Source organism: Oncorhynchus masou, chromosome 6 (genome assembly GCF_036934945.1).
Source record: "Oncorhynchus masou masou isolate Uvic2021 chromosome 6, UVic_Omas_1.1, whole genome shotgun sequence".
NCBI classification, from domain to species: Eukaryota; Metazoa; Chordata; class Actinopteri; order Salmoniformes; family Salmonidae; genus Oncorhynchus; species Oncorhynchus masou.
The window spans coordinates 25,346,987-25,417,807 of record NC_088217.1 but is presented as its reverse complement, the minus strand read 5'-3'; the positions used below and the strand labels follow the sequence as shown (position 1 = coordinate 25,417,807).

At 41.8% G+C, this 70,821-nt stretch overlaps 4 protein-coding genes across 4 annotated transcripts in view; 2 read left to right on the top strand and 2 right to left on the bottom strand.

Moving 5' to 3' along the window:
- The first annotated feature begins 14,969 nt into the window (after nucleotides 1–14,969).
- tgfa (transforming growth factor, alpha) lies at nucleotides 14,970–27,336 on the top strand. The gene is made up of 6 exons (XM_064968074.1): nucleotides 14,970–15,399; nucleotides 17,493–17,657; nucleotides 19,442–19,556; nucleotides 22,575–22,724; nucleotides 23,064–23,173; nucleotides 24,376–27,336. The coding sequence occupies exons 1-6, from the start codon at nucleotides 15,357–15,359 to the stop codon at nucleotides 24,381–24,383; spliced, it is 591 nt and encodes a 196-aa protein (XP_064824146.1). The 5' UTR covers nucleotides 14,970–15,356; the 3' UTR covers nucleotides 24,384–27,336.
- Nucleotides 27,337–29,809: 2,473 nt separating this feature from the next.
- hdhd3 (haloacid dehalogenase-like hydrolase domain containing 3) lies at nucleotides 29,810–51,304 on the bottom strand. The gene is made up of 3 exons (XM_064968073.1): nucleotides 51,208–51,304; nucleotides 31,354–31,691; nucleotides 29,810–31,153 (listed from the first exon to the last, which is right to left on the bottom strand). Exons 2-3 carry the CDS (start codon nucleotides 31,684–31,686, stop codon nucleotides 30,758–30,760), a joined length of 729 nt encoding a protein of 242 aa, XP_064824145.1. The 5' UTR covers nucleotides 31,687–31,691; nucleotides 51,208–51,304; the 3' UTR covers nucleotides 29,810–30,757.
- A 1,103-nt stretch (nucleotides 51,305–52,407) lies between these two features.
- Nucleotides 52,408–56,137, bottom strand: trub2 (TruB pseudouridine (psi) synthase family member 2). Its single transcript, XM_064968072.1, has 8 exons — nucleotides 55,866–56,137; nucleotides 54,975–55,112; nucleotides 54,738–54,812; nucleotides 54,521–54,582; nucleotides 54,299–54,380; nucleotides 54,118–54,190; nucleotides 53,722–53,858; nucleotides 52,408–53,021 (listed from the first exon to the last, which is right to left on the bottom strand). The coding sequence occupies exons 1-8, from the start codon at nucleotides 55,981–55,983 to the stop codon at nucleotides 52,678–52,680; spliced, it is 1,029 nt and encodes a 342-aa protein (XP_064824144.1). The 5' UTR covers nucleotides 55,984–56,137; the 3' UTR covers nucleotides 52,408–52,677.
- Nucleotides 56,138–66,359: 10,222 nt separating this feature from the next.
- Nucleotides 66,360–70,821, top strand: part of entpd8 (ectonucleoside triphosphate diphosphohydrolase 8) — a 10,345-nt gene continuing 5,883 nt past the window's right edge. The window contains exons 1-6 of the mRNA XM_064968064.1: nucleotides 66,360–66,547; nucleotides 67,551–67,690; nucleotides 68,146–68,263; nucleotides 68,700–68,850; nucleotides 69,478–69,637; nucleotides 70,798–70,821. The exon at nucleotides 70,798–70,821 is cut by the window's right edge and continues 207 nt beyond it. Coding sequence (XP_064824136.1) covers nucleotides 67,562–67,690; nucleotides 68,146–68,263; nucleotides 68,700–68,850; nucleotides 69,478–69,637; nucleotides 70,798–70,821 — 582 coding nt within the window. The 5' untranslated portion in view covers nucleotides 66,360–66,547; nucleotides 67,551–67,561. The remainder of the gene's footprint in view (nucleotides 66,548–67,550; nucleotides 67,691–68,145; nucleotides 68,264–68,699; nucleotides 68,851–69,477; nucleotides 69,638–70,797) is intronic.

Below are 70,821 nucleotides of genomic sequence, written 5' to 3'. Positions count from 1 at the left end.
ATAATAAATAAACAGGCTAAGGCTTATCTCCAATTATGTACGGTACTTCTGACCTGATATACTAACACGAGATGAGAATAAAACATGTACTTTATCATTCAATCATTTTCATGTGGATACGACAAATATAGTATATCAAGCAGTTGATTTTCATAACTATTATCTAGCGAATGCAATAAAAAAGAATATTGAAAATATGTTTGTAATTATTGCTGTATGTACTGATAGCTATTTACTGATCCAAATGAGATAATTTGATATTCTAATTGTTTGCATATGAATGCACTATTTATTATTTACAAAAACCTGTGTGATGCTAATTTAGTTGATGATAAAAAAGCCAATGTACCTGACCGTTAGTAAAATTTCCTGCCATAATAAAGAACATGCAATGACATGGGGGTCTCCCTTTATGTCCAGTGTTTAGCATATTGTGTAATCAGTTAGTTTATATCTAGACAGATACCTTGCATGGTCTTGTTGATTTGGACAAATCTGGGGTCATCATGTTCTTGCCATAACAAAGGTGTTGATTGAGTTGTCTAAAGGATGTCTATGGAATGGTAGACCACTTGTGACCAAAGAAGAAAGCCTGTAAACACTTATTAACTTACAAGATCATTTATTTTCCAACATAACAGAATGATATTAAATTACAACAACAAGAAGATAAATCAAACACAATTTATTATCACAATCTATTCCAAACAATGAAATAGAACACACCATTTTCAAAACAACAGACAGTTGGATCATTTGATAATAACGATTTGTGAAATTATATATATATATATATATATATATACACAGTATAATATTTATCTGAACATACAGTAGCTTTGGATAGAATTGTTTCACCTTGTTAAACTATCATCCACCATATCCTTATGATAACCCTATGATACATGGGGCAGCAGCAGTTGAACTGCACATTTACCTGAACATCATTTTTTTCACCATTCCAAATTTGATAACAATATCATTTCTGACTGATACAACTTTTAAAAATCCTCTCAAGACACATAGGACCCCCGACTAGAATATAGTGACAGGGTTATGACTGATTTCACATCTTTTTTTGGAGTATCTTAATTAACAAAAACTGGTCACAGTAGAATTCAAGAACAGTATTTCATACTAGCTGCTGAAAAGCCACATGGTTCAAATTGACAAGTAAACAGAGTACATGTCACGACTTCCACCGAAGGTGGTTCCTCTCCCTGTTCGGCGTTGGCGTCGCCGGTCTACCAGCCATCACCGATCCATGTTTCCTTTTCAGTTTGTTTAGTCTTTGGTTCATTCACACCTGGTTTTCATTTGCTTTAATTTCTGTGTGTATATTTACCCCTGTTTCCCTGCTTAGGTTTGTGCGGGATTATTTTTCTTGTTGCTTGTGGAGGCTTTCCTCGGTGTATTTGTTTTTGCGCCATACGGGAGTACTGTTAGTTCCCATTTCCTTGGGCGTTGTTTTGGGGTATTGTACTGTACCGTGTTTTTGAACTTGCCCTGATTATAATATACGCTACACTGACATCTCTGCGTTTGACTCCTCACCTACCTTCAGTGCGTAAACGCAACAGTACATTACCGTGAAGTGCTTAAGTACAAGCCCTTAACCAACAATGCAGTTAAGAAAATAAGACTTAAGATAATATTTACTGAATAAACTAAAGTTTTAAAAAAAGTAACAGTAAAATAACAATAAAGAGTCAATGTGCGGGTATACAGGTTAGTCAAGGTTATTGAGGCAATCTGTACATGTAGGTAGGGGTAAATTGACTATACATAGATAATAAACAGATAGTAGCAGCAGCGTAAAAAAGAAGGGGTCAATGCAAATAGTCTGGGTAGCCATTTGATTAACTGTTCAACATTCTTATGGCTTGGAGGTAGAAGCTGGTAAGGAGTCTTTTGGACCTAGACTTGGCGCTCTGGTACCGCTTGCCGTGAGGTCGCTGAGAGAACAGTCTATGACTAAGGTGGTTGGAGTCTTTGACAATTTTTCGGGCCTTCTTCTGACACAGCCTAGTATAGAGGTCCTGGATGTCAGGAAGCTTGGCCCCAGTGATGTACTGGGCAGTAAGCAGTACCCTCTGTAGCACCTTGTGGTCGGATGCAGAGCAGTTGCCATACCAGGCGGTGATGTAACCAGTCAGGATGGTGCAGCTGTAGAACTTTTTGAGGATCTGGACGGCAGGCAGGCTCGGGGTCAGGGCAGGCAGAGGTTTGTAATCAGGTCAGAATCAGGCAGACAGGCAAGTGTGGCCTGAGGGCACACACTTAATGTAACGTAATGTTTGTTTTTTAATGTATATACAGTGCATTTGGAAAGTATTCAGACCCCTTGACTTTTTCCATTTTTTTTTACGTCACAGTCTTATTATAAAATGGATTAAAAACATTTTTTTTCCTCATCAATCTAACACACAATACCCCATAATGAAAATATCACATTTACATAAGTATTCAAACCCTTTACTCAGTACTTAGTTGAAGCTCCTTTGGCAGTGAATACAGCCTATAGTCTTCTTGGGTATGACGCTACAAGCTTGGCACAACTGTATTTGGGGAGTTTAGTGTATAGTGGATGTTGTTCCCACTATGACTATTAAAACCTACCCAAACCAAAAACCGTGGATAAATGGCAGCCTTCACACAAAACTGAAAGTTTTAACCATGGCAAGGTGATTTGGAATATAGTTGAATACAAACAGTGTAGCTATTCCCTTCGTTAGGCAATCAAAGAGGCAAAAAGTTAGTACAGAGACAAAGTGGAGTTGCAATTCAATGGCTCAGACAGGAGACGTATGTGGCAGGGTCTACAGACATCACGGACTACATAGGGAAAACCAGGCTTGTCGCAGACACCGACATCTTGCTTCCAGACAAGCTAAACACCTTCTTCACCTGCTTTGAGAATAACACAGTGCCACCGACACTGCCCGCTCCCAAGGACTGTGGGCTATCGTTCTCCGTGGCCGACATGAGTAAGACATTTAAACATGTTAACCCTTGCAAGGCTGCCAGCCTAGACGGCATCCCTAGCCGCGTCCTCAGAGCATGCGCAGACCAGCTGACTGGAGTGTTTACGGACATATTCAATTTCTCCCTATCCAGTCTGCTTTCCCCACTTGCTTCAAGATGTCCAATATTGTTCCTGTACTCAAGAAAGCAAAGATAACTGAACTGAACTAAATGACTATCGCCACGTAGCACTCACTTCTGTCAGCATGAAGTGCTTTGAGAGGCTAGTTAAGGATCATATCACCTCCACCTCACCTGACACCCTAGACCCACTTCAATTCATATATAGATCCCAATATATCCACTGAGGATGCAATCGTCATCACACTGCACACTGCCCTATCCCATCTGGACAAGAGGAATACCTATGTAAGAATACTGTTCATTGACTATAGCTCAGCCATCAACACCATAGTACCATCCAAGATCATCATCAAGCTTGGGGCCCTGGGTCTGAACCGTGCCCTGTGCAACTGGGTCCTGGACTTCCTGATGGGCCACCCCCAGGAGGTGTAGGTAGGAAACAACATCTCCACTTCGCTGATCTTCAACACTGGGGCCCCATAAGGGTACATGCTCAGTCCTCTCCTGTACTGCCTGTTCACCCATGACTGCGTGGCCATGCACACCTCTAACTCAATAATCAAGTTTGCAGACGACACAACAGTAGTAGGCTTGATTACCAACGATTACGAGACGGCCTACAGGGAGGAGGTGAGGCCCCTGGGAGTGTGGTGCCTGGAAAACAACTTCTCACTCAACGTCAACAAAACAATGGAGATGATAAAGGACTTCAGGAAACAGCAGAGGGTGCACCCCCCTATCTACATCAACGGGACCTCAGTGGAGAAGGTGGAAAGCTTCAAGTTCCTTGGCGTACACATCACTGCCAGACTGAACTGGACCACCCACACAGACAGTGTGCTGAAGAAAGTGCAACAGAGCCTCAACCTCAGGAGGCTGAAGAAATTGGGCTTATCACCTAAAACCCTCAAACTTTTACAGATGCACAATTGAGAGCATCCTGTTGGGCTGTATCACCACCTGGTATGGCAACTGCACGGCTCACCAGAGGATGGTGCAGTCTACCCAACGCAATACCGGGGAAAACTACCCGCCCTCCAGGACACTTACAGCACCCGATGTCACAGGAAGGCCAAAAAGATCATCAAGGACATAAACCACCCGAGCCACTGCCTGTTCACCCCGCTATCTTCCAGAAGGCGAGGTCAGTACAGGTGCATCAAAGCTGGGACCGTTAGACTGAAAAACAGCTTCTATCTCAAGGCCATCAGAATTTTAAACAGCCATCATTAGCACATTAGAGGCTGCTACCTACAGGCATAGACTAGGAATCACTGGCCACTTTAAGGAACACTAGTCACTTTAATAATGTTTACATATTTGGCATTACTCATCTCATATGTGTATACCCTATTCTATGGTCTCTTAGTGGCAGGGTAGCCTATTGGTTAGAGCAGTGGACTTGTAACCAAAAGGTTGCAAGTTCAAATCCCTGAGCTGACAAGGTACAAATCTGTCATTCTGCCCCTGAACAGGCAGTTAACCCACTGTTCCTAGGCCATCATTGAAAATAAGAATTTGTTCTTAACTGACTTGCCTAGTAAAATAAAGGTAAAATTAAATAATGTTTACATATGTCATTACTCATGTGTGTATAATGTTTTCTATACTTTTCTACGGGATCTCATTTAGTTAAATGTTTACTTATCTTATATTACTCATTTCATATGTATATACTGTTTTCTATACTATTCTACTGTATCTTAGTCCGTTACGCTCTGACATCGCTCGTCCATATGTATATAGTCTTAATTCATTCCTACTTAGATGTGTGTATATGTTGTCATTTGTTAGATTTTACTGCACTGTCGGAGCTAGAAGAACCAGCATTTCGTATGTATGTGACAAATAACATTTTATAATCTGCAGCACCAGTGAAATGGCATGGTCTTGGACTGACTACACCTCTTCATTAAACCCTGAAATACAAACAACCCTTTATGTTCTCCTCCCTAACTCCCGCAAGCATTACAAATGTAAAGTACAACCGTATGTCATCATGACCAGAATGCATTTGTAACAAGGTACCGTACGATGAAATGTAAGCCCGTCTACTCGCATTATGAAATTGGTAGCAGATCTCACATTTCTAATCAAGTCTGTAGTGAGGGAGGGGCTTGGAACAGGCTCTGTCCAGAAGTTCATCTGAGCTGGGTTTTGTTGTCAGAACAATGGTGTACTTCAGAGGTAGTTAACTTTGATCCCAGATAGAGAGCTCTGTCAGAAACCCCCTACCAGAACCCTGCTGACTCTGAGAAACAATGAATGTGGGGAGAAACCAAGCTTCAATAACAAGAGGAGTCTGCTGCTTACATTGTTTGTAAGAAAGTGGCTAAAAGGACATTTCATCATTCACCAGATACACTATATATACACAAAAGTATATGGACACCACTCTTCAAATTTGTGGATTTGGCTATTTCAGCCACACCCGTTGCTGACAGGTGTATAAACTCGAACATACAGTAATGCAATCTCCATAGACACATTGGCAGTATAATGAACTTACTGAAGAGCTCAGTGACTTTCAATGTGGCAGCATCATAGGATGCCACCTTTCCAACAAGTCAGTTTGTAAAATTATGCCCTGCTAGAGCCATACAAGCTCACAGAACGGGACCGCAGAGTGTTGAAGCGCATAGCGTGTAAAAATCATCTGTCCTCGGTTGCAACACTCGCTACCGAGTTCCAAACTGCCTCTGGAAGCAATGTCAGCACAATAACTGACAATTGGGAGCTTCATGAAATGGGTTTCCATGGCCGAGCAGCCGCACACAAGCTTAAGATCACCATGTGCAATGCCAAACGTCGGCTGGAGTGGTGTAAAGCTCGCTGCCATTGGACTCTGGAGTAGTGCAAACGCGTTCTCTGGAGTGATGAATCACGCTTCATCATCTGACGGTCCATCAGATGAATCTGGGTTTGGCGGATGCCAGAGGAACACTACCTGCCCCAATGCATGATGTCATCTGTAAAGGAATAAGGGTCTGGGGTTCGGGCTAGGCCCCTTAGTTAAAGTGAAGGGAAATTTTAACGCTACAGCACACAATGACATTCTAGATGATTCTGTGCTTCCAACTTTGTGGCAACATTTTGGGGAAGGCCCTTTCCTGTTTCAGCATGACAATACCCCCATGCACAAATGAGGTCCATACAGAAATTATTTTTTGAGATCAGTGTGGAAGAACTTTACTGGCCTGCACAGAGCCCTGACCTGAACCCCATCAAACACCTTTGGGATGAATTGGAAAAAAAGTCCACATACTTTTTGTCATGTAGTGTAGTATTTGTGATTTTATGTGACACATGTAGCCTACATAATGCATTACAAATTAGGAACAAATGAATTTCCCTGTTGAAAAATAAAGATCTTATAAGTTCTACGATCCGAGTTCTGAGTTCCGAGTTCTAATGTTTTTGCAGAATCGAGTCATTGCCACAGAGTTGCATGGTGCTACTGATGGAGATCACCTGCCAGTGGACGTTACAGTCAGCCAACAACTCCCAGGGTCTGCTGGGCCTCAGGACTTTAACCTCAGCCTGCTCCTGGAGAATCTCATCCAACTCTGACAGCTGGATCTCACAGCCACGCAGACGCCACAAGGCTAACATGCATGCACACACAATGCATTATGTAAATACAAACAAATGATTTAAAAAAGTACACAAATGCATGCAATTGATACAAAGACTTTCCATCCCTGCTGATGCAGAATAATGAATAACAGCAGCAGAACTTGCTCATGTTTTTACTGTATATATCGCTCACACTAACTCGCATACAAGAGGAACAGAGCCATGTGGCTCGGACAAGAAAGTACTGCACACAGCCACAGACTAACACAGGTCATGGTCTGGCTCTCCTCCTACCTACCATTGATACAGGCCTCCTTTTCCCCTGGTCTATGAGGAGGTATTGAGAGCTTTCTGGGAACCAGGGGAGAGTGAGGAGCTGGATGAGGCCTGGGATGGATTTGATTTGATTTGAACAAAACTATACAAAACAACAAAACAAACCGTGAAGCTATATGACTAGTGCAAACAGGCAACTAAACATAGAATAACAACCCACAAACTATCCAAGGAATATGGCTACCTAAATATTTTCCCCAATCAGATAACTATAAACAGCTGCCTCTGAGAACCAATCTAGGCAACCAAAAGCCCCTAGACAATACAAAAACTACACAAACCACCCTTGTCACACCCTGACCTAACCAAATAATAATCAAAGATAACCAAGGTCAGGGTGTGACAGTACCCCCCCCAAAGGTGCGGACTCCCGGCCGCAAACCTAAACCTATATGGGAGGGTCTGGGTGGGCATCTAACCTTGGTGGCGGCTTTGGTTCTGGACGCCGCCCCCCTTCTTTACTCTGAGTCCGCTTTTGTATCGCTGACCCGTGGATCATTGTCGGAGGCTCTGGACTGTGGATCCTCGCCGTAGGCCCCGGGCTGGGGACCCTCGCCGGAGACCCCAGACTGGGGACCATCGCCGGAGGTTCCGGACTGGGGACCGTCGTTGGAGGTTCCGGACTGTGGCCCGTCGTTGGAGGTTCCGGTCTGAACTGTCGCCGAACGCTCTGGACTGGGTACTGTCGCCGGACGCTCTGGACTGGGTACTGTTGCCGGACGCTCTGGACTGGGTACTGTCGCCGGATGCTCTGGACTGGGTACTGTCGGCGGACGCTCTGGACTGCCGAGGCGCACTGTAGGCCTGGTGCCGGAACTGGTGGTACTGGGCTGAGGACACGCACCTCAGGGCGAGTGCGGGGAGCAGGAACAGGGCGTACTGGACCCTGGAGGCTCAAAGGAGGCCTGGTGCGTGGTGCCGGAAGTGGTGGTACCGGGCTGGGGACACGCACCTCAGTGCGAGTGCGGGGAGGAGGAACAGGACATACTGGACTGTGGAGGCGTACTGGAGGTCTGGAGTGTAGAGCTGACACAACCCGTCCTGGCTGGATGCTTATTTTCACCCTGTAAATGCAGGGCGCTGGCACAGGACGTACTGGGCTGTGTAGACTCACCGGAGACACAGTACTCAAAGCCGGCGCAGGATATCCTGGTCCAAGGAGGTACACTGGAGATCAGGAGCGCTGAGCCGGCATCCTCCTTCCTGGCTGGATGCCCATTCTAGCTCGGCCAATGCGAGGAGCTGGAATAGAGCGCACCGGGCAAGAATAGCGCACTGGAGACACGGGTGCCTGACCAGTAACACGCACCCCACAGTAAGCACAAGGAGTTGGCTCAAGTCTCCGACCTGACTCTTACAATCTCCTCGTGTGCCCTCCCCCCAAAAAATCTGGGGGCTGCATCTCGGGCTTCCGTGCCAGCCGTGTACCCTCATATCGACGCCGTTCCTCCTGTGCTATCTCCACCTGCTTCCATGGCAGGGTCTTGTCCCCTCCCATTACCTCCTCCCAGGTCCAGGATGTACTCCACTCCTCTTTCTCCCGGGTCAAAGATGTCCACTCCTTTTTTAGCACGCTGCTTGGTCCTTTCTTGGTGGGTTGTTCTGTCACGTTCGTCATATTGATGAGACCAAGGCGCAGCGTGATAGGCGTACATACTACTTTAATAAAGAGAGAACACTGAACAAAACTATACTGAAGCTATATGACTAGTGCAAACAGGCAACTAAACATAGAATAATAACCCACAAACTATCCAAGGAATATGGCTACCTAAATATAGTGCCCAATCAGAGACAACGATAAACAGCTGCCTCTGATTGAGAACCAATCTAGGCAACCATAGACATATAAACAAAAAACCCTAGACAATGAAACTACACAAACCACCCTTGTCACACCCCGACCTAACTAAATAATAAAGAAAACAAAGATAACTAAGGTCAGGGCATGACACTGGGTTTCTGTACAGCACTTTGTGACATCAGCTGATGTAAGAAGGGTTTAATAGATACATTTCATTGATTGATAAAATTGACAACGTTCAAAAATACAACGTACAAATAAAACGTAATAAGCTTCTCAGTGAGGACAACATACCAAGGTTACCAGACATCCTTGTGTAAAAAGCTGATATTGATATTAATAACATTGCCTTCCAAAGTAGGCCAAAATGTATTAATCAAATAAGTCAAATTATCCTCCAAAGGGTACGCTCATGGGTCCAGCTATAAGAGCTCCGGCAGCCTTCCAAGTGAGTATATGGACATGATGCAAATCCAGAACAGGGTGACCTGTGGAACAGCTGAACATCCCAATGCTCCTGAAACATCTTGTTCACAAACTTCTGAATAAAGGGTAGAGGGAGCATACTGTATGTACACACATGGGCACATAGACACACACACACGGTTTACTTTCAGAAGAATTTTACTATGATGGGTGCATTCATTATGGCAAGGTTATAGCCATACCGACGAGTGCATCCAATGTCACTATAAACATCACATTTAAATCATTGCCCTGTCAGTAGAAACAAGTATAACTTTTTTTCTTCAGAAACACAAATGATAGGTTAGTTAGGTTAGATTAGATTTTCTATTTTCAATCAAAATTGTAACATTGGAACTATTCGGTCATCCATAAAGTCGTTGTAAAGTACTTGAGTCATACAGGTTGGCCAGGACGCAGAGCGCAGACCCCCAAAACATCTCTACTATAAGTACAGCAAATTTCCAATTGACATCAATGTGTGACATTTTGAAGTTTGTGTAGCCTGTAGGTCACCAAGTTGAATTGAGGAACACACACCAAGTTGAATTGAGGCACACAGTATTATAGGCTACTACCAACATCATTGGCTAATACTGATCAGCCTCTTCAAATGTTGCTGTCCAGCCAGCAGATGGTGCTGCATTGAAGGCTTATGAGTAATTGCATTTGATGAGTTTTCAATACAATACTTCAAAGTAAAAACAGTTGTAAAATACCAGGGTGGGTTGCAGCAACATGAATGAACACTTAAATGAAGGTTGATATATGAATCATGATGCATAAAACGTTAAACCTAGTATGGAATTAGTCCTTGTTACATTTAACCCTTCATCTAATCTAAATTTTCACTTTGAACCAGGATCAAATCTACTCTTGTTTCAAAATCTAATTTAAACTTAGATGAGGGTTTAATTATAAACTGCCCCTGGAGGTGGTTTAAGTGATCAAATTACATTACATGTATTTTTGGTATGACTACTAATTTGAGCTATTGTGACTTATCATGTTTCTATAAGTCAACTAGCCAGATATCTAATTTATTAATCTAATAGCAGTGACAAATCAGGGTGGGTTGCACCAACATAGATAAAGACTGCCAAAAATTGCTCTGTGTGACCACAGGAAAAGGTCAAACTAGGTTAAATCAAGACTGATTCATTAATCATGCTTAACAAAACTTCCTGGTTAAATTCAACCCTTTATCTAATTTTAAGTTAAATTTGCACTATTACTGTTGTCACATTTGGATATTACTACAATGTACTATCTATTTTTGAACCCATTGAACAAAATGTTTTTTCTTTTAGCTGTTCTCTCATTAACTTTCTGGTGGTAAATTAGTGCATCTCACTATAACTCATCTCCAAACAGACAATTCTCTCTGACATGTGTCAATATTATGCTTCCCAACAGACCCCTGTAGATCCAAAGCTCTAAGGCAACTGGCGAACTGCAGAAAGTAAGTGGTATAATTTTGTAGTGAATAAGTGTGCATAAATATAGTGGAGTAAACATTTACATTATGGGTCAAACACTTGGTGTCATGGGGCGACGTGTTCACACATTATAATGCAATTACAGGACCGAGCACAGTGAAGCATGATGACAATTCTGGTGACCCACTACCAATCTTCCTTTAAAAAAAAATAGGCACTGAGCAAATTTTAAGTCTGCTGAGCCTAAACTTGAACATTTACTGTGAACACTGAGGCTGCACTCGCTTTAAGTTACAGACAATGATCAAGTAGACTACTGAGGCTATTTGATCATAAAGTAGGTCTACCAGAGTGGCCTACCATCAAAAATAATGGAAAAAATGCATCCAATAACATTGTAACATGGAAATAGCTGTTCTATCATTCAGCCTACAGTAGTGGTGGTGTTCAGCAGCCAATGTGTGATGTTCAATGTAGGCCTACATTTTTTTTTTCACCTTTATTTAACCAGGTAGGCAAGTTGAGAACAAGTTCTCATTTACAATTGCAACCTGGCCAAGATAAAGCAAAGCAGTTCGACACATACAACGACACAGAGTTACACATGGAGTAAAACAAACATACAGTCAATAATACAGTATAAACAAGTCTATATACGATGTGAGCAAATGAGGTGAGATAAGGGAGGTAAAGGCAAAAAAAAAGGCCATGGTGGCGAAGTAAATACAATATAGCAAGTAAAACACTGGAATGGTAGATTTGCAATGGAAGAATGTGCAAAGTAGAAATACAAATAATGGGGTGCAAAGGAGCAAAATAAAGAAATAAATGATTTCATGAGCCTTTTGAAAAAAAACATGTTGGGATTGACATTAACCTGTTTATCTACTTGTCCTTCAGACATGGAGGTGACTGAAAATGTTGTTGTTTGATGCAAGAAACCATAAAATGCATTATTATTTCTATACCATTATAACAGAGAATCAGACAAATGATGCAACCCTCTGCCTATTGGCTACTTAGCTTATTCAAGCCTGTCTCAAAATACAATACTGCCCCTTTAAGACAAAAAAAGCTCTTTATCTGACTTGCTTTTCAAAAAGGTCTAAAAATGTACACACTTTGTGCTTTGTAGAAAGCAATCACTCCCCCATTGCTGACTATAAATGATCAACAACTAGGCTAATAACTCACTAACTTGTAAAGGATATGAACAAATGTCCACACATGGCTTCAGTACATGCAGCTTTGATCTCAAAACAAGCACATCGACTCACCACCACTCATGCTGTAAACACAGTCCAGTTCAAAGTAAATGGCATAGATCCATATATGGCAATGGTCTATTTGCATAGGCAGGGTAGCCTAGTGGTTAGAGCTTTGGACTAGTAACCGAAAGGTTGCAAGTTCAAATCCCTGAGCTGACAAGGTACAAATCTGTCATTCTGCCCCTGAGCAGGCAGTTAACCCACTGTTCCTAGGCCGTCATTGAAAATAAGAATTTGTTCTTGACTGACTTGCCTACTAAAATAAAGGTAAGAAAATATATATATTTTTACTTTGACCTGTCCGGTTTTAGGATATGTTGTTTGTTAAGCTGACAGCACATGTTTTATTTGATTGGGCACCATTTTAGGTTAGGGTATTTGATCGGAGAAACCTGCATGATATTAAGTGTCCGTTCAATACATTGCCATACATTTTATCTCCAGCCTGTAACTACAGAAAAGGCTACATACTCTTCTACCATATCCTGTATCTGCTACATGATTCATTTTAGATATTTATTTTTTTGACGGAATGTAGGTGGAGCGTCACAGCAATGCGTCTTTCCAACAGCACCCTGGAGAGGCGCATTGGCAATGGACAAGCAAAATATTTTGCTCACCTGCCTTTGACAAAGTGGGCATTGGTTATCACAGGGCGGCATCAGCGCTCAACTAAAAAGCCCATTATGCCACTGGTTGAGAGAAATTGGCATTGTTTTTGGGTAGAATTAAGTGAGGTTTTATGTGTTGTTGTTGGAGGTGCATCTTGGACACTTTAGCTAAGAAAATGCCGCCCGCCTAATCCTGCCTAATGAGTGGGCCGGCGGTGAGGGGGAAAACTCTAGAAAGTTGAGTGAAGTTCAATCTCGTGCTTCTCTGCACAGGCTGATAATTCTTCTGAGTGGCAGTCCCGGCACATTTGTGCAGCTTAAATGGAACATTGCCCACTACATAACCTCAAGTGTCAAATAAATGCAGTGTATCAGGGGAATACCATTGTTTATTAACCCTGAACCCATTATCCTGCAGATGGATATGAATTAAAGATGTTGATGTTTACTATTTCAAGACCAACATCCTTTTAATTTGGTTTGGAAATGTAAAAGAACATGCTCTGTATCTGGAGTTTTCTGAGTTTCAAGGTGCATGGGTGTTGTTGGATCAACATAAAGGGAATGTGCTCATTAACCTTTATCAGTTTTATGCTGATTTGTGAGTGTATTAAGTGGAGTGGAGCCAACTGTTATTGCACTATGGAAGCATAAGTATGCAGTATGCAGACATTGATTCTGTAAAATCTGTAGGCACATATGGGTGCACTAGACGTAGGCTACATACACTGAATAAAAATATAAACACAACATTCAACAATTTCAATGATTCTACGGAGTTACAGTTCATATAAGGAAATCAATCAATCAAAATAAATTGAAAAGGCCCTAATCTATGGATTTCACATGACTGGGAATATAGATATGCATCAGTTGGTCAAACATACCTTAAAAAAAAGGTAGGGGCGTGGATCAGAAAACCAGTCAGTATCTGGTGTGAGCACCATTTGCTTCATGCAGCGTGACATCTCCTTCGCATAGAGTTGATCACACTGTTGATTGTGGCCTGTTGAATGTTATCCAACTCCTCTTCAATGGCTGTGTGCAGTTTCTGGATCTTGCGGGTACTGGGACACGCTGTCATACACGTCGATCCAGAGTATCCCAAACATGCTCAATGGGTGATATGTCTGGTGAGTATGCTGAAGAACTGGAAAATGTTCAACTTCCAGGAATTGTGTACAGATCCTTGTGACATGGGGCCATGCATTATCATGCTGAGGTGATGGACGAGGATGAATGGTATGACAATGGGCCTCACGATTGCATCACGGTATCTCTGTGCATTCAAATTGCCATCAATAAAACGCAATTGTGTTTGTTGTACGTAGCTTATGCCTGCCCATACTACAGTATAACCCCACCACTACCATGGGACACTCTGTTCAAAATGTTGACCGCTTGCCCACACAAAGCCATACACGTGGTCTGCGGTTGTGAAGCCAGTTGGACGTACTGCCAAATTCTCTAAAATGACATTGGAGGTGGCTTATGGTAGAGAAATTAACATTCAATTATCTGGCAACAGCTCTGGTGGACATTCCTGCAGTCAACATGCAAATTGAACGCTCGCTCAAACTTGAGACATCTGTGGCATTGTGTTGTGTTACAAAACGGCACATTTTAGAGTGTACTTTTATAGGCCCCAGCACAAGGTGCACCTGTGTATTGACCATGCTATTTAATCAGCTTCTTGATATGCCACACCTGTCAGGTGGATGGATTATCTTGGCAAAGGAGAAATGTTCACGAACAAGGATGTAAACAATTATGTGCACAAAATTTGAGAGAAATACGCTTTCTCTCTGGGATTTTTTATTTCAGCTCATGAAACATGGGGTCAACACTTTACATGTTGCATTTATATTTTTGTTCAGTATAACTGCCCATATAAAAGCCACCACCAAATTGAAATATGAAACCCAGTCATTTGATTATTGAGTTATCATTACAAGATTCTTGTGATAAGTTTCATTTTACTCTAAAACATTCCCTAAAAACAACCTATTTTAGGTAACTGGAAGTGGGCCCGACAGAGAGAGCAAAGACAGAATGATATTGAATAATCACTCGCTCTTTCTCAATTCAATTCAAAAGTGAAATAAACAATTAACAGTAAACATTACTCACAAAAGTTTCAAAGGAATAGATACATTTCAAAGATTAAATGATGGCTATGTACAGTGTTGTAACAATGTGCAAGTAGTAGAGTACGAAAGGGAAAATAAATAAACATAAATATTTATCACTATCTCACGCCGCTCTCTCTCTCTCTGACAATTACATGTGTCCCATGATAGAGCTCCTCAGGGGACGCTACTGACAAGATTACGTGTGCCGTGCGTGAAAGGGTTTATTTCGACAGGAGAAGAGTGGAATTGTTTAGGGCATATGGACTTAACGTCTCCGTTTAAATGTAATACATATAAATCGAAACGAAGTATTTGAAGACTTGTTGGTTGATACACTTTAATGATGACATATCAGGCACGTCAACTCAGTTTGCACATGGCATTGGACAGTAATGAAGTTGCTGAATAGCGACGCACTTGCATTGTTTGAGAAATTTCTGAAGAACGTCAGTAGTAGCCTATAGTGGAGAAGCAGAAAGGTTTTTTTTTTTACATTTTAGACGACTACATTTCTCTCGCCTGCTGACGGATGCGTGCGTAGGCCTACAAAAATATTTATGGAATTGAACAGAGAACATTCGAATTTCGGAGGATTACCTTGATAGACAACCTTCATCATGATGAATCGGGCTTTCTGGGATGCGATATTTCTCATTACTGGTGAGTTCAATGAAGAAAAAAAAACAGTTGGTAAAATATTTTAATGTGTAAAATGTTAAATAAAAAAATGGATTTGAGTAAATTTGAATTTGCTATACCATAAGGGAAAAGGTCCTTATTATTTCCTAATAAACTAGCTTTGCTTCTGTAGACCATTTTCCTTACAAATACAATTCCTTACAAATAAAACCTCAACCAGAGGTCCCTGAAAAAGCAGGGAGAAACGACAATTGTAAATACTAAATATTAACAGTAACCTCTATCTTAATATTTTCGTGGGCATCAGAAAGGACAAAGTTGATACTCCAGGCCTATATAGCCAAACCTAGCCTACTCATACGCTGGGAATTTGGTTTCCAGGTTTGATTGAATATGGCTCCAATTTGTGAATTCTAACCATTTTTGTGGCTATTCCTCAGGGTCAGTGACATTTCACCTTTTCTATGAGAAAAAAGATGGTTGGCCGACCAATGAGCCACTGTTGATTTTTGTGATGTAGCATGCGTTAACTGTCAGTTCAGACCTATTCATAAGTTTCTAATGGCCTCGTCCTTTTAGTAGGGAGGGAATACTTGATCCTGCTACTGTTATTGTTTGTTCAGTCACACTGGCTTGTGTACAAAATATAGCCCTATTCCCTACACAGTGTACTAATTTTGACCAGGGGTCTTAGGGCTTGGGTTAAAAGTAGTGCACTATGTAGGGAATAGGGTGCCATTGGGGACAATCACTGCCTTGACACAGCATTCATTTGCCCACTCTGTTTCTGGACTTTGTACCTTGTTACTCGCACAGTGTCCTTAGCAAGACCACAGGGATGTCACCCATTTAACTGACACTCAGTATTTAAAATTGTTTTATTTTATTTTTAACTATCATTTGAAATCTCAAAGGGAAGAGCTTGCAAGAAAATGGCCCTTCTTGAAACCCGTATGACAGACTGCAACCATCTCTTATCTATCTGAGCAGTATGGTGATGGCTAATTTGATACTCAGCATTTTTATTGTCTGAGTGGCGCAGCGGTCTACGGCACTGCATCTCAGTGCTAGAGGCTTCACCACAGACCATGGTTTGATTCCAGGCTGTATCACAACCGGCCGTGATTGACAACAAGATGGCGCCGAAGAACATGGCTGACGTTTTACATTCTCCCAACCAATTGTGCTATTTTGCTAGTTTTTTTGTGTTTTTATTTTTTTAACTCATTGTGTACATAATGTTGCTCTTATGACTGAAAATAACTTCTTCTTGAACTGCACTGTTGGTTAAGGGCTTGTAAGTAAGCATTTCACGGTAAAGTCTACACTTGTTGTATTTGGCGCATGTGACAAATAAAGTTTGATTTTGATTGGGAGTCCCATAGAGCGGCGCACAATTTGCTCAGCGTCGTTATAGGGTTTGGCTGGGGTAGGCCGTCATTCTAAATAAGAATTTGTTCTTAACTGACTTGCCTAGTTAAATAAAGGTTCAATAAAAAATGCCTTTCTCCATATCAGTGAATACTTACAATATTCTAATTGTGTGATCTCTCTCCCAAGACCTGTCTATATTAAGACTATCCCAGCTTAGACCTATTATAGACCCATTGTAGTGTGTTCATCCTATTGCCACTCTTGGACTACTCAACTGGTAAGAGGAGCTCCAAACATAATGATAAATGTGAGCGGTATGAGCACAGAACATGCCTCAGCATGCAATCCACATTGAGCCCAGTGCGATATAAAAAAGAGAAGTAGTTAATTAGGATCAAGTAATAGAAATAAGATAATACGATTGCAGTGCAAAGATCTCCTGGCAAAAGCCAAGACATCGAACAGAAGAGGGAGGTGGAAAGCAATCATGGGAAATCCTATCCTCCCAATGGGGCAAAGTGGTTTAAGTCAAGTAAGTTTGATATGTGAACATGTAGTGGTTTGGAAACAGAAAACAAAAATCAGTGTTCTTAGGTAGTAACAAGTAATCTGGAGATGGCCTGTTTCCTGATTGTCAACTATTAAAGCCAACTGGAATTTTGTTAGTTTTTCACTGATCACTCTTGACATTATTACTTATGTATGTACTTTATCATTTCATAATCTGTTTCTTCCAATAGGTTCCCTCTTTACATATGGAACAGGCCAGGATAATTCCACTATTGCTACTAATTCTACAATGACCACCACACCTCCCGTAACTACCACCACTACCACTGTAAATGTTACTACCTCTTCTACTACCACCACCAGTATCACCACTACAACCACCATTCCAGTGAAAAGTATGTATTTGTGTGTGTGTTTTGTCTCTGTGTGTGTGGATGTGCAGGTGACTGCACACACACATTTTATAAATGCCTTTATAAAACCTCTACAGGGTGCTCCAGAGAATTGTTCACCTCTTCAGACTCATTAACTGGTGCCAATGGTAATTCAAGGCTTTTCTAGTGAAGAGTCAGATGGCAACAGAGAATGTATTTCAAAAGTGGACACATACTAAGCTACACATGAATTAATTGGTTTATTTTTTTCATAAATCTAGTTTCTCAGCCTGGATAGAATGTAGCAAAAATAATAATCAAGTAGCCTAAATCCCAGGCTACCAACTATCACATTTCCGTCATTATCTGCGAGGCACCATTTAAAATCCAGAAATGCCTAATGACTAATTTCCGTTCCTCCTAAATGTTATCCTCGACTGACTGCCAAAATCACATGAAGAGAGAGATGGATCTGTATCCCAAATAGTGCACTATGTAGTGAATAGGGTTCCATGTTTGACCAGAGCCCTATGGTCCCTGGTCAAAAATAGTGCACTATAGTGAATAGGGTACAATTTGGGACTCTGGTAGAGAGGGGCTGAAGGGTAGCTGGGGCAGATGCCTCAGGGAAGAACAGAGAGCTTTATACAGACTCTGAAAGAGAGAGGGGAAAAAGGACAATGCATGTAGGCTGGAATCCAACCAGCCATTTACTAATGGAATGGAGTGTGTTACGGTCGGTTGTACTGCAGCAGTCTGTCTGTTCATCCTCTCTCTCTTTCTCACTTACTCCCTCTCTTCCTCCCCCTCTGAATGCCACATTGTGACATCTGTTTTGGCTGCCCAAGAAAAGATACTCAGACTTTTGTTTGGGCCAGTCAGGTTGGAATTTGAAACCGTGACTGTATAGTTGATGAGTAAGAAATTTGTCCAGACACAAAAATGTGGTTACCATGTTCTTCCTGAGTTCTGACCTCTTCAGCTCATCCCAATGTTAATTTATTTCAGAAGATGAATTCTGTTGTTCTAGCCATAATAAATCAAGTTTGATTGGATGTAAAGGGTAGAGGAGAGAGGCTGTGTCTGAAAAGCTTACTAGCTGTCAAAATCCTTGTCTCCTCTGTCCTTGTTTCCTGAATTCCTCTCAATGCTCAATAGAGTAGAGCTCGGGAGGAGGGACCTTTTGATCCACTCCATAAGGAGGAAGCAAGGACATGAGGACTAGTAATCTTTTCAGACACAACCATGGAGTGAAAAGGGTGAGCGTTTTACTTTCTGGCTTCAGGGATGTGCTTTCTCCAGACCTCTAATGGGTTTGATGATGGACAGATGTTTTGTTTGCTGTGTCGTGGCACTGGGGATTTGACATGGGGTTAGACTTGTCCCTTGGAGGGCCCTGTCCCTGACATAAGCCATGACAACCCCAGTCACTCAGCAACGTAACAAAAGGCTTAGAATAAGTCTCCTCTGCCTCAGGAACTTCCCCAACTGGAGGCGTGGGAGTAGATTTTGACATTTTTGTCCAAGAATTAAGTTATTTTAGATCTATGACACTGACTGACCTATGGAGTTTTGGTAAGGCGTATGGCCAGGTTATTGGGCTCTTACAGTGTAATCCTACAAAGAGAGAAACGGCATGTTGGAGGCGATCAGTTTGAGAAAAGCTAAATGCAGAATTTCTAATCTTCATCACATATTGAGTAGTTATTTGGAATACAAGGTGATTTATAAATCATTGAGTACATGCAATCCAGTTGCACAATGTTTTAGAAATACCCTAAAATGTTATTCTTTCTCTCTGTCAGAGTTTGTTGCAGCAGCTGTTCGATCCCACTTCGATGACTGTCCTGACTCCCACAGCCACTTCTGTTTCCATGGCACCTGTCGTTTCTTGATTCTGGAGGAGACACCCGCATGTGTGTAAGTTCAACTTCTCTTTCTCTCTCGCTGATTCACGTACCCACATAGTTGAAATAAGGCTACGTCCCACAGTAAGGCATTGTCGTCATTTTTTCAAAATCAGGTGAATCATCATTGTGTTACTCAGTCTGTATGGGAAATTGTTCTTCGATAATGAACTTGTGACCTGTCCTTGCTGGTGACCTGTCACAAGTAAGCTGTAAAAGGCTAGCATATGTTGTAATTATTTTATTTTGAGTGGTCACCAGTTAGTAGGATTTATGGAGAGTTTGTTGGGTAAGCCACCCAGTTTTAGGTCTGTCTGTGACATCCAATTGCTTATCCCAGTTACTAATAATCATGTACCCATTAAGAAAATGACTGTAAAACTGTTACATCCCTGTGGATTGATAAGTAATTGAAAAAAATGTATGGTTGAGAGGGATGAGGCAAAGGGAATAGCAATTTAAGTCTGGCTGCACAACGGCTTGGCAAACGTACTGCAAATTGAGAAATCGTGACTAAACTGAATAAAAAGAAGAAGAAACTACACTATGAAACAAAGATAAATGACAAAGAATGATAGTAAAAAGCTTTGGAGCACCTTAAATGAAATTGTGAAAAAATGCAAACTCAGCTCTTCCATTCATCGAATCAGATGGCTCATTCATTACAAAACCCACTGATATTGCCAACTACTTTAATGTTTTTTTCATTGGCAAGATTAGCAAACTTGGGCATGATATGCCATCAACAAATTCTGACACTACACATCCAAGTATATCTGACCAAATTATGGAAGACAAGAATTGTAATTTTGAAATCTGTAAAGTGAGTGTGGAAGAGGGGGGAAAAAGTATTATCTATCAACGATGACAAGCCACTGGGGTCTGACAACTTGGATGGAGAATTACTGAGGAAAAGTGTGTGCCCTCAGGCCTGGAGGAAAGCTAAAGTCATTCCTCTACCTAAGAATAGTAAAGCCCCCTTTACTGGCTTAAATAGCTGACCAATCAGCCTGTTACCAACCTTTAGTAAAGTTTTGGAGAAAATGTTTTTTGACCAGATACAATGCTATTTTACAGTAAACAAATTGACAACAGTCTTTCAGCACGCTTATAGGGAAGGACATTCAACAAGCACAGAACGTACACAAATGACTGACTGGCTGACTGAAATTGACGATAAAAAGATTGGGGGGGCTGTTTTGTTCAGACTTCAGTGTGGCTTTTGACATTATCGATCATAGTCTGCTGCTGGAAAAACATACGTGTTATTGCTTTACATCCCCTGCTATATTGTGTATAAAGAGTTACCTGTCTAACAGAACACAGAGGGCGTGGAAGCTTCTCCAACATAATCCAGGTAGAATCAGGAATTCCCCAGGGCAGCTGTCTAGGCCAATCTTTACTGACAGTGTGTCTATGTATGCGGTGTATGAGTAAAGCCAGTGTGTCTATGAATGCAGATGACTCAACACTATACACATCAGCCACTACAGCAACTGAAATAACTGCAACACTTAACAAAGAGCTGCAGTTAGTTTCAGAATGGGTGGCAAGGAATACGTTATTCCTAAATATTTCAAAAACTAAAAGCATTGTATTTGTGACTAATCATTCACTAAACTCTATTAAATATTGTAATAAATAATGTGGAAATTGAGCAAGTTGAGGTGACTAAACTGCTTGGAGTAACTCTAGATTGTAAACTGTCATGGTCAAAACATATTGATACAACAGTAGCTAAGATGGGGATAAGTTTGTCCATAATAAAGTGCTGCTCTACCTTCTTAACAGCACAATCAACAAGGCAGGTCCTACAGGTCCTAGTTTTGTCACTCCTGGACTACTGTTCAGTCATGTGGTCAGGTGCCACAGAGTGACTCAGGAAAATTGCAATTGGCTCAGAACATGAATAATATGCATGTCAATCTCTCCTGGCTCAAAGTAGAGGAGTGATTGACTTCATCACTACTTGTATTAGTGAGAGGTATTGACATGTTGAAAGCACCGAGCTGTCTGATTAAACTAGCACACAGCTCAGACACCCATGTATACCCCACAAGACATGCCACAAGAGGTCTCTTCACAGTCCCCAAATTCAGAACAGACTGGGATGCACACAGTACCACATAGAACAAATGGCTATATGGAACTCTATTCCACATCAGGTAACTGATGCAAGCAGTAGAATAAGATTTTTATAAAAATGAAAAAAACACCTTATGGAACAGCGGGGACTGTGAAGCAACACACACACAGGCTCAGACATATGCATATATATATATACACACACACACACACACAATAACATACACACTATACACAAACGTACACATTTTGTGTTGTAAATAGTGGAGTATCGACCTCAGGGCACACACTTAGTGTGTTGTGAATTCTGTAATTAATGTATTGTCATGTTTTTCTAAAATTGTTTAACTGCCTTAGTTTTGCTGGACCCCAGAAAGAGTTAATTGGGATCCATAATAAATACAAATGCATCCAAAGTCTGTTTACGATCTGTTCTGTCAGTGCTATGTTTGTACACTGATTCGCTACAGTTCGTAGAGCTGGTTTGAGCATGATATGAATTTCACTGGCCTATGGAATTAGAGCGCAACAGTTCACTTCTCACTGAGTGAGATGAGCAGAAAAGGGAATTCCGTCCAGGGTTAGGCTCTTTGACCTAAACCCTTTACTAAAATGCTCTTTAGTAGCGACCTCTTGAGACACTTTATGGCATGTTCATAATACGAAGGGTATTGTATGGGTAGCAATATGATTCAAAATAGTTTTGCAGACTGAACTATTCTTTCTGAAACATATGGCTAATAGTTCTACTTACCTGTTCTACTTCATTAATCTCTACCTCTATTAGTCTCTTCCATAGAGATACAATATATTTATAGATGTTATATTTAATGCTGTGGTCTCTCCATTGCAAATGGAGTCAGTGAGTTTGTCAAACAGCCTTGAAGGATCAAGTCCATGCTGCTGTATGAAGTTTTATGTCCTTTCTCCACTTCATGTTTGACAGGTGTCACCAAGGCTTCGTAGGGATGCGATGTGAGCACGCTGACCTGCTAGCTGTGGTGGCCACCAATCACAGGCAACAGACAGTTGCCACGGTGCTAGTTCTGTGTGTGATTGGTTGCGTCTTGACGATGCTGCTCTGCACCCTTTTACAGTAAGTACATGATGTCTGCTTAATAGGAAAATCTCTCCATGACTTATGCCATTATGCCACAACCACACTGTGCTTAACCAACCACACTGTGATTCTGCTCAATGTGTTGTCCCACAAGAGAACAGCAATCTCCCTCTGACACTGCCCATTCACTGAGCCTACATACATTGTGTAGACATCTGCGTCATTACACTATGATGAACCAAACATACTGCACATGCTACCATGATGAGTTTGTCCATGAAGTAAGATTAAAAACCCTCCACTAGTCTTTAGAAGGTCATTTGGTGTGTTGACCTGAAATCATTTGTCATGAAGAGTTTGTCCTCTCTCTCCCAGTTGCTGGTGGAGGCGGGACGGTTTGGGGCGGAGGCACAGACTCCACTGTGCCCCAGAGAAACAAGGCAGTATGCTGAAGGGCCGAGGGTCCTGCTGTCACTCTGAAAGTGGTACAGACTTCAACTTTTCATTTTGTACTTTTACCTAGTTTTGTCTTTTGTCTGTTTCACATTCTCAACTGTTATCATGTTTGAAATGTGAAACTACAGGGTTTCTAATTATGGTAGTCGGTATGGGGTATTTTTGTAATCAACTGGAGAGGGTAGATGGCTATGAGCCTTAGAGGTCGGTTTAATGGCCTACTGTGTCCAATCTGCTGAAGCATACTGAACCTTTCTCTGTGCATATAGGACCCACCTGGTTTGATCATGACCGTATTAAAGGCTCACGCGGTGTATGGGAACCATTGAGGTGTTGCTGACACTGCTGTAGCTAATGGATGTTTCCTGTCCTTTACATCCATAGACATGTAGAACTCTCACTTGAGGTCTCTACTCTAGCTCCCACACAGGGTTATGAGAACACTATACTGAGAAAATTGTTGTGCCCATATTAGAACAGGGTTCTCTATAGACTATGCTATTAAGGCTATGCTTACTACTGTACTCTGTCCCATGCTGTATGAACTTTGAATGTTCTTGACTCGTGTTTTGGGGGAAGTACACACTAACAACATTATCATCACACCCAGACCGCAATGTCAATCAAATTATAAACCACCTTCCTCCATAGATATACTGTACTGTAGTTAGATGCTTGAAAGACTCAGGTCTTCTCAGTGGCCTCTCTTACCCAGCAGTGGCATGCTATGGGTCTATCTGATGGTTATGCAAACCCAGGACCAATATTTCCTTAACTTCTGCCCCCTCATGTAAGTTTCCTATATCATGTAGAAATTTGACTTCATCTGAAACACAATTTTAGAATATAAGGTACTTTTCTGATATAATTGAATGACATGTTCTGTTTCTACTTTGTCCTCACATCCCTTATTCACAAGGTACCATTGGGATTGTGTTTTGTTGTTTTTAGGTGGCCTAGACGACAGACTTTATCTCTGTTTGGTGGGATTGTGTATTTTTATTGTAGTCCAGATCAGGGGTTATACACACAATGGTTGGAAACTCATCTCTCATTTAAAACAGCGATCAGACAATTCTCATGGAATTGTCTTCAAACCTTAGTGCATAGAATAGACTGTAGTGACTTTGAGCATGACTTCTGAGTCTCCATACCACATTGTCCTTTTTACAAAATGGGTTGATATGGCTATCTGATTTCCTTGTTTTTTTATCTTATAATTTCCCCTCAGTGGTGTAAGAGAAGAACTCCTGCTTGGAACGCCAGGGATTTTCATGATGGGCTGCCTGCTCTCTTCCTCTGTCTATTCAATCCTAAAGACTGCTGGGACATATGGATCATACCTAAGATGGGCATCAGACACCTGGCTAATAACATCCTCATAAGACTGAGAGGGAGTAGAGACCCCCTCTATCTCTATTACCAGACCAAGGGAGGCCCATTTGATGTGGGTTTCATGTCGTTTCAGAACCTCCGCACACTTGGAATACTGTGATCTCACTACTGTTTTAATGCATGGAGGAGAAGGGATGGGAACTGACCGGTCAGAAATACCAAATTCTCCGGGAACAGCTCTCTGGAACTGGACTCCTGAACAGATACCCTCTAAAGTGTGAGCGCTTAGTGTGACATCATCACTGTAAAGATGATGAAGTCAAGGACATGACCAGGAACATGCTGGACATAAGAGAAGTACTTTTGACAACTTGGTGTCCTGTGGGGTTTTTGGCACATGAAAGCAACTATTTCAGATCTTCAATTTTTGAGAAGCTAAACACAAGCTAAAAACACAATGAACAATTGTTTCATCAAAACTTAAAGCGCACAGAGATTTAGGTGGGGCAAGAACATTTTAGTTTCTGTTTTAAGCAAGGGATATTGACATACCTCACCTGACAAAAATGGGAGATTGCTACTGGGACTCTTTAACCCCACTGTGGATTAAGGACCAATGGTGGGACTTGGACATAGATATGGGAGAAATTAAATGCATGCAAAAAAGTAGATATAAGAGGACTGTATAATCTCCAAAAACATTGCCAACCTATAGTCCCTTAGTAACTTATCTCATTATTATCATAGTATCATTATTCCTGATATGCCTGGATTTCTATGAGTGTGCACATTGCATTGTACCTCAGATATTGTAGTGTTGGTGGTTTCTTTCCATTCCTGCACAAAACCTGCATTACATTTTCCTCTGCCTCAGAGGTTTGAGTGAGTGATGCACATACAAACAGACATTGTGTTCCAGCACTTGTTTTATGCACATATGTTACTGGGAACATTGTATGCATGAGATTCTTATTATGACCTTTTCTAGATGTACACTTCATTGTATAGTAATGTTTTCTTGTGGTACACGTCATACCAAGCTTGCGCACGATTGCATAGCACACTTCTGCACTTAGGTTTCTGTTACTTCACATGTGAGAGATGCCAAATGCACCTGAAGATCTTACATGTCTGATAGAGCACAGAAAGACTCAGTTCTGGGTAATAACACTGTAACCGAATGATTGAGACTCAGATATTTCACGTTAAAATATATGTAAAGGAAAAAACAATAATTGCAAAGTTAAACAAACCATACAGTTATGCACAGATCTACTTTGAACAACTTCCACAGAAAATGTTACAAAAACATATTTAATTGATGGACAGTGCAGATGCAAAGTTTGGTAACAGAAGGATAGTTTGTGCTGTTTGTGCCATCATTCTTTTACCAAACGTTGTATATGCACTGTTCTTCAATGTATTTATTTGTATGTCAAAGTAGTCCTTGTGCATAGCTGTATGGTTTAACTTTGCAAACAGTTTTTTGTTTGACATACATTTAAAGTGAAACCTCTGTCCCAGCATCACTGTTACCTTGGAATTGCCCTTCTATAGGGTGCATCCAGCCATGCATACACAGGACCCTGTTTCTATTTATGAAACATATTACACAGCACAGTGTTTTGTATTTATTGCACACCACAAATATGCACAAAACACAGCTTTTAGCTGGAATGACTTGTTTATTAACTGGAAATTGTGCAACACTTTTTATAGAGCATCATTTTTAGAAAGTGTTAAAACCACACTTTACAGATATGGTACAATAGATGTCTGAATAAGAAAACATGGTGGAAGTAGAGTGCTGAAGCATATGAATGGCAATTATTGTACAGTTTTGGACAAAAATGAATTGCTGAAAAACAAATACTTGGGGAAAAGAAAGTTGGATGGAGACCTGCTTTATATTTATTTATAAATGTATATATTTAATTCAGACATTTTGTCTATGATTATTATACCAGAAGCCTACCATTTGGTGGAAATGGAAAGCAGCCTAAAACCACATTTTGAAGTAAATAATTGTTTGGAGCTTTCAAGTGTATTAAAAATGTGCAAGAGATGGTGAAAGAGAATTGAAGTAGGAGGGGTAAGCATGGAAAACACACCTATGGAACAATGTCAAGTTGTAAACTTTACAAATGAAATATAATCCGTGCACTCATGTTTTAATTTGAAGAGAATAAGGATCATGGACTACAGTATTAACTTCAGACTTGACCTTGTCAATGATTAACCTCTTGGATATTCATCAACAGTACAACTGTACTGGATATTTTTGTTGGAACTAACCAGTTGTATGATGATGTAATGTCCTTGACTTATGTTTTTTTTCTTTTTCAATGAAGACTGAAATCTGTAAAGGTGGCTGTCTCCCTGCTGTTTTCTGTTGCACAGTAACATAGCAAGACGTCTACTCGCTAACAGAGGAGAAAGGGTCAATAATGAGAAGCTAGTGGATTGTTGGAACACAGTGTGGACTTACACCCATCTATATGACCCACTTTTTGATCCTCACTTGACTTTCTCTCTTCCTCCATACTCTATCCATTGCGTGCCGCTACTTTCACCTCTCCTCTTACGGCAGTTGCCTTCTTTATTCAGAGCTCTGTCCACCCCCCTTCTACTGAATATTTTAAAAGGCAGAATAAATGAGAAAAAACTCTAAACAAAACCTCAGGCACAATTGGGGAATAAAGAGCCTCGGTCCTGAGTGCTTTATTTTTAGCTGAGGGAAGGGAAGGAAAGGTTTTATTCTATTTACTTCCATGGCTATTTGTTTGCTTGTTCCTTGTTGAGTGAGAGTAGATGTCGCTACAAGTAAAAAATAAACTGTGCCTGTACTTGTTCAGTGCATGAGTATAGCCTGTGTGACGTTGACTCACTATCTCCATTCATTTGGCTTTTTCCGTTGCAGATGTCTTTTGCTTGACCACCACCACCACTCGTATCCATCTTTTGCCCTACCCTTCCTGTTTCTCCCTCCACGTGCTTCGTTTCCCAATCCCATTATGTTAACAATTGGATTTGTGTGGAGTCCTTAATAGCCGTTTGGCTGAGCTACTAAACCCAGCTTTGAATTAAGAAGCTCTTTTGGGGCATCCCTCCCTATGGATACCACTGGAGGCTGGTTGCTATTTAATTGGTGAGGATGGACTCATTCCAATGGCTGGAATGGAATAATATCAAACACATGGTTTCCACGTGGTTGATACCATTCCATTCACTCTCTTCCAGCCCTTATTATGAGCTGTCCTCCCCTCGGCAGCCTCCTGTGATAGATGCACAAAAGGCTTACTGTGTGATAGAATGGATAGAAAGAGGAGGATGATCAGATGGAGGGAAAGGGGAAAAACCAAAGGCCAAGCTCCAGTTCAGCTGTTATGGCCCTATAATGGAGACAATGATTTTGCCTAAAGCACTTTGGTGCCTCTCAGGGCCATCCTTTTCTTTTGGTGTTGGTTTTGAACTTCTGACCATCCTCTCTGATCCTAACCCAACATTCCCAGCATCTGCCTTGGCGCAGATGGCTAGGCTAGGAATAACAGTATTAGGGTTAAGTGAGCAAGCTCCAACTCCCCCGCCTAGCTGTCCATCCTCCCAGCCCGATGTTTCCTCTCTCCCCCTCTGATATAATCGCTGATTGTGCTCATACACATCATCATGATCTCTGCACTCAACATGTATGTAAACGCAGGCACTCTTCAATGGGATGTTACTTTGTAAAAGGGGATCTATTGTTTCCTCAGTAACGGCTTAACTCTTCCATTGACGCAGTGCATGGTTATGTCGTGTCTTTGGCACCATTAAATTTAATACTTATTTTATAAAATAAATTCTCTATGATTATTATTATTATGTGATTAAATTAAGCATGTAAATGTAACTAACTTGGAAGTATGGGCACCAAAGAAAATCTTCAGATTACAAAGTTATAATTTTCCTAATATAACTCTTCACATATTAAAATATCTGATCAATTAGTCTAATTAATGAATTGTTCTTTACCTCATGTTAGTCTCATTCCAAACGTCGTAAATTGTTGGTTATCTGCATGAACCCAGCCTCTAATATGATTCATCCATACATCAATTGTCTTAATCATTTATTTATTAACTAAATAAATAATCACAAATGCATAAACAAACATATGGTTACAAGGAAATGATAGGGGAGATTCCCTAGTGGGCTAAGCCGATATAATGGCTTGGTGGAGAAAGGGAAGTGTGTGTGGACTGAGAAGGGTGGGAAAGACAAGAGTCGCTACACAGTTGATAATTATATTAATTGAAATGTTAATCCTCTGCACATGAACGCTCACTCATTCGGGAATAATTGCAATCTATATATATATATATATACGCTCTGTGTGTCATCTTGATCTCTGTTGGAATCATCCGTCTTTCTGTTGGAAAGTTCATCCAAGCGTCTCTCTGCTTCCCTGAAGTCTTTCTTGGTTAGAATAGATACTTCAGAGTACCATTCAGAAATGTTCTTATAGAATAGATGTTTCGGCAGTTGTCGGTCTTCACATCCCAGGTTAACAATTTCTAGCTGCGGACTGGTAATTAGTATCTAAGATTTGCTCTTATTCTGTTGAACCATTTCAACAACCATTACAACCTTGGCTTGTACTGAGGTTTTTGTGGTCACTACTCAAACCTTTGCCCCCTCAGCTGACCGAGGTAAGCATGGTCTGAAGAGGAATTATTCAGGTGGGTTTTTTATTCGTAACAGTAGAGAAGGGCTGTTCCATGACGCCAGATCCTGTCTGTGCTCATGGGGGCGGGCCAATGACTTAGTTAAACTTTAAAGGGAATACAATTCTCTCACATTTAACAATTTCACAAATAGTTTAATCTTTACTCATCTCATTCATTTTATACAATAATTAGACGCAAACCTCATAATGGAGGCACCTGTATAAACAGAGATATGGTAATGTGGCTGTGTTGTCTTTCATGAGGTCACAAACATGAAACAAAACTGACTGGGTCGTAGCTGGCTTCTCCACTGACTGTTTACACATTCTCCAAAACATGGATAATTGTTCAGTTCTGTGATTGTAGAAGAAGTTCCTTTATTCTACTGTGAAACTCTCTATACTGCATGGCCAGGAGGAGTCTTTTCCAGGAATTTACGACCTGAGATAACAGAACCTGGGTGTAGGAGAGGGAGGGGTTTGCCACGCTCTATACCCAGAAAGGGCCACGTCATGACAGTTGTATAGCATATGTCAAACTCATTCCATGGAGGGCTGAATGTCTGCAGATTCTCTCCACCCTTGTACTTGATCGATGAATTAAGGTCACTAATAATTAAGGAACTCCTCTTTCCTGGTTGTCTAGGTCTTTAATTGAAAATAAACTAAAAACCTTGTTTTGTAGGATTTTGTCACCCCAATCATAATCATATTACAGCTTCTTAATTGAACCCATTATATTTGAGTTCGTTGTCATTCAATCCAGTACAATACATTCATTGTTGTATCATTGATTAGACACCCTTTTCAACAAAATTCACTTGAGTTATTTGATTCTTATTCATGCCACATCTTTGAATTAGACATTACAATACTAGAACAAGATTAGAGGGTTTCCCCCCTTGCAAATAAAAGGGAAAAATGTGGTACAGTATCAAAGATATGAGCATTTCTTTCATTTAGTATACAGTAGAATAGTCAGCTATGCATACAAATATCCATATACCCTTTACCCTCTGTTGGGATAGGGGGGGGGGGATTTCAACACCATTATCCCAGGAACCCTAGACCCACTCCAATTTGCATACCGCCCCAACAGATCCACAGATGACACACTCTTTTGCACTCCACACTGCCCTTTCCCACCTGGACAAAAGGAACCCCCCACATGAGAATGCTATTCACTGACTACAGCTCAGTGTTCAACACCATAGTGCCCTCAAAGCTCATCAATAAGCTAAGGACCCTGGGACGAAACACCTCCCTCTGCAACTGGATGCTGGACTTCCTGATGGGCGGCAGGGTAGCCTAGTGGTTAGAGCGTTGGACTAGTAACCGAAAGGTTGCAAGTTCGAATCCCCGAGCTGACAAGGTACAAATCTGTCATTCTGCCCCTGAACAGGCAGTTAACCCACTGTTCCTAGGCCGTCATTGAAAATAAGAATTTGTTCTTGACTGACTTGCCTGGCTTTTATATATAGTTTTTATACTTTAATGTCAAGTGCAGTGAAATGTTGGCACAGTGCGGTTTGTTTGAGTCCTGGCTTGAGTTTAGTTGTGTAATAGATAACATTTAGTCCATATGTTGCTGGAGACGTGCAGGTAGCTCCTCCAGGGTCTTTAGTCGATGCTGTGGGGGAACATCAGGGTATTTATTCCTGCCCTGTCTGTCCAGCAAGTACCCATGGAGGCCCAGTGACCGAGAGGTCACATAGTCATAGACATAATGGTCCCCAATGTGAGCTACACTCGCGGCTGTTACGCCACATTTCTCTAGTGCCTGGTGGAAGATGGCTGGGTTAGGCTTGGCTATACCAGCCTCCTCTGAGGTGAGCAGGAAGCTGAAGTGAGACAGCAGGCCACAGCCTCGTAGAATCCCCTCCAGGCGATTGTCAAAGTTGGACACCACACCCTGCTTCAGTCCCAGGGAGGATATGCTCTCCAGGGTCTTCGCCGAGTCTGGAAATACCTTAGGACGGAAAATACAGGCTATTAATTTCAGAATGTGGCACAATTGTTCCAATTGATATTGAGGATGGTTTACAATTTAACTATGTTAATGAATGCATGATCATTTTGCGCAATCATAATATCACATTTTTGGAGATGTTACATGAATTATACAACATACTGTCATGCTGAGTGAAGCAAGTTTTATAATCCCCTCACCTCCCAGTTATTAGGGCTGCAGAAGCCATGATACAAGTTGTGGGCCAGTGTGTCCAGTAGGGCTGCGTCCTGTACTCTACACTGGGCGAAGGTGTCCCGAACCACTCCCATCCACCAGGCCTTCCCCCCCAGGCCCTGGGCCGTACCGTAGTTGGGGTAGAGTTTGGAGTACTGGTGGAAGGACTGGCGGAAGGCAGCCTCCACCTCTGTAGGGTTAAGACTGAAACCTGCTGTTCGCTTGACCTCCTGGCAGTACTGCTCCCCGACAGACCTGCGCACCTTCAGCAAGGTGTCTTTCACATCCCACAGCACCCAGCGCAGTGGCACATGCATCACACCTGCCACAGAAATACACACATCCACACGCATCTCATGTTGTAGATGTAGCTGAGATGGAGGAAATCAGAAAAAGTATGAAAAATGGCTCAGCTACTTTCACTGCATTGACAAAAAGAAAATTAACAAAATAGCTAAGGCTGCAAAATAAAACACAAAAAAGCTCTGGAAGGCACTGAAAGATTAGTGGAATCTGTGTGGGTAGCTGGACGGGTAGAATGACTGACAGTGAGGGTGAACAGGTGGTCACGGGTCGAGTGACAGAGGAATGGATGAGAATGAGGAAGGAATTCTTTTAACCATAAAGTGGTATATTTACTGAGAACATCCGGGTTGGAGCGAGCGGTCAGATCTACACTTCGGTCCGCAGGTAGTATAACTTTTCATTACATTTCATTATAGTACAACGGTTTGATTTGTCTAATCTTAGCAATTTCTTCTTAGCTAGCTACATAGCCGTCTTTGTATCAAAGATAATTGCGTAATTATCGTATTTCGTCGTCCTAACGTAGTCTACACTGCTATCTGCCCAGCAGCTAGCTAACGTCCACCGTCTACCGATTACCAGCACTGTAGAAACTATTACACTCAACTGAACGACTTGATTAGTGTAGTGTTAGCTAGCTACATAGTTGTCTTTGCTGTCTTCGTATCCAAGATAATTGTGTAGTTTAGAGTGTGTAGACTTAGAGTGATTATCTTAATTTACCGAGGTTAGCTAGCCAGCTATCTGTCGTCCTTAACGTAGGAGATACTGCTAGCTAGCTAGCCAACAGCTAGCCAACGTCTACCGAATAGAACTTCAACAACCCGGTCAACATTCCGCTTTGCTCCACAGGTAGTATCACATTTTCATTTCACTTCATTACAGTACAACGGTTTGATTTGTTTGATCGTAGCTAGCTAGCTACATAGCCGTCTTTGTCTCAAAGACAATTGTGTAGTCTAGAGCAATTTTCTAGGTTAGCTAGCCAGCTATTGTCGTTCTTTTAACGTAACGTAACGTAATCAACACTGCTAGCTAGCCAGCTAGCCCCCGAATAGCAGCACTGTAGAAACTATTACACTCGACGGAACGACTTGATTAGTGTAGTGTCAACAACGCAGCCACTGCCAGCTAGCCTACAAAGTCAACAACGCAGCCACTGCCAGCTAGCCTACTCCAGCAGTACTGTATCATTTCAATCATTTTAGTCAATAAGAGTCTTGCTACGTAAGCTTAACTTTCTGAACATTTGAGACGTGTAGTCCACTTGTCATTCCAATCTCCTTTGCATTAGCGTAGCCTCTTCTGTAGCCTGTCAACTATGTGTCTATCTATCCCTGTTCTCTCCTCTCTGCACAGACCATACAAATGCTCCACACTGCGTGGCCGCGGCCACCCTAATCTGGTGGTCCCAGCGCGCACGACCCACGTGGAGTTCCAGGTCTCCGGTAGCCTCTGGAACTGCCGATCTGCGGTCAACAAGGCAGAGTTCATCTCAGCCTATGCCTCCCTCCAGTCCCTCGACTTCTTGGCACTGACGGAAACATGGATCACCACAGATAACACTGCTACTCCTACTGCTCTCTCTTCGTCCGCCCACGTGTTCTCGCACACCCCGAGAGCTTCTGGTCAGCGGGGTGGTGGCACCGGGATCCTCATCTCTCCCAAGTGGTCATTCTCTCTTTCTCCCCTTACCCATCTGTCTATCGCCTCCTTTGAATTCCATGCTGTCACAGTTACCAGCCCTTTCAAGCTTAACATCCTTATCATTTATCGCCCTCCAGGTTCCCTCGGAGAGTTCATCAATGAGCTTGATGCCTTGATAAGCTCCTTTCCTGAGGACGGCTCACCTCTCACAGTCCTGGGCGACTTTAACCTCCCCACGTCTACCTTTGACTCATTCCTCTCTGCCTCCTTCTTTCCACTCCTCTCCTCTTTTGACCTCACCCTCTCACCTTCCCCCTACTCACAAGGCAGGCAATACGCTCGACCTCATCTTTACTAGATGCTGTTCTTCCACTAACCTCATTGCAACTCCCCTCCAAGTCTCCGACCACTACCTTGTATCCTTTTCCCTCTCGCTCTCATCCAACACTTCCCACACTGCCCCTACTCGGATGGTATCGCGCCGTCCCAACCTTCGCTCTCTCTCCCCCGCTACTCTCTCCTCTTCCATCCTATCATCTCTTCCCTCTGCTCAAACCTTCTCCAACCTATCTCCTGATTCTGCCTCCTCAACCCTCCTCTCTTCCCTTTCTGCATCCTTTGACTCTCTATGTCCCCTATCCTCCAGGCCGGCTCGGTCCTCCCCTCCCGCTCCGTGGCTCGACGACTCATTGCGAGCTCACAGAACATGGCTCCGGGCAGCCGAGCGGAAATGGAGGAAAACTCGCCTCCCTGTGGACCTGGCATCCTTTCACTCCCTCCTCTCTACATTCTCCTCCTCTGCCTCTGCTGCTAAAGCCACTTTCTACCACTCTAAATTCCAAGCATCTGCCTCTAACCCTAGGAAGCTCTTTGCCACCTTCTCCTCCCTCCTGAATCCTCCTCCCCCCCCCCCCTCCTCCCTCTCTGCAGATGACTTCGTCAACCATTTTGAAAAGAAGGTCGACGACATCCGATCCTCGTTTGCTAAGTCAAACGACACCGCTGGTTCTGCTCACACTGCCCTACCCTGTGCTCTGACCTCTTTCTCCCCTCTCTCTCCAGATGAAATCTCGCTTCTTGTGACGGCCGGCCGCCCAACAACCTGCCCGCTTGACCCTATCCCCTCCTCTCTTCTCCAGACCATTTCCAGAGTCCTTCTCCCTTACCTCACCTCGCTCATCAACTCATCCCTGACCGCTGGCTACGTCCCTTCCGTCTTCAAGAGAGCGAGAGTTGCACCCCTTCTGAAAAAACCTACACTCGATCCCTCCGATGTCAACAACTACAGACCAGTATCCCTTCTTTCTTTTCTCTCCAAAACTCTTGAACGTGCCGTCCTTGGCCAGCTCTCCCGCTATCTCTCTCAGAATGACCTTCTTGATCCAAATCAGTCAGGTTTCAAGACTAGTCATTCAACTGAGACTGCTCTTCTCTGTATCACGGAGGCGCTCCGCACTGCTAAAGCTAACTCTCTCTCCTCTGCTCTCATCCTTCTAGACCTATCGGCTGCCTTCGATACTGTGAACCATCAGATCCTCCTCTCCACCCTCTCCGAGTTGGGCATCTCCGGCGCGGCCCACCACGTCCTACCTGACAGGTCGCTCCTACCAGGTGGCGTGGCGAGAATCTGTCTCCTCACCACGCGCTCTCACCACTGGTGTCCCCCAGGGCTCTGTTCTAGGCCCTCTCCTATTCTCGCTATACACCAAGTCACTTGGCTCTGTCATAACCTCACATGGTCTCTCCACATGGTCTCTCCTATCATTGCTATGCAGACGACACACAATTAATCTTCTCCTTTCCCCCTTCTGATGACCAGGTGGCGAATCGCATCTCTGCATGTCTGGCAGACATATCAGTGTGGATGACGGATCACCACCTCAAGCTGAACCTCGGCAAGACGGAGCTGCTCTTCCTCCCGGGGAAGGACTGCCCGTTCCATGATCTCGCCATCACGGTTGACAACTCCATTGTGTCCTCCTCCCAGAGCGCTAAGAACCTTGGCGTGATCCTGGACAACACCCTGTCGTTCTCAACTAACATCAAGGCGGTGGCCCGATCCTGTAGGTTCATGCTCTACAACATCCGCAGAGTACGACCCTGCCTCACACAGGAAGGGGCGCAGGTCCTAATCCAGGCACTTGTCATCTCCCGTCTGGATTACTGCAACTCGCTGTTGGCTGGGCTCCCTGCCTGTGCCATTAAACCCCTACAACTCATCCAGAACGCCGCAGCCTGTCTGGTGTTCAACCTTCCCAAGTTCTCTCACGTCACCCCGCTCCTCCGCTCTCTCCACTGGCTTCCAGTTGAAGCTCGCATCCGCTACAAGACCATGGTGCTTGCCTACGGAGCTGTGAGGGGAACGGCACCGCAGTACCTCCAGGCTCTGATCAGGCCCTACACCCAAACAAGGGCTCTGCGTTCATCCACCTCTGGCCTGCTCGCCTCCCTACCACTGAGGAAGTACAGTTCCCGCTCAGCCCAGTCAAAACTGTTCGCTGCTCTGGCCCCCCAATGGTGGAACAAACTCCCTCACGACGCCAGGACAGCGGAGTCAATCACCACCTTCCGGAGACACCTGAAACCCCACCTCTTTAAGGAATACCTAGGATAGGATAAAGTAATCCTTCTCACCCCCCCTTAAATGATTTAGATGCACCATTGTAAAGTGGCTGTTCCACTGGATGTCATAAGGTGAATTCACCAATTTGTAAATCGCTCTGGATAAGAGCGTCTGCCAAATGACTTAAATGTAATGTAAATGTAGTCTGTGCTGCATAACAAAGGAAACAATATAACATGTATCCAATCAAATTCATAATCAAAGATCAAATTATAACAATCATTATTAACATAATTTAGGGTATTCAACAGTCCAGTTCATTAAGAAGTCAATAGTAATCATCTGTGAGTTATTTAGGCTCATAACTATTTATCATAAATCATGAAAGAATACAAACAGTGAATGGTTATTCAATCTATAATCCCCATTAGTTTGATATCAAATTCGATCAGTTCAGCAAACAATGATGTTTCTCATTTCACCCTTTCATGTGTACATGTAATTAATTTCATTACCTGTTAACAATATCGATTGCATAATTGGCCTATGAGGATCCGTAGAGCCGTGATCATTGACAATTCACATTACACAATATGTTTGAAGCGTGCGCTCCGCGGTAATAACTAACAATAACTGAGGGCCCACTCAAAGACTACTTTGTAGCTAGTTAACATTTTAAATGGAGAGTTTTTGGGAAAGCCTTTCCATCTACCAGAAGACGGTTAGGCCTACCATTAGCATCGCTATATTTTCCCTTCCTTACGTTTTACTTCATGACATTATGAGGCATGTTTTGCCTTGCTTCATAGTAGCCTATAGCCAAAATCCCACCATAGAAACATGGAGAGAATTATTTTATAAAGACCTCAATGTTCACCTGTTCTTTTGGTTTACTTTAAACTTTATTACATTGTCTAGCAGCCAAAGGTATGATCCTAGTCATATTAGCAACCCATGATAGTTGTAAATTGTTGCATCTTCAGAGCTCCCTTCTTTCTGAAATGTTTAATGGATATGTCTATATACACGGGGTACCAGTACCGAGTCGATGTGCAGAGGTAGTTAGCGACACCGTGTGCTATGGGGGGTGATCAGGGACATAAGCCTAGGCAACCGTACAACCCGACATGATACCAACGCCTTACAAACGTCTGTGTGACTCCTGCGTTACGGGTCTGACTGACATGACACCAACGCCTTACTAACGTGTGCGTGATGCCTGCATTGCGTATTAACCTCTCTATGGTATGTGGGACGCTAGCGTCCCACCTGTCCAACATCCAGTGAGATTGCAGAGCGCCAAATTCAAATACAGAAATACTCACTCATTATAAAAATTCAGAAAAGATACAACTATTTTACATTGGTTTAAAGATTAACTTCTTGTGAATCCAACCACTGTGTCAGATTTCAAAAATGCATACCTTACAATTATTTGAGAACATAGCTCTGCAGACAAATCATTACAAACAGTAACCAGCCAAGTAGAAGATTTACACAAGTCAAAAATAGAGAGAGAATTAATCACTTACCTTTGATGATCTTCATATGTTTGCACTCAGAAGACATTAATGTATTCTTATATCCAAAAATATCAGTTTTGTTCGCTTGTTTTCTTTAGTAATCCACAGGCTCAAACGCAGTCACAACAGGCAGACAAAAAAATCCAAATTGTATCCGTAAAGTTCATAGAAACATGTCAAACGATGTTTAGATTCAATCATCAGGTTGTTTTTAGCCTAAATAATCTACAATATTTCAACCGGACAATAACGTCGTCAATATAAAGGTAAACAAGAAAGGCACTCTGGTCGCGCGCATGAAAAAGCTCTGACACGGCAGGGTCCACTCATTCAAACTGCTCTTACTCCCTAATTTTTCAGAATATAGGCCTGAAACAATTTCTAAAGACGTAACATCTAGTGGATGGCATAGTCCTAATTCAATGGATACTGTAATGGCATTGAATAGAAAACTACAACAACAACAATCCTACTTCCTGAATGGATTTTTCTCAGGTTTTTGCCTGCCAAATCAGTTATGTTATACTCACAGACATTATTTTAACAGTTTTGGAAACTTTAGAGTTTTCTATCCAAATCTACTAATTATATGCATATTTTATCTTCTGGGCCTGAGTAGAAGGCAGTTTAATTTGGGCATGCTTTTCATCCAAAATTCCAAATGCTGTCCCCTACCCTAGAGAAGTTAATGAAAGTCATAATGTGCATAGTTTATATTTATTTATTAAATCTCAACCATAACTGTTAGAAATGTACAATTTCTCCCGTGCAAGCAGACATTCCAACGTAGCCACATTGAACTATAGTGTAGCCTACGTGTATAGTTCCTGTTATCGCTAATGGCCTAGAAAAGATGATGCCCAATCTATAGATAATCTGTCTTTCCCTCAACACCTCATAGCATGGTATGTTATCTTATCTAGCTGTATACAGATCTAAATGTTGTTAGCCAATCACAGACGGTGTTGTTACCAGTTCCACAGACAACCAATAACAGTTGTGTCCACAGCTTTCAGAGGAGTTCATAGGTGCAATTAGGGATCCTTGGGATGTCCCTTCAGTCGAATAGAGCAGTTCATAGACTTTCCCAGAGGGTCTGTGCTAATCTGACTCCTTGGGATGTCCATCTCTCTATCAAGTACAGAAGGAGCCCCTGAACAAAGCAGTTAACCCACTGTTCCTAGGCTATCATTGAAAATAAGAATTTGTTCTTAACCGACTTGCCTAGTTAAAACAGGTACAAAATAAAACAAAATAAAAAAGTCTCATAATGTAAATTGGTAAAGTTTAGTGTTAGTTAAAGGTAAGGACGTCCCAAGGAATCCGGATTGCAGTGACTGGTCATAAAGTGAGAGACTGGCACGGTATTTGAGAGCTCAGCGGCGACACATTCATTCATTCTTGTTTTTTTTTTTTTACAAGCGACAGAAGCGATTTGAGTGTCTGTCCCATGTAGTTTCATTAGAAACTATGAAAATAATTACCAAGATGTACTTGATCCAATTGAGGAGTAAGTAGGCTATATCGTTGTTGTGATATCGTTAGGAAATATTTAGGCCTACTGTGTTAAGGCAAATGTGGTTTATTTGAAAATATTTTTTTGTTGATAACGTATTGTCGAAAGCACGTAGGCAATATTATTTACTATGTCGATAGCAGAGTAGGAGAGTGTACAATAACGTAATTTGATGTGCTAGTATTATTTATTTCATGGATTAATTAAATTGTAAATTAAATAACTACTTTTCACTAAAGGGAAACGAGGTACAACATGCAACTTCGATTGAAGACCTAAAATCACACAACAGTATCCTAATATAGTGTGGATACAGTAGTAGCCTATTCTACAATCTAACTGTATGTGCTAGTATTATTTATCTAATTTATCAATTAAATGTGGATGGGTACGCTATTTCATTCCATGATTATGTTATTGTAGATACAAGAGTAATCTATATCTACAACAATAATGTAATTGAATGTGATATAGTATAATTTATTTCATTGATGAATACAATTGTAAATGGGGATGGGTAGGCTACTTTATTCAGTGAATACATTGCTATCTCTGGGAGTATGTTAATGACAGCTTTTCAGCTGTTGAACTATGGCAATGTCTAACTAATTTTCTAAATCGCTTTCTTTTAGTCAAGATGTGATGAGCAACCAATCAGCTTCACTGCAGGTGCTCAACCCACCACCCTCACTGTTCTCCCTCCACAAGTAACCACATCCTCTTCTCCTGTTCAACTACTTTGCCACCACACAAAAAATGACTGTACATATACCCGTGCCCATCTCAGTGTAACATGATCCATCCAAGGCTTCAGCTGGATGCCTAAAATGTGAGAAATGTAAGCAAGGTGCTATAGTGTGTGTGTGTGTGTGTGTGGATGGAGTTCCAAGTGAAGACATGAGAAGTTGGCAAAGGAGGTAGTGAGAGCAGACAGTATGAAAATTAAGATCCCATGGGATCTAAAATGAGTGTTTGGGTGCCTTGTCTGCTTTTTGTCCGTTTGAGGATACTACAGTCACCCCTGGTGGAGGTTCTTGGAACACTGCGATTTAAGTCTGAGCACAGGTTGACGAAAACCTTCAAAAGGTGGTGGTGCTATGTTGCATATTATCTTGAATACCAGGCAGATGTTTGAGTACAGAATCAAATGGTGTAAACTTAACAGGCTAAACTTGTTGAGTACGCTCTTTGAGAAACGGGTTCCAACAGGGTTCTTTGGTTGTCTACAAAGGAGAGAACTTTTTGGTTCCAGGTAGAACCCTCTGTGGAATGGAACCAAAAAGGGTTCTACCTAGACACAGAAGGGGTTCTACCTGGAATCAAAAAGGGTTCTCCTATGGGGACAGCGGAATGATCCTGTTAGTTAGCACCTTTTTAACCGAGTGTAGGCCTGTACTGCAGTTGTGGATATCTGTGAAAAATACAATTAATTGGTGCTGGTGAGTTAAGATAATCAGAAATACTATGAAACATCCCCACTTTTTGCACACATTTGCAAGCAGGCAAAGTAAACGGTGTGTGATCACAACATCGGCAAGACCAACAAAAAAAGACTTGCTTGGGACACCCGAGTGGCGCAGCGGTCTAAGGCACTGCATCTCAGTGTTAGAGGCATAACTACAGACCCTGGTTTGTTTCCAGGCTGTATCACACCCGGCCGCGATTGAGAGTTCCATAGGGCAGCGCACAATTGGCCCAGCGTCGTCCGGGTTTAGCTGGGGTAGGTCGTCATTGTAAATAAGAATTTGTTCTTAACTGACGAGTTAAATAAAGGTTCAATAAAAAAACAAAAAAACATGCAAACAAAAGAAGACGTCTAACTTGCACCGTTATGCAATTATTATGAGACTAGAGACACTGCTGCTACTGCATTGCCCCCCCCACCCTCTCCATTTGTTTTGTACAATGCTGTTACTCGTTGTTTATTAAACTCTTCTTGAACTGCACTGTTGGTTAACGGCTTGTAAGTAAGCATTTCACGGTAAGGTCTACACTTGTATGTGGCGCATGTGAAAAAGTTAGATTTGATTTGAAATAGCTAATCCTGGCTACCAATGTTCTAGAATTAATTTGAGGCAAGCAGATCAGATGTCAAGGTGGTACTCAAGCATATGCCATGTGTATACAGTGGGGCAAAAAAAGTATTTAGTCAGCCACCAATTGTGCAAGTTCTCCCACTTAAAAATATGAGAGAGGCCTGTAATTTTCATTATAGGTACACTTCAACTATGACAGACAAAATGAGAAGAAAAATCCAGAAAATCACATTGTAGGATTAATGAATTTGCAAATTATGATGGAAAATAAGTATTTGGTCAATAACAAAAGTTTTTCAATACTTTGTTATATACCCTTTGTTGGCAATGACAGAGGTCAAACGTTTTCTGTAAGTCTTCACAAGGTTTTCACACAATGTTGCTGGTATTTTGGCCCATTCCTCCATGCAGATCTCCTCTAGAGCAGTGATGTTTTGGGGCTGTTGCTGGGCCAAAATCCCTCCAACGATTTTCTATGGGGTTGAGATCTGGAGATTGGCTAGGCCACTCCAGGACCTTAATGCTTCTTACGAAGCCACTCCTTCGTTGCCCGGGCGGTGTGTTTGGGATCATTGTCATGCTGAAAGACCCAGCCACGTTTCATCTTCAATGCCCTTGCTGATGGAAGGAGGTTTTCACTCAAAATCTCACGATACATGGCCCCATTCATTCTTTCCTTTAAACGGATCAGTCGTCCTGGTCCCTTTGCAGAAAAACAGCCCCAAAGCATGATGTTTCCACCCCCATGCTTCACATTAGGTATGGTGTTCTTTGGATGCAACTCAGCATTCTTTGTCCTCCAAACACGACGGGTTGAGTTTTTACCAAAAAGTTATATTTTGGTTTCATCTGACCATATGACATTCTCCCAATCTCCTTCTGGATCATCCAAATGCTCTCTAGCAAACTTCAGACGGGCCTGGACATGTACTGGCTTAAGCAGGGGGACATGTCTGGCACTGCAGGATTTGAGTCCCTGGCGGCGTAGTGTGTTACTGATGGTAGGCTTTGTTACTTTAGTCCCAGCTCTCTGCAGGTCATACACTAGGTCTCCTCATGTGGTTCTGGGATTTTTGTTCACAGTTCTTGTGATCATTTTGACCCCACGGAGTGAGATCTTGCGTGGAGCCCCAGATCGAGGGAGATTATCAGTGGTCATGTCTTGTATGTCTTCCATTTCCTAATAATTGCTCCCACAGTTGATTTCTTCAAACCAAGCTGCTTACCTATTGCAGAGTCAGTCTTCCCAGACTGGTGCAAGTCTACAATTTTGTTTCTGGTGTCCTTTGACAGCTCTTTGGTCTTGGCCATAGTGGAGTTTGGAGTGTGACTGTTTGAGGTTGTGGACAGGTGTCTTTTATACTGATAACAAGTTCAAACAGGTGCCATTAATACAGGTAACGAGTGGAGGACAGAGGAACCTCTTAAAGAAGAATTTACAGGTCTGCGAGAGCCAGAAATCTTGCTTGTTTGTAGGTGACCAAATACTTATTTTCCACCATAATTTGCAAATAAATTCATTAAAAATCCTACAATGTGATTTTCTGGATCTTCCCCCCTCATTTTGTCCGTCAGAGTTGAAGTGTACCTATGATGAAAATTACAGGTCTCATCCTTTTAAGTGGGAGAACTTGCACAATTGGTGGCTGACTAAATATGTTTTGCCCCACTGTATGTGACACACATACAGTTAAAGTCGGAAGTTTACATACATACACTTAGGTTGGAGTCATTAAAACTTGTTTCTCAACCACTCCACAAATGTCTTGTTAACAAACTATAGTTTTGGCAAGTCATTTAGGACATCTACTTTGTGCATGACAAGTCATTTTTCCAACAATTGTTTACAGACAGATTATTTCACTGTATCAAACTTCCAGTGGATCAGAAGTTTACATACACTAAATTGACTGTGCCTTTAAACATGTCATGGCTTTAGAAGCTTCTGAAAAGGCTAATTGACATCATTTGAGTCAATTGGAGGTATACCTGTGGATGTATTTCAAGGCCCACCTTCAAACTCAGTGCCTCTTTGCTTGACATTACAGGAAAATCAAAGGAAATCAGCAAAGACCTCAGAAAAAAATTGTCAAGGATGAAACAAGTCTGGTTCCTCCTTGGGAGTAATTTCCAAACGCCTGAAGGTACCCCGTTCATCTGTACAACCAATACTATGCAAGTATAAACACCATGGGACCACGCAGCCGTCATACCGCTCAGGAAGAAGACATGTTCTTTCTCCTAGAGATGAACATACTTTGGTGCGGAAAGTGCAAATCAATACCAGAACAACAGCAAAGGACCCTGTGAAGATGCTGGAGGAAACAGGTACAAAAGTATCTATATCCACAGTAAAACAAGCCCTATATCGACATAACCTGAAAGGCCGCTCAGCAAGGAAGAAGACACTGCCCCAAAACCCACATAAAAAAGCCTGACCACACGGGGACAAAGATAGTACTTTTTGGAGAAATATCCTCTGGTCTGAAGAACCAAAAAAATAAACTGTTTGGTCATAATGACCATCATTATGTTTGGAGGAAAAAGGTGGACACCATCCCAACTGTGAAGCACGGGGGTGGCAGCATCATGTTGTGGGGGTGCTATGATGCAGGACGGACTGGTGCACTTCACAAAATAGATGGCATCATGAGACAGGAAAATGTGGATATATTAAAGCAACATCTCAAGACATCAGTCAGGAAGTTAAAGCTTGGTCGCAAATGGGTCTTCCAAATGGACAATCACCCAAGCATACTTCCAAAGTTGTGGTAAAATAGCTTAAGGACAACAAAGTCAAGGTATTAGAGTGGCCATCACAAATGACCTTAATCCTATAGAAAATGTGTGGTCAGAACTGAAAAAGTGTGTATGAGCAAGAAGGCCTACAAACCTGACTCAGTTACACCAGCTCTGTCAGGAGGAATGGGCCAAAATTCACCCAACTTATTGTGGGAAGCTTGTGGAAGGCTACCCGAAACGTTTGACCATAGTTAAACAATTTAAAGGCAATGCTACCAAATACTAATTGAGTGTATGTAAACTTCTGACCCACTGGGAATGTGATGAAAGAAATAAAATCTGAAATAAATCATTATTACTACTAAACTCAGCAAAAAAAGAAACATCCATTTTTCAGGACCCTGTCTTTCAAAGATAATTAGTAAAAATCCAAATAACTTCACAGATATTCACTGTAAAGGGTTTAAACACTGTTATCCCAATCTTGTTCAATGAACCATAAACAATTAATGAACATGCCACTGTGGAACGGTTGTGAAAACACTAACAGCTAACAGATGGTAGGCAATTAAGGTCACAGTTGTGAAAATGTATGACACTAAAGAGACATTTCTACTGACTCTCAAAAACACCAAAATAAAGATGCCCAGGGTCCCTGCTAATTTGCATGAACGTTCCTCAGGCATACTGCAAGGAGGCATGAGTACTGCAGATGTGGATAGGGCAATAAACTGCAATGTCCGTACTGTGAGACCCCTAAGACAGCGCTACAGGGTGACAGGAAAGACATAAAGGAAGACATCCTCCTCCTTCATGTGGTACCCTTCTTGCAGGCTCATCCTGACATGAACCTCCAGCATGACAATGCCACCAGCCATACTGCTCATTCTGTGCGTGATTTCCTGCAAGACAGGAATTTAAGTGTTCTGCCATGGCCAGCGAAAAGCCCGGATCTCAATCCCATTGAGCACGTCTGGGACCTGTTGGATCCGAGGGTGAGGGCTAGGGTAATTCCCCCTAGAAATGTCTGGGAACTTGCAGGTGCCTTGGTGGAAGAGTGGGGTAACATCTCACAGCAAGAACTGGCAAATCTGGTGCAGTCCATGAGGAGGAGATGCACTGCAGTACTTAATGCAGCTGGTGGCCACACCAGATACTGACTGTTACTTTTGATTTTGACCCCTCCTTTGTTCAGGGACACATTATTCCATGTCTGTGGAACTTTTTCAGTTTATGTCTCAGTTATTTAATCTTGTTATGTTCATACAAATATTTACACATGTTAAGTTTTCTGAAAATAAACACAGTTGACAGTGAGAGGACCTTTCTTTTTTGCTGTGTTTATTATTCTGACATTTCACATTCTTAAAATAAGTGGCAATCCTAACTGACCTAAGACTGGGGATTAAATGTCAGGAATTGTGAAACTGAGTAAATGTATTTGGCTAAGGTAAACTTCCAACTTCAACTGCATGTGTGGTCATTTTTTTTAGATTTAATTTTCCTCCCAGGCATTTTCATTTAATGTATGTATATAATTACTGCTGCTAGGGGAGCTGTGACATCAATGAAGGGAGTTAGATATTTAACATTTCTTATTTAATAGATATTTAGCATTTCTACATGATGGAGAATGACTAGTTCTGAAAATGAACGTTTCTCTATCTCAACACTAACTATTAATTCAGGTATGTAATGTGCAAAAATGCAATTTGACTCAAAATATTGAGATAACATGGTTAATTACATAGTCCATGAGTTTGGTGATGTTTGAAGGCAGTTTTAACTGAGTGAAATACTGGTTGGTATTATTCACATTGTACGTAAGTTAATGGAATTAGGCTAGGTTGCTAATGGTTTACATTTATTTTTATTTCACCTTTATTTAGCCAGGTAGGCAAGTTGAGAACAAGTTCTCATTTACAACTGCGACCTGGCCAAGAATAAAGCAAAGCAGTTCGACACATATAACAACACAGAGTTACACATGGAGTAAACAAAACATACAGTCAATAATACAGTTGAATAAAATGTATATACAGTGTGTGCAAATGCGATAAGAAACGGGAATTAAGGCACTAAATAGGCCATGGTGGCGAAGTAATTACAATATACCAATTAGACACGAGTGATTGATGTGCAGAAGATGAATGTGCAAGTAGAGATACAGGGGTGCAAAGGAGCACAATAAATAAATACAGTATGGGGATGAGGTAGTTGTATGGGCTATTTACAGGTGCAGTGATCTGTGAGTTGCTCAGACAGCTGGTGCTTAAAGCTAGTGAGAGAGGTAAGAGTCAGTGATTTTTGCAATTCATTCCAGTCATTGGCAGCAGAGAACTGGAAGGAGAGGCGGCCAAAGTAGGAATTGGCTTTTGGGGTGACTAGAGAGATATACCTGCTGGAGCGCGTGCTAAGGGTGGGTGCTGCTATGGTGACCAGTGAGCTGAGATAAGACTGGGCTTTACCTAGCAGAGACTTGTAGATGTCCTGAAGCCAGTGGGTTTGGCATCGAGTATGAAGCGAGGGCCAGCCAACGAGAGCGTACAGGTTGTAGTGGTGGGTAGGATATGGGGCTTTGGTGACAAAACAGATGGCACTGTGATAGACTGCATCCAATTTGTTGAGTAGAGTGTTGGGGGCTATTTTGTAAATGACATCACCCAAGTTGAGGATCGGTAGGATGGTATGTTTGGCAGCATGAGTGAAGGATGCTTTGTTGCAAAATAGGAAGCCGATTCTAGATTTAATTTTGGATTGGAGTTTCTTTATGTGAGTCTGGAAGGAGAGTTTACAGTCTAACCAGACACCCAGGTATTTGTAGTTGTCCACATATTCTAAGTCAGAACCGTCCAGAGAAGTGATGCTGGGAAGGCAGGCAGCGATCGGTTGAAGAGCATGCATTTAGTTTTACTTGCATTTAAGAGCAGTTGGAGCCCACGGTAGGAGAGTTGTATGGCATTGAAGCTTGTATGGAGGTTAGTTAACACAGTGTCCAAAGAAGGGCCAGAAGTATACAGAATGGTGTCGTCTGCGTAGAGGTGGATCAGAGAATCACCAGCAGCAAGAGCGACATCATTGATGTTTACAGATAAGAGAGTCGGCCCGAGAATTTAACCTTGTGGCACCCTCATAGAGACTGCCAGAGGTCCGGACAACAGGCCCTCTGATTTGACACACTGAATTCTGTCAGAGAAGTAGTTGGTGAACCAGGCGAGGAGGTCATTTGAGAAACCAAGGCTGTTTTGTCGCCCGATAAGAATGTGGCGATTTGACAGAGTCGAAAGCCTTGGCCAGGTCGATGAAGGCGGCTGCACAGTAATGTCTCTTATTATGTCGTTTAGGACCTTGAGCGTGGCTGAGGTGCACCCATGACCAGCTCTGAAACCAGATTGCACAGTGGGATTCGAAATGGTTGGTAATCTGTTTGTTAACTTGGTTTAGAAGAAATTAGAAAGTGTAGTGGAAATGTCCTGTATTATCAAATCACAAGAGGGCAAAACCCACACACAAGTCAGAGTTATCATAAAGAGAGGGTCCAGATTGTCTAGCCCGGCTGATTTGTAGGGGTCCAGATTTTGCAGCTCTTTCAGAACATCAGCTATCTGGATTTGGGCGAAGGAGAAATGGTGGGGGCTTGGGCGGGTTTGCTGTGGAGGGTGCCGGGCAGTTGACCGGGGTAGGGATAGCCAGGTGGAAATCATGGCCAGCTGTAGAAAAATGCTTATTGAAATGCTCTATTATAGTGGATTTATCGGTAGTGGCAGTGTTTCCTAGCCTAAGTGCAGTGGGCAGCTGGGAGTAGGTGCTCTTATTCTCCATGGACTTTACAGTGTCCAATAACTTTTTTGAGTTTGTACTACAGGATGCAAATTTCTGTTTGAAAAAGCTAGCCTTAGCTTTCATAACTGCCTGTGTATATTGGTTCCTAACTTCCCTGAAAAGTTACATATCACAGGGGCTATTCGATACTAATGCAGACCGCCACATGATGTTTTTGTGCTGGTCAAGGGCAGACAGGTCTGGAGTGAACCAAGGGCTATATCTATTCCTGGTTCAATTTTTTTTAATGGAGTATGCTTATTTAAGATGGTGAGGAAGGCACTTTTAAAGAATAACCAGGCATCCTCTACAGACGGGATGAGGTCAATGTCATTCCAGGATACCCCGGCCAGGTCGATTAGAAAGGCCTGTTCGCTGAAGTGTTTTAGGGAGCGTTTGACAGCGATGAAGGGTGGTCGTTTGACCGCAGACCCATTACGTATATGCAGGCAATGAGGCAGTGATCGCTGAGATCTTGGTTGAAAACAGCAGAGGTGTATTTGCAGGGAGAGTAAGTTAGGATGATATCTATGAGGGTGCCCGTGTTTACGGATTTGGGGTTGTACCTGGTAGGTTCATTGATAATTTGTGTGAGATTGAGGGCATCAAGCTTAGATTGTAGGATGGCCGGGGTGTTAAGCATGTCCCAGTTTAGGTCACCGAGCAGCACAAGCTCAGAAGATAGATGGGGGCAATCAATTCACATACGGTGTCCAGGGCACAGCTGGGGGCAGAGGGTGGTCTATAGAAAGCGGCAATGGTGAGAGACTTGTTTCTGGAAAGGTGAAGTTTTAGAAGTAGAAGCTCAAATTGTTTTGGTACAGACCTGGATAGTAAGACAGAACTCTGCAGGCTACCGCCCCCTTTGGCAGTTCCATCTTGGCGGAAAATGTTATAGTTAGGGATGGAAATGTCAGGGTTTTTGGTGGCTTTCCTAAGCCAGGATTCAGACACGGCTAAGACATACAGGTTGGCAGAATGTGCTAAAGCCGTGAATAAAGCAAACTTAGGGGTAGGCTTCTAATGTTAACATGCATGAAACCAAGGCTTTTACGGTTACAGAAGTCAACCCATGAGAGCACCTGGGGAGTAGGAGTGGAGCTAGGCATTGCAGGTCCTGGATTAACCTCTACATCACCAGAGGAACAGAGGGGAAGTAGGATAAGGGTATGGCTAAAGGCTATAAGAACTGGCCGTCTTGCACGTTCGGAACAGAGAGTAAAAGGAGCAGGTTTCAGGGCACGATACCATAGATTCAAGGCATAATGTACAGACAAAATAACGAGAAGGGATTAACATGGCGCCCAAACATTCTGTACTTTTTTTTCAACGTTTTAGATCCAATTTGTTTTATTTTCTATGAATAAAGGCTCAGTTCACTTTAGGTAATACATGTAATTGTCTTTGCACACAACTCAGCAGTGTCCAGGCCTCCAGAGCATTCACTCTATTGCCTGCCATATGGAGGGGAGCCACAGCAGTTAACTGATGTAAACAATGCAATTGTATATAACATTATTGCATATACTGTAGTATAATCTTTTTTAAATTTACTTAGTGTTTTTCTTTTGCTGTTTTTGTATAAGGTACTTTGAGGTCCCTGATATTCCACCTGATGTAGTAAAAGTCGAAGCAGATCAGAATGCCTTTGAAGACCACCTTTAGGTGACTGTGTCTGTTAATCCGGTAAAGTGGTAAATCTGGGAAGTGGGGGGGAAACTAGGTCAAATCATGACGTCAGTGATTTTCAGGTCAGAGTAAGATGCAGAGATTCTGAGTTAGATGACTGTTCAAAACAAAAATTCCAGTCTGAGCTCGTTTTTTTCCCAGAGTTCCCAGTTGTCTTGAAGGCACTGTATTCGGAAGTCAGAGATTGATTTGCCAGACTTGTGAGTTGTTTTGAATATGCCACTAGACACCTAGGCTACCTCCAACAAAGAAAAGGAAAGGGGGATACCTAGTCAGTTGTATAACTGAATGCATTCAACTGAAATGCGTCTTTCGCGTTTAACCCAACCCAACCTCTCTGAATCAGAGAGGTGCGGGGGGGCTGCCTTAATCAAAATCCATGTATTCGCAGCCTGGTGGAACAGTGCTTTGCTTGGACAAAACAACAAAAAAGTGAATATTTTAAGCTTTGGGATTCAATCTAGCAACCTTTCGGTTAGTGGCTCAGCGCTTTGACCACTAGGCTACCAAGAAACCCTTGTTTCTATTGATGCGAGAAATAGGCATATCTACACAGTAATGGTGGCTACGATATCAACTAGCCTAATAATTTTTGCATTGGGGTGATAGGCCTATTTTAGCTAAATCAACAAATGAAATTGATAAACTAAACAGACACTTAAACTAATACGTAACACATGTAGACGTTTAAGGCGTTTATGGTAAAATCATTCCGAATAAACTTACACGTGACGTGTTACACGATGTGAACACCACGAACACTATGTCTACATGACATGTACGTGTCAGCAGTTTGATGCCTTAGAAACAAACTTGTCTCCATTGACAGTCCATGTTAATTCATGGCGTTATTTTATGGCGCAAGGAAGATGTTAGGTGACTTGGTGAGAGGTATCAGTAGCTTCACGAGGCTTAATTGTGGCATGAATCTCCCCCCATAGTGTGCTGGCTAGCGAGCACAAAGTGTCACTCCCACCTCTCGCCTGCTGTGTCCCGGAGTCCTCCGTAGAACTAGCTAGATAAACTGGCAGTGTCCTTCGCTCCCGAATTCTGAACACCAGCCCTCGGCATCGTTAACAGAACTGCAGGAAAACAGTGCCCGTTGTCGCCCTGCCCCTTCTTCTGTGGGTTTAATCGGCGGCTGGCATCCAACGTTATTGTTCAATAACGCCACCTACTGTACTGGATCACTTCTGCCTTGCCTAACCTAAAAATGTACTTGTAGAAGTATAAAGAGGGGTTCCTGCAGATACAGGAATGCAGGCCGAAATTGCACCACTCTCTTTCTCTAAGGCCTAGACACATCACTACTATGGGCGCAAGACGAGCAAATAATCAGAGGCGCAAACAGTAGTTTTCCCACGAGAAAATGCTGGTAATGTTAGCTAGCTAGTGTTGTAGTAGTGTGACAATGGCAACAGCGGCTGTAGAAACTGTTATTTACTTCAAGGTGGATGTTGTTGTTAATTTGTTAGCACCACCCTTTTAACTTTCAAACTTTGTTTACAAATGATAATCTGGTGAATGGCACTTTTTTGCAGCTCACTTGATGTTTGCGATCTCTGAAAATAATGACTGAAACATTGTTGCATTTAAACTTCAGATCACTGGTTAGTGTGATGAAGGTCATAAAATAACTTTTGTTAATTTCATTTGGGAAATTAAATGGTTGTGCTTTTGTATTATTATGATTTTCTGTCTCCGAGGCTCGGCCAGGCCTGTTTTCATTCCTCCTTCAGTAGAACTAGAATGGTCCGAATACAGAAGCTATAATAAATTATACTATGTTATTTTCTTGATTTGAGTTTGACAACGTATTGGAAGATTTTTGGTCCCTCTGAAGACTAGGGCCATAGTTACGGTTCGCCACTGATTTATAGGCAGGGATAAAGTGACTAAGCAACAGGATAAACAGCAGCAGCATATATGACAACATAGGAGTTAAATGATATGTATGTCAATTAAGATAACCGAAGGGTGTGTGTGTATCGTACCTGATCACTCTCGACGCTACAATCACCGACAGAAGAAGGGTTAGTTACCAGTATATTTGCTACAATGCAACGAGGTATACCCTTACTGGCAGTCGGTCCTAGGGTGCAGCACTTCAAATATCACCACGGAATCTCTTGCACAAAAGAAAGGGTTCCATTTGAGTCCTGCACTCAAACATGTAGCCTACCATGTATTGTTTGTTGTTTTAATCCTTTGCATAAATGTATTATAATACTGAGGTTGGACAAAAAGTTACAGAACGTTCAAAATAGAGTAAATACATTCTAAATTGTGACAAATAACTGCTTTTCCTGACATGTAATGTTGGAATAACCCAATATGTACTTACTCTTAATAAGGAGCCTGTCTTGAGGTTCAAGGACCTTGTATGTTATTTTAGAGGTAGACTGGCTCTGGCAGCAAAATATTCTATTTAAACGTGAATCGATTCTCAATTGGAATACGGTTCTAGAAACAGAAGCCCGTTACGTCCGTTCATATAACATCCAAATAATTTATCGCAAAATATACACTGTACACGGTTTACCGGCTTCATCACAGTTGCAGCCGACAGTATTTTTTTTAGTGACAACACGTTTCTGGTGGCATTTTTCCATTACATACACAGGCGTTCAGAGCAGGATAGATTGCTAATTAGCAGAGGTGGTCCGTCTGTCTTCCAAAAAACACGCGCTGTAACATAGCGATATGGCCGCGTGGGAACACTAACCCTAAAAAAGGTGTATCAATTTAACCGTTTAAAAAAACATTTTTTTTAAACGTATTGCTTAGTGAATATGAAAAATAAGGTCCCTATGTTTCCAAAATTGTACTGCAAGCAACGCGTGTTAATGTTCAAAACAAGCGTCAGGGATCTTAACAAAACCCTTATACAGAAGACGCCTTCGCCCAATGACTTGTGTAATGCAATTGAACTGAGGGTCATGATCAAGGGCTAATGTTGGGATGGCTTACTAGTGTTTCTTAAAACTAAGAATATTTATTAGCTTATTTCCCCCTACAGATTGAGATGATCACATAATTTGGTATATTCTAATTTAAAAGGACAGACATTAAGTAATGTAATGGAACTGAGGGTCATGATCAAGGGCTAATGTTGGGATGGCTCAAGCTACTTACTAGTGTTTCTTAAAACTAAGAATATTTATTAGCTTATTTCCCCCTACAGATTGAGATGATCACATAATTTGGTACATTTTAATTTAAAAGAACAGACATTAACTAATACAAACTGGTCATACATTTTTACATTGGCCTAAAGAAAGCAGACATTGCACATGAAAAATAAAATCATTGGTTTTCCAACAGCCACATCCTCATTGGCCTAGGCTCCAGGCTTCACACTCGTCGGTGAGGTGAAAGCCTGTGGCAGAGACTACATCTTCATTGACTAAAACCAGTATGTTTTGAGGCTGATGTAGCTTTCAAGGATATCTATTCCAAGGACATCAAGAGCCAAATGCTTTTGAGGTCAATACAGAGTGTAACCGGTGGGAATCACCAGTGACTGCTGCTTCTTCTGCCATCTCCTGTCTCTGACTGGCTGTTCCTGTATCCTTCCCTGGCTGTGTGTGCTTGGCTTTGCTAGCCTTTCTGGAGGAGCGGTACTGTCTGATGGCCTGTATGACATCTGGGGAAGTCCAGTGTTGATGGGTCAAGGCGTGTTGTATGGTGAAGGGCCCGTCTCGAGTGCGGCGCACTCCCTTACATACGGCCGTGCTGCGGAGCTCCAAGCCCACTTCATGCAGGATTCTGCACAGGTACCGCTGGGTTTCATTCAAACACTGCACCTCTGCGAGAGGGAGAAAACTGGTTAATGAAATATACAAAACTGAATTAGCAAGTTTCAAGTTGTATTAGTCTTATATACGGGACACGCATGGTATACATTGTCCAACAAAATGCTTACTTGCAGGTTCCTTTTTGACATTGCATTAACAATATGAAATAGTAAAAAAATAAGAACATAAAGTATGAACATAAAGTAAATGGCAGTAGAATAGAATTAACATTTGAGAAATATGTATAATACAGATAGGCACAATTTTTAGTACCATATTTACACATGTATTGGGAAAAGTGTCAAGTGTATAAATTGAATTAAGCACTGGGCAGTTCCACGGTAACATAACTATGTCAAACAAAAACCAATGACTGCAAAGTTAAACAAACCATACAACTACGCACAATAACTACATTTAACTATTTATACTGTAGTTCTTGTGCATAGAGTTGTATGGTTTGGAATACATTTTAAAGTGAAAAATCAGTCTCAGTATCACTGTCATCATGGAATTTCCCCACTATTCAAGAATACTGGATACATATCTAATGCAACGGGGTGTCTGTTGCAGTTCATCAGTTAGAAAGAGCCATGTGCCATGTCGTCCTATTGCATGTGAGTGTGTCCCTGTGTCTTTGTGTGTGATCAAGTGTCTATCTAGCAGGGTGTTGTACAGTACAGGTGAAACTGGAGGTGGCAATACATTTACCCAAGGTAAAATGGGGTGGTTGGAAGTGTAATAAACGCAGGCCTGTCATAATAGGGGGAGACTTCCCGTCGGGACGCAGTTCCCCCTTCACAGCCAGCTCATAGGCCCCCTGGGTGCTCATGTCCACCTTAGAGTACCTGCCAGAACAAACAGTTATCCTACACTGCTCCACACACTAGGTATAGCAAAAATAACAAATAAGCTTTGACTGGCACAGACAACAACTGACTGGCACTTATATCACAGCATTAGTTTGGTAAGTAATGGGGTTGAATTGGTACAGGTCTGTGGGAATGCTCTAATTACAATATACCTTGGTTCAGTGAGTAGATAAAGTAAGGTGAACAGAGTGGGATAAGAGGTGGACCACAGAACTAGAATGAATGGTGGACGTACGTGAGCAGGGCCTTCTGATTGGATCCTTGCATCATGGCCAGGACTCTCTCCAGCTTGTCCCGTGTAATGTGATCTGGAAGGCATGTCAAGGGTTGCTACACAGTCAAGATAATGTTTTTATAGATTCTGTATTTATTTCAATAAGGTGAAAGGCAAAAAAATTAAGTGCTGCTGTACCTACCATATGTGGTCCTCTCTATGAGGCGGCCTGTGTGAGAGAAATTATCTGTGGCCATCCCCAATTCACCTTCCAATGTATAATCCTGAATAAATTATCGAAAGTTGAACAAGAAATGCATCATGGCAATCTCGGCATTCTATCAAAACGATGCCATATGGATTTTCCACCTCCAATAAACTGTATGCTCTTTTACTTGTAACATAAATAGAGATGAACGCTTACTCTAGTGACATGAGATCTGTAGAGATCAGTCAGAGCCTTGTTTGACTGGCCAACACCTAGAACTGAGGAGAAACAGATGCCATGATGATGTACATGATCAAACATGAAAACTTATATTGTGCAGTAATGCAGGCCCGATGTGGTTCAAATGAGCATATCCCTCAGCAATATATATATATATTTTTTGTAATTTGGAGGACATGACAGAAAGTCCCACCTAGAACTCCAGAGGAGAATACATCCAGGCGATGTCCCACTCCTACTCCTATGTGCTGGAACTCAGGTCCACTCACTGACAAGAAAACAGTAAGACCGTTATTGAATTCACACAAATCCAGCATCATTACAATATGGAGAGCCTCACTTTTAAAATACAAGTGAACGCACTTATAGGTTGTGTAAGGGACAGGTCATGAAAGACTTGAAAGTGATTGTACAGTGAACCTGAACATACCCAGAGGGTGATGAGCCAGAGCTGGGACAGAGGCTGCAGACAGGGTGAGTTCATTGGAACCCCCAGCCACAACACTGGTGGGCTCAGCCAGGAACTGAACCCGCTGACGAGGGGCTGGAGGAGGGGCAGCATTTATCCCTTTGGAAAGAGATTGCATCAACATCATCGGTCCCGTCTGACTCAGTAAAGCATGGTGGTTGAAATGCCAGGGTAGTGGGTTCGATTCCCAGGGGGACCAGGACAAATATGTTTTATGAAAATGTATGCTCTTACTACTAAGTCGCTCTGGATAAGAGCGTCTGCTAAATGACTAGAAATGTAAGATGTAAAATTATTCTCTAATTTCCTTCAACTGCACGGCTGTGAATGAACTGGACATGTGACAAGAAATCCCTTGCTGGCATTTCTTGTCGAGTGGTAAACCCATTAGGTAACAGCAGTAGCAACTCATAATGCGAGTGAAGCATTTCGCTACACTCGCATTAACATCTGCTAACCATGTGTATGTGACAAATAAAATTTGATTTGATAACGTTACTACTAAACATTACCGGCTCTCTAAAATGTCGGGTAAGCAATACTTTCCTGTGGATATTTTGTCTCAAATTACGAGCAGCTATAGTGCAAACCGCACAGACAACAGGTAGAGTAAGCTTAAATGTATTTTTTTTTCAACATTCAGGCCTGTAAGGTAACGTTACATTTACACGATTTTGCAGGCATTATTTCCAGGCTGAATATACCAATTCATTGTGTATTACAGCCAGATTAATCAAACTACAATTAAGCATGCAATTATCAAAATAACAACATGGGGGATTATGTTGCATTTGTAGTGCAAAAGTAAATGCTAGTGAAAAGTAAACGCTAGTGTCAGTAACGTTACAGTACCTTTGAGCAGGTTTGTCTCGATGGTATCCCGGACGAGTTTCCAGTGGACACCGGGGGGTTTGTAAATGGAAAACAATCCCTCTAGTTTATGAAACACGCGAACAGATGGCCTCGCCATGACGCTTGATCTCAACAAATATTGACCAGCATTTGTTACCCATAAACGGTGTTAAATAACGCTACACTTCGTCAAATTTCACATAAACGCAGTTCCAACCCAGCAATGTTTCACATCTCGACAATGTCAACATGTGGAACTAATGCGCACGCGTAGATGTGACTTAGATATTCCAGAACACTGCCACCTAACGAGCTGGAGTAGTTACTTCACTTGCCTTGGCCACGTTAACAAATGTTTCCTATGCCAATAAAGCCCTTGAATTGAATTTAAATTGTATTTATTTAACCTAAACCCAAATAAACAAATGTTAGAGTTAGAGTTATCAAAATAATAGAATAGAATAAAACTTTATTGTTCATTATGGAGATTAGGATTAAGAAGGTCACACATCAAATCACTTTTTATTGGTCACATACACATGGTTAGCAGATGTTATTGCGAGTGTAGCGAAATGCCTGTGCTATATACATCTAAATATATTGATGAGCAATGACCAAGCTGCATCGGAAAAATGCAATAGATGGTTTAAAATACAGTATATACTGTACATACAGTGGCGGTTCCAGCTTGTATGGCTCCCTTGGCGAACCCCCACTTTTGTGCCTAGCTCACAAAATAGAATCAGGGCACCCACTTTGACAAGGTTAATTGATCCACAGTCCCCTATGGTGACATGATATCATTGACGTGACATGCAAATGAGCGATAGAAAATTGATTGCGCAAATGTCACCATTCCAAATGTTTTTGTGCGGGCGCCCCATGCCGCCCCCGGGAAGATGCCGCCTATACCTAAATCCGCCACTGTAAACATATGAGATGAGTAATGCATGATATGTAAACATTATTAAAGTGACTAGTGATCCATTTATTAAAGAGAGTGTGTACCATCCACTTTCAAATTTGCGACGCACTTGGATTGAGACAAAACAAATCTAAATTTAACGATATAACCAGGTGCGCAACTTTGGCTTTAGAAGTGTAGCATCGCTACAGCAATATTTGTGCTTAGCATATATGCATGTCCTGAAATGGGGTGTTATGGCTGTGCGCTGCTGGTGGAGAAGTCAGGTGCAGGAGAGCAGGGAGTATTGAACAAGCGCACACTTTATTATGGCAGGAGATAAAAATAACAGAAGAACGCAGCTTCTTAAAAAACCTCGAGCCCACAAGGCAAAAGTGCAAGGTGCGAATAATGTTCAATACAAGACACTGTAAATACCAAAATAAACAAACTGTGTGCAAAAGACACAGAAACATGAAACCCAGTCTGGCGCATAACGATAACCACATAACACGAAACAATTTCACACAAAGACATGGAGGGGAACAGAGGACTAAATACATGCAGTGTGATTAGGGAATGAAAACCAGATGTGTATGGAACAAGACAAAACAAATGGAAATGTGAAAAATTGAGCAGCGATGGCTAGAAAGCCAGTGACGTCGCTCGCCAAACGCCGCCCGAACAAGGAGAGGGGCCGACTTCGGCAGAAGTCGTGACATGCAGACTTTGTGTTTGGAATGAATTGTAAGTTCTTGTTTCTAAGCTGCAATGTTATTCACCAACCATTTTTTTGTATTATTGATGTTTTTTATTTTTTATTATCCAGTCAAAAAATATAAAGATGATACCGCCTACCCAGTGCTATGTGTGACATTGTATCCACAAATATCAAACTTTATGCTTGTGTCAGAGGTGTCGACTCCACTAGCCTCCAACACTAGCCTTATTTATTTAACGAGGCAAGTCAGTTAAGAACAAATTCTTATTTTCAATGACGGCCTAGGAACAGTGGGTTACCTGCCTGTTCAGGGGCAGAACGACAGATTTGTACCTTGTCAGCTCGGGGATTTGGACTTGCATCCTTTTGGCTGCTAGTCCAACGCTCTAACCACTAGGCTACCCTGCCGCCCCCTAGCCTAACCATGGAGCTTCAGCGGTAATGTCCTAAGGAATTTCAGTACCCCAGTAATGTTATGTAATGTAAGGTTGCAAAAATCTGGTAACTTTCCCCAAATTCTCAGGGTTTCCAGAAATGCCAGTTATGGATTCCCAGTTTCGCAACACTAGTTCTGTGAAACTTCAGTGGTAGTGTTCTATGAGGCTTCAGGTAATGTCCTGAGATTTGGTGATTGATACAGACTTAGTGCAAATAGTTCTTAATTATTAAAATGGGTATGAAGAAAGGAATCACAGATCACTCCATCTACAATGCAACTTGTGTTTGTGTGTGACGTGCGTGCATTACTGAGTATGTTTGTGCAAATTATCACGTTTTCTGTAATGCCGCACAATTGAATTGAGCGTAGGTATTCTGTGAACTGATCTGTAATTATTGATTATTGATAGGTTTTATTCACACCTAAACATTATAAATCCTAAACGTTAATTTATAATTGACTCTGATGGGTTGCAGTCTTTGTGTGGGAGGCACAGGCCAGAGGTAAGTTTTTGTAACGGACTAATCAGGGTGCAAAAGTGAGTGTGGAGAAAAGACATGGGAGAGGGTGCTCACACAGGTGCTCGGAGTCCAGAGGGCCGTTGCCATAGCAACAAACGATGGCCATTTATTTATTTGTCAAGTTACATAACATTGATATCTCCATACAACTTATATCGGAGTGTTTTCAGTGTAAAGTGAATTGTTGTCTGTGCCCTCTCTTTCACAGTGTGCTGTCTGTGCCACCTCTGCAGTGTGCTGTCTGTGCCTCCTCTTTCACAGTGTGCTATCTGTGCCTCCTCTTTCACAGTGTGCTGTCTGTGCCCCTGCTTTCACACTGTGCTGTCTGTGCCTCCTCTACTACAGTTTGTTGTGTGGCCCATGAAGGCTGTCAAGATCTGTGAGGGCTCTAACATTACATTTCAGCCTACCACTTGAGGAAGAAAGATGACAAATTGTACAGTGTATCAGATCTTGGGAGGAAGAGAGAGTGTGAGTTTATTAGGGACACGTGAGGTAGGGAGGGAAAGAGTGAGAGAGAGAGGGTGAGTGAGAGAGACAGAGAGAGTGCGTAAGTGATAGTCAGTGAGAGCACAAGAGAAAGGGGGAGAACGCCTATACTCTGGTCAGTGTAAGATCTTGCAAAACATTTCTAAGGTAACGCATCTGTTTCTAATTTGACCTGGGGGTCAGAGAGAAGAGATCACAGTGTCTGTTGATTAATCACATATCACAATCTGCAATAAATAGGGGAGGGGGTTCTGTCTATAATGTGTCTGTGTTTATGTGTTGTATTCTCAATTGAACATTTCCTTTTTGTTTATTTGTAAGATCTCAAATCTGTTTTATTTGACTGTCACTTTCTCTCATTATGTCAGCTATGTGAATCCATTTAGCAGCTTATCATATGGCATGCATCACCAATGCAGCCATAGGCCTACAGTATGATGGCATTACTGGTCTTATGGGCATCTGTCATCTGAGGCAGAGAATAGCTGAACTCACACATTGTTTACATGTTGAGCTATACACTGAGTATACAAATATTAAGAACACCTGCTCTTTACATTATATAAACTGACCAGGTAAATCCAGGTGAAAGCTATAATCCCTTATTGATGTCACTTGTTAAATCCACTTCAATCAGCGTAGATGAAGGGGAGGAGACTGTAACAGACAGGTTCAAGAAGGATTTTTAAGGCTTGAGACATGGATTGTGTTCGTGTGCCATTCAGAGCATGAATGGGAAAGATAAAAAATATAAGCACCTTTGAAAGGGGTATTGAAAACTCAATATTAGAATGGTGTTCGTAATGTTTGGTATACTCAGTGTATTTTCTCAATTTAAAATGATACCAGTAGACAATGTATGAGGCAAACCATATACTAGATTTTGTACATGCCCTGTAAGTGCTGACATATAAAATTGTTTAGTGTAAATCCAAGCTGTGTTATCGAGGTACTAATAAAGGAGAATTAGGCTACAGGAGATGAGCATTACAGGTGACATTTTATGAGGTTCATTTTATTTTATTTCCTTTATTTTAGCAAAGTTTCTAGCAAAATTATTGCAGTTCCAATAAATAGAAAACCTCCCACTAATAGTACATGGCTGCTTCATGTATCACTGACTCTGGATAAGCTTGTGTGGCTAACACAGCTAACATTTGAGGTAAAATTAAAGGTTAGCTTTACAATCGTGAAAGGATTTAAACTAGCTAGTAGCTAGCTAGTTAATTATGCCTAGGTAGCTTACAAGGTTAGCTGACCTTTCTCTAAACAAACCTCATTGGCGCTAGATACTTGTCCCTCATGCTAGCCTTTACAGCCAAATATCATTTCAGAAACATCAACATAAAAATATTGATATGGCCAGCTTTGTAGACCATTTCTCTCCTCTTTCTGCATGTTTAGCTCAACTCGAAATAACAGAGAAAAATGTTTTGTCACCCGTGCTTGTTTTGTTGACATTTTAATCTTCAATGTTGCTCCTATGGCACTAATCTGGTGAGCTAGAAGAAAAAGAAACGCACACCTATAAAGACGAGGTGCTGGCTAGCGGAGTAGAAACTAGAAAATAAAAATAAAAGAGAGCCGCACACTCTTGGAGCTCAGGGGCCTGTTGCACAAAAGTAGAATTAAGACATCCGGGATAAATGACTCAGCTGAGCTCAATGAAGCCAAAACATGTGCGTCCAGGCTTAATTGGTTGCACAAAGACCAAGCCAGGATGAGCAGACACGGATTCATTAAGCCAGGTGAAACCAATCCTGGATAGGTGCGCGCTCACGGCTCACTCAAATAGACCCCGCCACAGATCACAGATTAACTGATTTACCATGGCAACTAGAGCCGCGTACTTTTCCCCGTCGGAAGCACAAATCCTCATGGAGGCATACGAGGAGGTAAAAGATATAATTAAGAAGAAAGGCAACACCGCCACAGTGATAAAGCAAAGAGAAAAAGCGTGGCAAAGTATTGCAGACCGCCTGAATGCGTAAGTAGTGCACAATTACACACTCACCGCTCCGCTGAAACATCACAATTACAATTCAAATATTTAATTCACATCTCCAAAAACGCAGTTGTACTGTAATTATGAAACGGTTAAATTTTTAATTGAAATGCACTGCAGATATGAGTGAAATTGTGTAAAGTAACTCCATCACACTGTATAAAGCTATGATAATTTTTTTGATATTTTTACTGAAAACAAGACAAAAATACCAAGTAATTTTTTGCAGTGTGACTCCATTAAATGTGTGTGTGTGTGTGTGTGTAGATTAAACATGAACGGGCCAAAACGGACATGGCAGCAGGTCAAAATCAAATACAAGAACATTCTGCAGAATGGTATGGTCCCTGACTAATATTTAACAAAGCACAAGCATCTATTGTACCCAGAAGGTGCCTGCTCACACATTGTCTGTACTGTTTTAGCAGTGAAAAAGAATACCCACAGACAAGGCACGGGTGGTGGGTCACCAAAGGCTGACCTTACCCCAGCAGAGGACATGGCCTTGGAGCTAAATAAAGGCAGGCCCGTCTTAGAGGGGATCCCTGGGGGAAAGAGACGAGCATAGGTTCCTCCCAAGATGCCACCCGCTTCATTCAAGGTATGTCCTTCCATCTCTACATGGGATACAACCACATTCATATTGAATCAATTTGGACTGTCTGACTTTGGTTTACCTATTGCCTTGCAGTGTCTGGCAGCACTGTGTTCCTGTTAGAGCCACCAGCACAAGCACCAGACGATGCTGATCCAGTGAGTACTCCATCAAAGGCATACTGTAGGCCTGGCATGTCTTGTCTACTAGCTTCAATATGAATCCGATTAAATGTGATAGGGTGAAGGCCCCAGTGCAGCAGCAACAGCACATGATGGAGACGATGATGAGGAGGAGACCATCTCTCTGGATTCCAGAAGGCATGAGGTATCATGTTAAGACTGTGAAAGTACTATTTACTCTACAATGGTGAGGAGTCCTCATCAAAATCAAAAAATCTAATTTATTTTACAGGACCCAGATGCTATACAGTGGGAAAACCAGCCTGGCAACAGTGCGTATTAATAAAAGGACACCACATCCTGCCAAATTCCAGCTGCGCTAATTGTATTGTGTTCACAGAGCTCACAAGCTATCAGAAAGTTGTATGGCAACCACCTCCGGCGCCAAATAGAACTGGCAGACATAGACATTCAGTACAAGAAGAAAAAGATGGAAAATCTTGCACTGGAGTCCGAAATAAAAAAGAGGACAATTAGGAAACTGGACCTTGAAATAAAAAAACTTGAGAGGGAGGTGAGATATGCCTTCAATGTACACTGTATGCTAACTGTAACACAAATGTATTAATCATTATTTTTCTTTCCTCCCCCAGCTCCAAGAAGTTGACACAGCTCAAAATAAAAATTAGGTATATTCTCGTAAAGTCAAGTGAGCCATGACATATGAGCTCTTATTGTGAGCACACAGGACGGTGGCATCTTTCTATGGTTTTTTTTATTTTCCCAGCAATCAGTACAACCAAGTCATCGTTATAAGGCATCGCCCTCTTTTGCCCACCCCCCCAGCACCAGGTGTGGCCACTAGCCTATATGAAGGCCCAAAATTGTGTGTTCCTTTCTGCTCTGACAATGGCATGCCCATTCGTGCGAGATGTGGTGGATGAAGAAGCACTTGTGCTGAGGAGAGCCTTCAGGCGAGAAAGGGTCTTCAGGGACCGGTTGGACCCACTGGCCTTCCCTGATGACCATCTATATGAAAGATACAGGTTTTCTGCAGATGGCATCAGGTATCTATGCAGACTACTGGGTCCCAGGATTAAGCACCGCACTGCACGGAGCCATGCACTGAGTGTGGAGCAAATGGTTTGTGTGGCCTTGCGCTTTTTGCTAGTGGAGCCTTCCTGTACTCAGTGGGGGATGCTGAACAAGGCCACAATTTGCCGCACAATAAGGAGTGTGTGTCTGGCTATCAAAGCATTAGCAGATGTCTTCATCTCCTTCCCTGGCCACAGAAGACTCTGTGACATCAAAGAGGAGTTCTATAGGATTGCAGGTAAGAGGATCTACAAATTACAGGACAACTGTTAACACATAGTAGGATACTCATTACTTTGTGTGACAGGTTTCCCCAATGTCATTGGTGCAGTGGACTGCACACACAAGGATAAAAGCCCCCTCAGGTGCCCATGAGGCCGATTTTGTGAATAGGAAATCCTTTCACAGCATTAATGTTCAGGTGAACATAACTTTTTGATATTGTCCATTGACGAACACTCTGCATTGCCAGTGATGTGCATTGATTGGTGTAATATTCCTCATCTTATGATTTCAGATGGTCTGCAATGCTGACTGTGTGATCAGCAATGTTGTGGCAAAATGGCCTGGCTCAGTCCATGACTCCAGAATCTTTGGCCTCTGAAATCTATCAATCACAAGGTAAGCCACACAACCCCTATTTATAACCATCATGGCTGTGTCAAGAATATCACTGTGTTTATGAGGTAGTAATGATGAGATTTTGTGATGACAGGTGAATTCTCTGGTGTGTTGCTGGGAGACAGGGGGTATGGCTGCCAGCCTTTTCTCCTGACACCTTTCACAGACCCCAAGGAAGCACAGCAGGCCTACAACCCTGCCCATGCCAGGACCAGGGCCAGAGTTGAAATGACCTTTGGCCTCCTGAAGGCACGCTTTCACTGCCTTCACAAATTAAGGGTCAGCCCTGTTAGGGCATGTGATATTACTGTGGCTTGTGCTGTCCTCCACAATGTGGCCTGCCTGAGGAAGGAGAGGGGCCCCAGAGTGCCACCAGCCATGGACTGGGACAATCCGGCAATCTTCCCTGATGACGACAGTGGTCGGCTGCTGAGGGACCAATATGTGTTGAATTATTTTAGTTAGTATGTGTGCTTTCAATTTTGGTTAAATATGTCCTGCGGTGGCAGAGGAATTTGGGTTTTTTTGGGTTCGTTTTTTGACGAATTTGGCCTCTTATGATGTTTGTGCGGTATACTGTGTGTAATACAAGGCTGCAGGAGGCTACTGCATCCATTCATTTGTCTGTTCAGTTGATGTGTATGGATTTGTCCTGCATTTATTTTAGTGTGCAGACATGCAGGGTGTGTTATATACAGACCTTTGAATGTGTATGTATCATTTTGTATAATATGCTTGGATTCTGTGCTTTCCATCTTGTAGAGTCACTGTGACTTCAGTTTCGAAAGGAGCTGATGGTTTACCTGCTTTGTTTTGTCCTTATTCAATAAAGGAACATAATGTTACACATTGTGTTTTTATATTCATATGGAATGTGTATTTGTTTATATGACAGAGTACTAGGGCCACACTGAAGAAAAAGGATAAAGTCATACATTTATGAGGCTGGTTCTTTCTGCAGAAAAGCTACATATTGTTTTTACAGTTTTGATACTTATGACAATGTGATACTTAATATTCTGGCACATCAGCATGTCTTTGTTTATGAAACCATACTGAAGTACAATTTCACGAAATGCCCCACATCTGTCATTTTAACAACTGTCCTCCTTTAAAACAACTGGTTACAATATTATGACTTGTGTTTTTTTCCCTCTGTGGCCCTAATATTCTATCATTTTATATATAGCCTTATAGTCTATGGGAAACTGTAAATTATCTAATGATAGCAACATCTAAAAATCATTTTTTATCCAAAATCATTGAAATTAATGATCACAAACGTTTAATAACAGTGGGTCTAGTTATATGTGATAACAATGTCTAGTGAGCAGTGAAATAACTATTGGTTTCCATTTGTGGTGACTGACTGACATTAGGGATGAGATTAAATAGATCCTGGAATTTAGCCTGGTCTGGAGCAGGCTAGCTCCACAGAATAAATCTCCATGGTAATTTATACCATAACATATCCTCCTGCCCCCTATCCATCTTTAGTGCAACCGGATTACGGATCAATTGAGCCAGGATCACCAAGATATCCTGGCTTAATCCCTTATCCTAGTTTTGTGCAACAGGCCCCAGATGCAAAAATTTAATACCAATGTTTCGACAGCCAAGCTGTCTTCATCAGGGTATAATCACAAACACTGCGGGATGACTCGTTTATATAGTGTCAAAGGACACAGGTGTCTGTAATCATGGCCAGGAGTGGCCTAATATCATTGGTTAATAATCAAATAATCTAATCTGGTGAGCACCTATAGAGTACCACAGTATGAGTCATAATACCTATCAAACCTAGCGGTCAAACAAGGAAATGGTTCCAATAGTTTTTCCACCATTCATTTTTCACATAAGGGATTTTTAGGAACACTTAAAATAAGGGCTGTGTTCCATGTAGGCCTACCCTGGCGTGATGTTTTGATAACAGTGTAAATCTCTCTAGGACAAAGTGACTTTTATCAATATATTCGCCTGTACTTACCACCCAAAAATGAAATGCTAATTAGCTGCTAATCTGAAGAACTACAAATGCCATCATGATCTGGATTACATTTACATTTAAGTAATTTAGCAGACGCTCTTATCCAGAGCGACTTACAAATTGGATTAGTCTGACGACATGAGGCAAAGGTAAGAATCTCTGGATTAACTATATCATATTAACAAAATGTTGTAATTAATAAACTAGCTACATTTCTTTAAATTCACAATTCTGTGAACTTTCTTGTGCAAGTTTTAAGTTGACACAATACCTGTTAGCAAACGTGTCAGCTCAAGATGACATGCAGAAGCTTGCAGGGATTTGTAGTCTTGCATAATGTCTACTTTGGAGCTTGCAGGGATTTGTGGTCTTGCATAATGTCTACTTTAATGCTAATTAGCATTTTCGAATTTGAGAGTAAATAGAGGCAAATATATTGATAAAAGTCACGCCAGGGTAAACCTACACAAAACACAGCCCTTATTTTAAGTGTTTCATAAATTAGCCATGGGGAAAACCTTTTCCCTGTTTGACCGATAGGTTTTATGGGTATCATAACATCTCCACTGTGAGGCTCTATTGAGGAATGTATTGACCCTGAGGGTAGGGCTTGGTTTTAGTGGTTTCAGTAAAGATAAGAGGCAGTATCTTGTTAGTGGTTTCAGTAAAGATAAGAGACAGTTTCTTGGAAACACTGTCCTGCCCTGTGTGCAAGTGCAAAGTCAAGTGTTGAATGCTCAAACATTTGTCTTTCATGGTTATTTCAAAGGCAGCATTGTCAGCATTACGTCAAGCATGAGACATCACATACTTCAAATGTCCACATATTCAATGTATTCAAATTCGTGAGTAGCTGTGAGGGCTCTAACATTACATTTCAGCCTACCACTTAAGGAAGAAAGATGACAAATTGTACAGTGTATCAGATCTTGGGAGGAAGAGATAGTGTGAGTTTATTAGGGACACGTGAGGTAGGGAGGGAAAGAGTGAGAGAGAGAGGGTGAGTGCGAGAGACAGAGAGAGTGCGTAAGTGATAGTCAGTGAGACCACAAGAGAAATGAGGAGAACGCCTATACTCTGGTCAGTGTAAGATCTTGCAAAACATTTTTAAGGTAACGCATCTGTTTCTAATCTGACCTGGGGGTCAGAGAGAAGAGATCACAGAGAAGAAACTTCTGTGACGGTAAGTCCAGTTGTTTTGACCATGTTGGACCAAGTGGAAAACTCCTGTCGTCATCTCATGTTTTAATAGAAGAGTTCAGGGGCTTTCTCTGTTAATGGTTGACTACTAGTCAGTCACTGCTCCTATTTGTCTTTCATGGTTATTTCAAAGGCAGCATTATCTGTTCAATACGTTCTCTCATGTTAACATCTTTATAATAGCACTATGCAGTAAACCAAGACAAATCTATACTGTTAAGCGATATGTACATTTTGGATGTACAGACAGCATTTTAAGATCACATAATGTACATTAAACTCACAATTGCTGTGGTAAAATCTGAATCAGAATATATATATATATTTACATTTACATTTACATTTAAGTCATTTAGCAGACGCTCTTATCCAGAGCGACTTACAAATTGGTGAATTCACCTTCTGACATCCAGTGGAACAGCCACTTTACAATAGTGCATCTAAGTCATTAAGGGGGGGGTGAGAAGGATTACTTATCCTATCCTAAGTATATATATATTGTCCTTGCCAACTCTGTAAAAAGTCTGATAAGAATCTGATAAAATAAAGCAGATTCATCAGATAAGATATACATTATTTTGGGATAGACTGTGTACATTGTGCCTATTTATAGAAACTAGTGCTGTTATAATGTTATAAATAATGTTATATTTATGAATGAAGATCGATGACAATGTAATATTTCACACTGATGGCATGAAAAAAAACTCCAGTGTAATTTGTTTTTATAATCAAAGGATTGATTTTAGAGAGACAGTTGATTAGTTCTCAACAAATTTGCCGTGTGTGTGTATGTTTGTCCGGGAGAGTGGGCTTACGTGTGTTTGGAATGAAGATGTCCCTGGTAAAACAGATGTTCTCTTTTGCGATGGTGGCATAAAAACAAGACCAAAGTGTAATTTACTCGTGTGTGTGTGTGTGTGTGTGTGTGTGTGTGTGTGTGTGTGTGTGTGTGTGTGTGTGTGTGTGTGTGTGTGGGCTTACAGGTGTGTTTGGAATGAAGATGTCAATGGGGAAACAGGCTGCGCTGGCTGCAGTGGTGGTAGTGATGGGATGCGTGGGCATCATCGCTCTAATCCTCACATTAGTTCAGCACCACTTGGTGGATCTCCCACACCGCATGCAGGTGATGAAGAAAAACTGTTACATGGATTGTAACTATAGTAATTGGGGAATATTCACTCTGGGAACTCACCCATGTAAAATCCTAAAATCCACCTTAAAAATCTACGTTTTTCATGTTGAAATCATTTGACTTTGGAAACGCCGTTCCAATGCGTTCCCTCCTAATTCTACCCTTGACCCGTTTGGATATCACATTTCCTTCATCATTTCCCAGACATCAATGTTACTTCACAAAGCACATACCTCACAGGATGCAACAGGGCCTCTGTCAAGCTCCCAATATGGGACAATATTCAACAATAATATGTGAAAGTAGGTACTCAAAAATGTCAAAAACATTAATATGGGACTTTATGAAAAATTTATATTTATGAGATTGTCCCAGTAAGGACGAAGTACTCTTAGTTTTTCTCTCTCTGTTGGTATTTGACTTCTCTGTCTCTGTGTGTCCTTCAGTATGGGATGGTGTTCGATGCTGGGTCCACACACACTTCTCTCTACATGTACCGTTGGCCTGGCAACAAAGAAAACAACACTGGGGTGGTGTCACAGATGCTGGTCTGTGATGTTGATGGTCAGTGCTGAGTGCTGTCAGAGAACCATTATTACGACTCTATTATTTGATCTCTTAAGGGTGAATACTAACTTCTACGTAAGGCGGATCTTCACTTAGTCATGCATTAACGGTAAGGTTTCAAAATTCCAGTAACTTTCCCAAAATTCCCAGGTTTTGGAATGTCGAGGGAATAAGCTGCAGGGGCAGAGTTCCTCATCTGGGATTTTGGGAAAGTTACCAGAATTTGTCAACCAAAATTGATGTCAATGGGAGAGTGGTTAGGATTTGCCCCTAGAAGGTAGAAGTTAGAATATGCCCTTAAGTCATCTTACACCTATTTTCATGGCAGCTTGATCGCAAGGGCCAAGACAAATCACCCAGTACCACCCAGTAATGGTTGTCACATAAAAATATATACCAGTGACTCACACGCCTGTCCCCTGCTTGTCCGTAGGAGATGGCATCTCTAGCTATGCCCAGGACCCACCTGGTGCAGGGCTCAGTCTGAGGAAGTGCCTGGAAAGTGCACTGGCAGCCATCCCTGCAAACCAGCAGAGGGAAACTCCTGTGTACCTTGGTGCTACCGCTGGCATGCGACTCTTGCAGTAAGCCAAGACTGCGCGGTGTTATCTTGATAGGTGTAATCATTTTCATTTACCTCATCCCAATACTACGACTTTATGAATGAATGTGCAAGGAAAACCTCCCACTAATCTATGTGGTGACAACACTCTAAGAATAAAAAGGTGCTATCTAGAACCTATCTAGAACCTCCAGATAACTTGAATCTCTGCACATACAATCAATCTCATATTATGCTATTTGCTGGTGCATGCACAAACAAAGGCACACCCACTCTTAGGATTCCAGTTGAGCTCTATGGTGTCTAAGGCAGAGAGGCCCCCTGACTCCATTCATCCTCCTGACACAGTTGTTTTCCCCTCTCATTCTCCTCCTCCTCCAGTTCTTCGGCTGTCCCCATAGGATACCCTTTTTGAAGAACCATTTGGTTCCAGGAAGATCCCTTTTGGGTTCCATGTAAAACCCTTACCTACCTGGAACCACAAAGCTTTTGGAACCCTTTTTTCTGAGTGTATTTAACCTCCTGTACATTATGACTGGGTGATGTATGCTCTTTCAGGCTGCAGAACTTGGTTTTAATAATAAAGTAGCATTTATGAAATCTACTTTCATTGTCCGGTAAGAGTGGCTGAATATTTTCCTCTCCTCAGGCTACAGAATCACACCCAGTCTTATCAGGTGTTGGAGCAGGTAACCAAGGTGATCCAGGGGTATCCCTTTGACTTCCGGGGGGCACGGATCCTATCTGGGATGGAGGAAGGGGCTTACGGATGGATCACCATCAACTATCTACAAGAGACCTTCATCAAGGTGTGTAGGAGAGGTATTGACATGTTGAATGCACCAAGCTGTCTGTCTAAACTACTTGCACATAGCTTGGCCACCCATACATAGCCCACAAGACATGCCACAAGAGGTCTCTTCACAGTCCCCAAGTCCAGAACAGACTATGGGAGGCACACAGTACCACATAGAGCCATGACTACATGGAACTCTATTCCACATCAAGTAACTGACACAAGCAGTAAAATTTGATTTAAAAAACAGATTAAAAAAACACCTTATGGAACAGCAGGGACTGTGAAGGAACACAAACATTGGCACAGACACATGCATACACACTCACACACATACACGATAACATACGCACTATACATACACATGGATTTAGTACTGTAGATATGTGGTAGTGGTGGAGTAGGGGCCTTAGGGCACACAGTGTGTTGTGAAATCTGTGACTGTATTGTAATGTTTTTAACATTAACATTAAACTGCCTTAATTTCACTGGACCCCAAGAAGAGTAGCTGCTGCTTTGGCTAATGAGGATCAATAAAAAATATGAATACAAATATAGGGAACGCGCACACGCTCCCACACACACACACACTCCCGAATGGTGTCAACCTTGTTTAGGCAAAATTAACAGAGGTTTGTGGATATACAGTAGTAGTACCATTTATAATCACTGTAAAAGCTTGTTATAATCAAATCAAATCAAATTTTATTTGTCACATACACATGGTTAGCAGATGTTAGCGAAATGCTTGTGCTTCTAGTTCCGACAATGCAGTAATAACCAACAAGTAATCTAACTAACAATTCCTAAACTACTGTCTTATACACAGTGTAAGGGAATAAAGAATATGTACATAAGGATATATGAATGAGTGATGGTACAGAGCAGCATAGGCAAGATACAGTAGATGGTATCGAGTACAGTATATACATATGAGATGAGTATGTAAACAAAGTGGCATAGTTAAAGTGGCTAGTGATACATGTATTACATAAGGATGCAGTCGATGATATAGAGTACAGTATATACGTATGCATATGAGATGAATAATGTAGGGTAATGGTGAATTGTAGGTCTTTGCAGCTTAACATTATAGCTAACAAACAGTATTTGTACTTCTCCTGAGCAGTATTTGTACTTCTCCTGAGCAGTATTTGTACTTCTCCTGAGCAGCACACCTTTGAAGGAGAATGGGTG

Coding starts and splice junctions, on each gene's coding strand:
- tgfa (XM_064968074.1), top strand. CDS start 15,357: ATGATGAATCGGGCTTTCTGGGATGCGATATTTCTCATTACTG. Junction 17,658..19,441: donor AACCACCATTCCAGTGAAAA/GTATGTATTTGT, acceptor TCTCTCTGTCAG/AGTTTGTTGCAGCAGCTGTT. Junction 22,725..23,063: donor CTGCTCTGCACCCTTTTACA/GTAAGTACATGA, acceptor TCTCTCTCCCAG/TTGCTGGTGGAGGCGGGACG.
- hdhd3 (XM_064968073.1), bottom strand. CDS start 31,686: ATGCATGTGCCACTGCGCTGGGTGCTGTGGGATGTGAAAGACACCTTG. Junction 31,154..31,353: donor GCAGCCCTAATAACTGGGAG/GTGAGGGGATTA, acceptor TTCCGTCCTAAG/GTATTTCCAGACTCGGCGAA.
- trub2 (XM_064968072.1), bottom strand. CDS start 55,983: ATGGCGAGGCCATCTGTTCGCGTGTTTCATAAACTAGAGGGATTGTTT. Junction 55,113..55,865: donor CGAGACAAACCTGCTCAAAG/GTACTGTAACGT, acceptor CTCTTTCCAAAG/GGATAAATGCTGCCCCTCCT. Junction 54,813..54,974: donor TCTGGCTCATCACCCTCTGG/GTATGTTCAGGT, acceptor TTTTCTTGTCAG/TGAGTGGACCTGAGTTCCAG.